The sequence below is a fragment of the Nomascus leucogenys genome, chromosome 4 (assembly GCF_006542625.1).
Source record: "Nomascus leucogenys isolate Asia chromosome 4, Asia_NLE_v1, whole genome shotgun sequence".
Lineage (NCBI taxonomy): Eukaryota > Metazoa > Chordata > Mammalia > Primates > Hylobatidae > Nomascus > Nomascus leucogenys.
This window is the reverse complement of record NC_044384.1, coordinates 79,768,618-79,834,912: the sequence shown is the minus strand read 5'-3', so window position 1 is coordinate 79,834,912 and position 66,295 is coordinate 79,768,618. Positions and strand designations below refer to the sequence as shown.

Below are 66,295 nucleotides of genomic sequence, written 5' to 3'. Positions count from 1 at the left end.
TAGAGGAATCAGGCAGAGAGAAACAAACATGCTCCAAATTTTGTTCACAGGAGTGTGCCTTACTCAGTTACTAAAGGCCATAAATAGTTCAAAATAAGTATCCTCAACTCATTTTGATGAAAGTTGTACCTTGGTATCCCAGCCGAGCTTCCATTATGAAGCAGCTATACTGTCTGGAGTGTATACCCTGGGGTTCATTGTCATGCACTGAGAAAGAATTCAGGACACAGACACATGTGGGTAAGTTAAGGAGTGGAAAGTTTAATAGACAGAAGAAAGGAGAGAGGAGGGCAGCTCCTAGTAAAAGAGAGACAGACATCTGAGAAAGCATTTGTGTCTATTTTTGACTGTACCTTGTCATTTTCTGGTGTTTCGTATTGAGATCAGGTCTTCCTTAATTGAACCTCATGATGTGACAGCCTCTAGCCACTTGCCAGTTAGAATATTTTAAAAGGCCACCCTTCCCTCACAATTTCTTTTCTCTGAACGTATCCATCTCTTGTTCAATTTTCTATGGACGTTGAATTGTAATGGTGATTATCCTTCCTGAACATCATCTGATGTTGTGTTAGCATTCCCTAAGTTAAGCACACTATGTTGCAACATGCTTTTATAAAACATCATTTCACCCAATTACTCAGGTTTTAACTTTGCTCTAGACCTTCCCCAGTTCTTGTTTTTTCTCCCTCTAAGCATGATGACAAGCACAGTGTTATAATAGCTATCTGACAAATGGCAGAAATATAACTTTAATTTTTTATTATTCTTTATTTTTTATTATTCTTTAATTCATGCAATCTGGCGATGCAGTGGAAGACTTACTCTTTGGAGAAGAGAAACCTAGAATGAACCCCAAGTCCTTTTATTTACTAGTTATGGGGTCTAGGCTAAATTATCTATTAATTTATGTATTTATTAAAACACTACATTTCTTTTATGAGAATAAAAATTGTCATCTTATACAGTTATTGTGAGTGAATTTTAAAGTACGTGGAGTGTAGTAGATGCTAAGTAAATTGTAGTAGTAATAAAAATAAGAGTAATAAGTATTATTTCTCTTATTACTGCCATTTTTAGCATGGTGAGCAGATACTTTGTCTTGCTTTATGTTTGCACTATTTCCAAAGTTCATTTTTTGTTGATTCTTTATAGGTTAAATGTATTTCTGTGAGCTTAGCTATAACGCTGGAAATGTCACACTGAATCAGTGCAGACGTTATTTTATTTTATTTTTTGAGACGGAGTCTTGCTCTGTTGCCCAGGCTGGAGTGAAGTGGCGTGATCTTGGCTCACTGAATGTCTCCCTCCTGGGTTCACACCATTCCCCTGCCTCAGCCTCTCAAGTAGCTGGGATTACAGGCACCCGCCACCATTCGTGGCTAATTTTTTTGCATTTTTAGTAGAGACAGGGTTTCACTGTGTTAGGCTGGTCTCGATCTCCTGACCTTGTGATCCGCCCGCCTCAGCCTCCCAAAGTGCTGGGATTATAGGCATGAGCCACCACGCCCAGCCCCAGTGCAGACGTTATTTTACAATTTCTCTATTTCAGGGTGGCCGTGGAACTCCATGGCCTCCTGCTAATAAATGCCCTAGGCCCCTTTATACATTGATGACATGTATCTGTTCACTACTTCAAAAATTTTCCATATCCTCAGATTTCTTCTTATTTTCCAATCTGCCAAAACCTACTCTTTTAATGCAAATTACTCTAGTCTTAAGGTGGTTTATGGAATAATATATAATATGTTTGTATTCATTAATGTTCTGAAATGCAGCCTTAATTCAAGCTTCTTATTGCTCAGTATTCCAGAGAAGTTATGATGATCTGAGGAATCCAAGTTCTCTGAACCATAGTCAGTGGGATTAGGCCTCTCCTCACAGCCTCTCATCTGATTCCCTTGCTGGAAAGTTCCAAGAAAAACACTGGTATTCTTTCTCTTATTCTTCTGTTACTGCAGCTGAAAGTCAATTTTCTTTGTTTTTAGGTTTCTCTTATTTTTCTCTGCTGTTAAAGCCCTCCTTTAAAAAGATCTGCATCCATACTCTGGAGAGAACAACTCTGGAAGCAGAGTTAGAGCAGTCAACTGTTGTGGCCAGATGTCACCCACTTAGGAGTCCCCAAATCCTCTAGTTTTCTTTTGTTTTTTAAAATTATAAATAATAATAGTGTCTTTAGATCTTATTCCATGAATGATGGTAAAACCCAGTGTCACTCTCAGTGTCTCCAGACATTTCTTGGAAGGAGCAAGTGAATACGAGGGAAGGGGAGCCACTGGGGTTTCTATTGTGTGGAGTAGTGTCAAGCTCTGATTTTCTGCATCTATTGAATTCTTAGTTTTATCTGCATGTTTGGGCTTCTGTAAGTGATGACTGTTTTTCTCACTGCACTGTCCTGCTGGTTTTCATCCTGATTCTTCACTCCTCTAAGGTAGTACTAGCACAGTCTTGCATATGTAGCATACTTTAAAAATAAGATTAGAAGACCATTCTACAGAACCTACAAAGGCAGCAACAGGGATTTCCTACTGTATCTTCTGACATAAACACTCTAATTACTAATTTCGGACTTACACATAGGTATTAGATATTCCCTTTGTGACTACCTAGGAATTTTATGTTTAAAGAACAAAAAGATTCTTTATTTCATTGTGGTCAGATGGGATTTTTATGCCTTCACTCCCTTTCCCAATTTGCAAGAAGAAAAGGTGTATATTATTCTGCTTAGGGTACTATGGTAAATTACCATGACTGCTTCATTTAAACAGCACAAAGTTATTTCTCATACTTTTGGAGGCTGCGAATTCCAAGATCAAAGTGTCAGCTCATTTGGTTCCTTGTGAGAGCTCTCTTCTTGGCTTGCAGATGACTGCATTATTTCTGTCCTCACATCGTCTTTCCTCTGTGCATACACAGGCATGTGAGCACACACACACAAGGACACACACACAGAAAAAGAGCAGGAGACAGAGGCCTGGTGTCTTTTCATATAAGGACACTAATCCTATCATGAGGGATTCACTCTCATATCCTCATCTAAACCCAACAGCTTCCAAAGCCCATCTCCAAATATCACACTGTGAGCTAGAGCTTCAACAAATGAATTTAGAGTGGGACACAGTTCACTCAACAGCAGGGGGATAATTTGTATAATTCAGAATAAAGAGAGATACTTTGGTGGTATAAATTAGATCAAGTTTATGCCATAAGAAGTAATACCGACTAGTAAGAGAATTAGTTTTATAGATGTTTTATTATGGAACAAAATTGAGCATCTACTCTGTGACAGATATTTTAAACACTATACATTCTTTAATTATCCAATCTTGACAACCCTGTGCTGAGTACTACTCCTATTCATATTTTGTAGGTGAGGGAACTTAGGCACGGAAATTTTAAGAAACTTTCCCAAAGTATCCCAGCTGGTAATGGTGCTGGGTCAAAATTATGATCCAGTTGCTTTACCTTTAGATTCCATGTACTCAATTTGATGCTTCAGAGCTTTGCCTTGAGAACTAAAGCTTTCTCCAGTGATGCATAAAACTTTAAGTCTCTGACCAGAAACTCCACATTTGAATCCTAGGGTAGGTCAGAGAAGTAAAAAAAAATCACAGGGACCACAGGGAAAGAAAGGTGTATGTGTGTATGTGTTAGTGGGGGAAGCAGAGTGAGAGATGAGAATTTCCAAATGTCCAAAGAGTACCTTGTGAACTGATGGAGGATATTATGGCTGAAAAGGAGATCTGCACTTTCCTCAGGACTCTTTGTGTCTGTGTGGTTCACTAACAGTAACAGCCTTTTAGAAATATGATGGACCTACATGCCTTTCTAGGCATGATAACCACAAGTGAGAGGTTGCATAAATATAGATTATTATTTTCCAGAGAAGATCTCTGGATCCACGTTTTAAAATAATACATTTTTGTTCCTGCTAATGCTATATCTCAATGAGTACTTGCTTGGTATACATTTGCATCCCAGCAACTCCTCTGATCTATGCAGGTGATTTCAACTAAGACTCATTCCAGATTGTGGCCCCAAGACTGTGAGTATAAACAAGATATGATGGTTAACTTTATGTGTCAACTTGACCAGGTCATAGACTTCCCAAATACTTAATTAAAACATTATTTTGGCTGTGTCTGTGAGGGTGTGTATGGATAAGATTAATATTTGAATCAGACCTATGGTGTGGGTGTGGGCTAGTTGATTATGGTGTTTCTAGAGGTAAAATAGACAGAAATCCTTTTAAATTACTCCTTGATCTATATAAGCAGAAAAGTTCTAGGTCATGTGAATGAAAGCCTAACCTGAATCATAAAAATAGAGACTCATAGCCCCTCAATCCATTCCCAGACCTGAGCCAGTTTACAGATCTGCAATAAAATTTACAAACCCAGAAAGAACTCCTTGAATGAAAGGGGAGACTGGGTCTCCTTGAGGAAGGACCTGGTGCATTACCAGGAATTTGTACTGTTAATCTTTCTCACAGCCTTCCTCAAAGGGACCTGCAGCCTTTTTCAGGGTACTGAGCATTGTGGAAAAGGAAATAACCAGACCTCTCAGGGACCACTAGACACTGACTCTGAATCGATGCTAATTCCAGGAGACTCAAAGCATCACTGTGGCTTACCACTCAGAGTAAGTGCTTGTGGAGGTCTGATGATCCGTGGAGTTTTATCTCTGGTTAATCTCACAATGGGTGCAGTGAGCTCCCAAACCCATCCTTTGGTTATTCCCCCAATTCTAGAATGTATAATTAAAATAAATATACTCAGTAGGTGGTAGAATCTCCATATTATTTTCTTACTCTGTGGAGTAAGGACCTTTATGGCGGGGAATACCAAGTGGAAGCCTCTAGTACTGCCTCTGCCTAGGAAAATAGTAAAGCAAAAGCATCACCACATTCCTGATCGTACTGCAGAAATTAATAAATCCATCAGTAACTTAAAAGATGCAGGGTTGGTGACTCCCAACACATTCCTGGAGGGGCTACAGAGTTTAATGACAACATCAGTAACTTGAAAGATGCAGCGGTGGTGATTCCCACCACATTCCTATTCAACTTGTATGTTTGGCATGTGCAGAAGACGGATGGATCTTGGAAGATGACAGTGGATTACCAATTGAAGGTGGCTCCAATTGCAGGTGCCTTACCAAATGTGGTTTCATTACTTGAGCAAATTAACACATCCTCTAGTACCAAGTATAATGTTATTGATCTGACAAATGCTTTTTCTGGATAGCTGTTAGTAAAGACCACCAGGAACAGTTTGCTTTCAGGTGACAAGGCCAGCAATACACATTCACTGTCATACCTCGGCAGTATATCAGCTTTCTAGCTCTATGTCATAATTTAGTTCACAGGGATCTTAATTGCCCTTTCCTTCCACAAGATATCATACTGGTCCATTAGATTGATGACATTATGTTGATTGGACCTAGCGAATAAGACATAGTAACTACTCTAGATTTATTCATAAGATATTTACATGCCAGAGTGTGGAAAATAAATCTGATAAAACCTCAGGGTCTTGTACTTCAGTGAAATTTCTAAGGATCAAGTGGTGTGGGGAATATTGAGAATCTCTTCCAGCATGAGGATAAGTTGTCGCATCTGGCTTCCACAATCAATAGGAGGCACAGCATCTAATGAGTTTCTTTGGATTTTGGAGGCAACATATTCCTCACTTGGGTGTGTTGCTCTGGCCAATTTGCCAAGTGATTTGCAAAGCTGCTACTTTTGAGTAGGACCAGAAGAAAAACTTCACAACAGGCCTCGGCTTCCATGTAAGCTGACTTCTGCTTGGACCATACCATCAACAGATCCAGTGGTGCTTGAAGTGTCCATGGCAGATAGGGATGCTATGTAGAGCCCCTGGTAAGGTAGGCTCCTGTAGGTTTATTGCTGAATTTTGGAGCAAAGCCCTTCCATCCTCTTCGGATAACTGAAAGGGGTTACTGTGCTGGATGGGTGATTGTTTCTGATGACTAAGGGGAAATTAGACCACTATTCCACAATGGAGATAAGGGAACAGTATGCTTGGAACATAGGAGATCCCTTCATGCATCTCTTAGTATAACCATGACCTGTGATTAAGGTCAATTAAGAAAACTGCAAAAACTGCAACAACTCAATCCAGGCAGGACCACTAATTGTCCAGGCTTTTCAGGAGTGAAGGTTTGGGTCATTCTACCAGATAAAGAACCATGGCCAGCTAAGGTGCTTGCTGAAGGCAAAGGGACTACAGAATGGGTAGTAGAATAAGGTAGTTATAAATACAAGTTATGTCCACATATCCAGTTATAGAAACTACACACACACACACACACACACACATAATCTGTTCTCTCTCATTCTCTAATCATGTAACATAAGGCATGTTTATATTACAGTATTAAGTATTGTTAACTTTACATCATACAATTTAAATCATAGAAGTTGCTAGACAGTAAGAAGAAGAGTAAACATCATTCACAGACTTTACCCCTTCTTCTGAGAAGAGGTTGGTACATTTCCAGTTGTATACATGACCGTTGTAACATATTATGAAGAATTATCACCTTTTAATCTTTATTTGGAGATTAAGTATGGCTTAAGGAGATGCACATGAGTGTCAGGTTGACAAGGGATGGCCTTTTGATGGTTAAATTATGCATCATCTTGATTGAACAATAGGTGCCAAGACTTTTGGTTAAACTTTATTCTGAGTGTGTCTATGAGAATGTGTCTGGATGAGGTTTTTACATTGGTAAACTGAATAAAACAGATTGCCCTCCCCAGTATGGGTGGGCCTCATTTAATCTCTCATTCTTCTGTTACTGCAGCTGAAAGTCAATTTTCTTTGTTTTTAAGTTTCTCTTATTTTTCTCTGTTGTTAAAGCCCTCCTTTAAAAAGATCCATATCCATACTCTGGAGAGAACAACTCTGGAAGCAGAGTTAGAGCAGTCAACTCTTGTGGCCAGATGTCACCTGCTTAGGAGTATCCAGATCCTCTAGTTTTCTTTTTTGTTTGTTTTTTAAATTATAAATAACAATAGTGTCTTTAAATCTTATTCCATGAATGGTGGTAAAACTCAGTGTCACTCTCAATGTCTCCAGTGAGGGCCTAAATAAAACCAAAGCCTGAGCAAGAGAGAATTTGCTTTCTCTGCCTGTCTTTGAGCTGGGACACTGGTCTTCTCCTATCTTCAGACTAAGACTTGAACTGGAATTTAAACTCTTGGTTCTGAGGCCTTCGGACTTAGACTGGAACTATACCATCAGCTCTCCTGGGTCTCCAGCTTTCAGATCTTGGGACTTCTCAGCCTTATAATCATGTGAGCCAATTCCTCATCTATCTATCTTCTATATATCTATCATCTATATATCTATCTGTATCTATCTGTCTATCTGTCTATTCCTCTGGTTCTGTTTTTCTGGAGATCCCTGACTAATACACCACACTAGAAAGAACTGCCTATGCCCCTTACTCTTGCTCCAACTTGTGCCTCGTCCTCTGTTGTGTTGATGGTAATGATGTCTTAGCCAGCTAATCTTTTAAGCTACAGCAGATGGTTTATTCTTCATTTTCCTCAATTCTACACCTCTAGTTCCTGTCCCATCCTGACAATCTTACTCTTGAATTATCATTTTAGTCTCTACTCTTCTATACATCCCTAGATCACTTAGTACCTCTTTCTTCACTATTTCAAGAGTTTCCTAATTGACTCCCTGCCTCCATCTTTCTTTCTCCAAGTTCATCCTCCACACTGCAGCCACAGTAATCTCTTTAAAACACCAATTCAGTTAGTTCCTGCTTTAAAAGTCAAACGTGTTTCTAAGAAATTAGGAAAACATTAATTTTTAAAATTGTGTGTATTTTTCCACGTGACTATTTATGGGAGCCCATAATCTTTCTGATTGTGGTTATCTTCAATGAGAAAGGGAACTTTGCACAGAAATTTAATGTTATTAATCAATTTATCCTAAAATAGGTTATCTTGGATTATTCGAGTAAGTCCAGTGTAATAAAAGGACTCCTTAAAACCAGATGCAGGAGAGGGAGTCAGATTTGGGTTTGAGAAGACTTGACACACTGTTACCGGGTTAAAGATGGAAGGGATCACATGAGAAGGAGCAGTTCCCAGCTGACAGCCAGCAAGGAAATGGGAGCCTCAGTCCTGCAGCCACAAGGACTGGATTCTTCCAACAATGGATGAACTTTGAAGAAGAGCCCAACCCCAGAACCACTGCCCTGGCCAGTCCTCTGATTTTAGCCATGTGATATTCTGAACAAATAATTTAACCCAAGCTTTCCTGGGCTTCTGAACTGAGAGATAATAAGCTTGTTGTTTTAAGCAGCTACCTTTGTGGTAATTTGTTATGCAGCAATAGGTAACTAACACAAGGAGATACGAGTAAGAGTCCTGCCATTTTGAGCAAGATTTGACTTTTTTTGTGACTTAAAGACTCTATTACTCAGCTTAGATTACCTTCTAGCCAAGCAGCTCCATGCATTCCTTGCCCTAATAAGGGTTTTTCTTTCAGATCACAATCCAGTTGAATATTCAAACTGGAAGTAATCTACACCAAGATTTATGGACCAGGCTCCATTCTCTAGAGACTCAGGATCTTGTGGATCCTAGATTCTCTGCATCTGGCCAGTGCACAAGGGAAAAAAATATTGTAGAAATAATGTTGGTGATTTTAGGAGTCAAACTTTACATTCCATTGGCAATAGTTACCATCTCACCTACCTAGATGCAAGGCAGCTGGGAAGTGTAATTTAGCTGTAGGATATTGATTCTAGTAAATGAAAATGCAATTGTAAGCAGCCAGCTTATTTTTTTTTCCATAGTTCTTGGGAACTGAGTGTATAAGGTAGTAGTATCTCAAATCAACTTTTCCCAATTTTACTACAAATAAGCCTGAAATATTCTAGGAAAGACATATTATATATGGAATAAGACAGTTTTTAATAAAAAAATTAGGTTTTCTTTAAGCCAATCATAAATTTTCTAGTTTCCCACAGCCTTTTGCATTTTGTCTTTTAAATAGATACTTCAAACATTATATTTCCTTATGGGTCTTAAACACATTTGATTTTGTCAACTTTAGACCCAAACTCATTGATAGGACAGTATTAGGTGTCTCAGAAAGGGGATGTCAAGGGAAAATGCCTTCGAGAAACAGAGAGAAAAGAGAGTCTTCTGTAGACTAGAAAGGTAACTATGGGTTCTGGGGGCTTTGGGAGCTTCTGACCTGCCCCTTAGCATCTCCCTCAGTGGGATGGAAAGGCCTCAGAAGAAGTGGTTTTTTACATTCTTCCATTCTCACATTGTAAGTCTAACCTGTCGGCATTGTATTCTTGCAATTTTGGAAAAATTCCCGTGTTCCAAATGTAGCATAGAAGCAACAAGCTCACAGGACACATAAGGTGTACTTGAACTGGGCCTGTAAGTTTCTCAGTGGTAACTGGTGTGGACTAGTCACTGATGATGGAAATTGCCTCTCCAGTTGCTTGGTACTATTTAAGATTCCAGGATCTTTGTACATTTCTGCAGAAATGTATGTGTGTATGTTGGGTAGATATAGGGATGAATTGGCAAGAGTAACTGTGTAGGCTGGATTCTCAAAGAATTTGATACAAAATTGTGTGTGTATATATATATACACACACAGTCTCTCTCTCTCCCTCTCTCTCTCTCTCTCTCTCTCTCTCTCTCTCTATATATATATATATATATATATATATATATATATATATATATACTTCCTAAACACCCAAGTTTGTAGACTGAAAGTTAAACTCTTTACATAAGCACTGTAGAAACATGTGCTAATCTAGCTAAAGCAAAAGGTAGAAATTATTAATATTATTCAGAGTAAGTTAAATACCAGGTGGTGGTCATTCAGGCGCTAAAGGCTAACTCAGATAAGGACTCTGTCAAGGTCAAGCAATCATGTGAAGCTCAGGAAACTAATATTTTACTACAAAGGCACAGGCAGCAAGGAACATATAGCCAGTCATAAAGAGCTCTGTATCTTATTATACTACTACATATGACTTCTCCGTTCACCTCTAAGTAGAGACTCCAAGCTCCCATTTATGCCCTTAAAAATGTTTTATTGAATGTATTCTTGAATCAAGCCTTTGTGCTGAAATTCTGTAGAAGACACAAATATGACAGTCTGGATTATTCACAAGAAGGTGAGAGAACTGTAATAGTGCATTGTCATTACAAAAAATGAATAAAGTTGGGGAGAGATCCCTAGAAATACCTATTATAGAATTTTTGAAACAGGAAGTGCAAAACACAGAAGTTAATGGGGGTGATAAAAATGGAAAGAAAAGCGATCGTTAACCTTTCCAAATGTATCAAAGAGATAAAGTGAAAGAGGATTGAAAAAAAAAACATGATTAGGCTTGGAAGATCGAGGTAACTGATAGCTTTTGATAACACAATTTCCTTTGATGACAGAGGATGAAATTATGTGTCATAAGGGTTGAGAAATTAGAATCAGTAAATGCAGGCATAAAGAAGGGAGCTGAAGCTTCACTCAATACAATACAGTATGTCATATTTTCTATTATGACATCTGCATCTCTGTTCTTCCCTAATTTCTACTTTCCTATCTCTAGATATATCTTAATCCCTCCCACTCCATCATCACATTCTGTATTCATTGCCACATTCTACCTCATTAATAATTGAACAAACTCAGTCCATATATCCCCAACATAAATATGAGGAGGGAGAGTAAATAAGAGGATTGGAAACAGCAAGACAGGGAAATGGGAGAAATTTTTCTTCCTTGCTGACTCTTTTGGTTCATGAACCCTTAGAGAGCCTTCATAGACTTCCCTGTGGTTGATTTTCTGAACTCCTATAATGCCAAAAGGGGGAGACGACAAATACTAGCATCATACCAAAGTAGGGCCATTAAATATTAAGTTATAAAATGAAATCGTGATTATAAACCGAAGCACTAACTTTCATGACAAGGAGTATACATGTGAATTATTTCTTCACATACATAAAGTGATGATACAGTGTTAACATTTGGTTTGTTGTCATTTTATTTTAAGTAAGAACAAATTGTTTGAGTGCTCAGCATGCCCTTCGTTTTTTTGTAAGTTAATTAGGTAGCAACCACAGTTGAGAACACAGATTGGAGGAGACAGTATTGTTTTTTTCCAATTTAATTCCATCAATGGGGACAGTGTGGTATTGGGTAGATTCTGCATGTTAGTCAGAGCCTTCAGATTGCTGTTGATCTCTTGGATCACATGAAGTACAAGTTAAATTCACATCTTCTTTATATGAATTTGAGGAAGCTGAAGTGTTTGGTTGCACATCTTGTTCTGAATCTAGATTGGACAAATAGGCAAAACATGTGTCTTGTACTGAGCTTTGGCCAGAAGAAGAATGAAAATCTGCCTTCACATTTTCTGATTGCAGGTCCCCTGAGGTTTGCTCTATACATTTCATGTCCCCTGGTTTGATGTCTCTAGTATACGTATCTCCTTTTTGTGTAACTCTGGACTGAAGGTCTTGTTGGTCTTTATCTTGACCGTCTTGACATTTTAGGTTATGTCGGGCTGTTGTGTGCTGGGTTTGGACTTCTTGGTATAGAGCTTTCTGCTTTAGGGCTTCTTTCTCTAATAGATCCCGTGTTTGCCAGTGCTTCATTTCAAATTGCCATTCTCGTGCTTTATAATCTTTGTTTCTCCAGCCTTGAGTTATCCAGTCAGGGGATTCTTGGCCAAAAGATTGATAGTCCTGGGTTGTCCAGCCTGGAGATTGCTTTTGTGGAGATTGCCAGAATTGATATTGCTGTATGTGGGATTCTGAATCTTGGCATAACAATTTTGGCACTTTCTCCACCTGAGCTTGCTGTCCTTCGGCTTGAACGTTTTCGGATTGTCCTTTCAGGGATTTCTTCTCTTGGGCTGGCTGGTCTTCAGTTTGGTGATCCTGGGTTTCCTTCTTTGAGTGTTGCTTCTTATCAGTCTGCTGGTCTTTAACTTGTCCATCTTTAGATTGTCCTTCTGGGTATCGTTCCCCTTTGACTTGCTGATCTTCAGCTTGCTGATCTGGGAGTTGTTCTTTAGTTTGTTTAAGTTGAGCTTGCTTATCTATGGAGTGCCTCTTTGGGGATAGCCAGTCTTTGATTTGCTGGTCTAAGGATTTCCGCTTTGAAGATTGCCAGCCTTTGCTTTGCTGATCTAAGGAATGCCTCTTTGAGGATTTCTGGCCTTTGGTTTGCATGGCTAAGGAATGTCTCCTTAAGTATTGTAAGGCTTTGGTTTGCTGGTTTAAGGAATGCTGTCTTGAGGATTTTCTTCTATGGAGTTCCTCCTCAGATTTCCATTCTTTGGTCTCTTCCATAACTTCTGATCTAATATCTTGATATGACATTTGTAAAATTTGCTGGTTTTGAGGTTCAGTGTTTTCTGGTTGAAGATCTGGGGGCTGCTGAAGTTGGTGTTGTATTTTAGGGAACTGCACAATATGGGATGTTGAGGCTTCAGGTAATATGGCATGGGCTGATAGAGCTTGGGATAGAACATCTTGGGAAGGTATGTCTTGGGGTTGCATGGTGTGGGATGGTGTTTCTTGAGATAGCATGTCTAGGGATTGCATGTCTTGGGATGTCATGTCATGAAACAGCATATCTTGAGATGGTGTGTCTTGGGATAGTATGCCTTGAGGGGGCAGGTCATTAGCTGTCAGATTATAAGACTGTTTGACATGGGATGATGTAGACTTAGATGGCATGGATTGTTCTGACAGGCCTTCTACTGGTAGAGCTTGGGATGGCAAGTCTTCAGGTGATACATCTTCGAGTTTTAGTGCAGAATGGGATGGAAAAACTTGGAGTGACACAGCTTGGTCCTGCAGAAGCTCGGTTTGCATTTGGGAAGGTTGTGCAATAGCAGATTGTAGATCTTCATCTTTCATTTGTTTAAATGTAGAGTCTAGCTGAATGGGCATATTTTCTGAGGGCTTTTTCTCTGGTGTGGGAGGCAAAGGTTCAATTTCTTCCTCTGAAAATTTGGGAGATGGAAGGATACTTTGCTTTTGTTCATCTGGCACAAATTCTCTACCTTTATTACCTGGTTGGGAGACTAAAGGACTTCTAGAGAGTCTTAACTTGAAGAAAGCATAGCCTCCAAAGAAAACAGAGTGTGCATTTGTAGTTGAATCATCACTGGAAAACTCTTCTTGAAGCACAAATTGTAATTGAGCATTTTCTTCTGGGGCAGGTTGTTCACTATTTTGAGTAACATCCGAAGGCAAGAAAAACAGAACCTATAAAAGCAAGGATGAGGGTAATTAATATGACAGCATCATGTCTAATTTTTTTTTGTTTTCCAAGTTACTTTTCATCTCTGACTTAAGACAGTAGATAGGAAATAACATCTAAATGAGAAGGCAGAAAACGAATGCCAGTCCTGCCTTTACCATCAACTTATTGGTATTATTTTAGAAAAGTCATCACCTTTTAGTTTTTCAAATATTGAATAGAGGAATTTGATTAAGATTGCCTCAAAAATTCCTCCCATACTTAATATTATAAAGCTTCTGAGACATTTTATATCATCTAGTCAATATTCATATATTCATGCTTAATCTATAATGGTTTATTGATCATCTAGATGAACTAAATGCTGGGAATCGAAGACAATTAGATGTGGGATTTTCCCTTAAGGTGCTCACAACTATCTGTACATCGACATATAAATAGATAATAGTAATACAGTTCAGCAAATGCAATTACATAAATAGGTACCTAGTGCTTTATGGGAACATAGAAGATGACCTAATTCTGAGACAACCTGGAAATGCTTTACAGAAGAGGCAATATTTAATCTATATCTTAAACAGCTGAGTAGGAATTACTCAGGCATAGACAGTAAGATGAAATAAGACAGGAGTCAGAATCCAGGTAGAAGCAGCAGTGGATTAGCAGGTAAAAAAACACAAGATAGTGATATAGCATGGTGTGATGGCAGATGGTAAGCAGTTAGATATTACTGATATTATTAGATGGTATGCTAGGCTAGGAAATTTGGACTTTCCATTACAAATCAGAGGAAGCTATTGGAGTTTTTTAAACAGCTAAATGACTGCATCTGATACAACCTGCAATGCTTCCCATTAGTTCTCATGTTATTATTATAATTTTTAGGAGGTTGTTACTGCAGCACAACCTGCTGCTTTTTATTCTGACTCCATGAATTACACCTTTCTGAGATAATTCATAGAGTCAGAATAGACTACTTGTTCTATTTGATGAAGTGGATCAGAACTCAGTGATTAAATGAATTAATTATGCTTACCTCATTGGCTAATAACAGGCCTAGATTGAGAATCTACACATTCTCTTACATAATACATTGCATTTCTCACTCTCCTGATTAGTTTTTCACATCTATATTTTATCCCTATTGAAGGACTATTTATGTGAGTATAAATGGTACTTTGGAAGAGATTTCTATATTTCTAAAAATCCTCAAATTTTTGTTTCATGTGAATTTTAATTTATTCTTCCACTTAAAAAGAGGTTTGGAAGAAAGAATTATAGTTTCTCTGTTTATTCAAGCTCTTAAGTGCTATGGCTTTAAATTTCCTCATCATTACTGAGAACTCAGTGATTACCAGATGCTAGACAAAGTTCCAGAGTCATCACAAAAAAATTGGTATGACATCCCTGTGAAGTTAGTATCCTTCTTTTAGAATGGAGGGAACTGAGGTTCAGATGTTAAATAATCAGACCAGTATCGTAGAGCTGTTTACCTGGGAAGGATTTAAACATTGTAGTTGAATCCAAGGTCCTGTGCTTTCCTCTCTGATCTATGCTTCTTGTATTAATAACTTCACCTACTTCCTACTTCAGGGTGGCTATGACTAAAGACCATATGAAATAATACTTTCAAGCACAGAAACTGGCACAGAGAAATTTCTCTGTAAACGTAGAGTTCACTTTCCCTTTCCTTTTCTTGAGATCAAGGTACATATTTTATTATTTTTGAATCCCCTGTTGTACTTTGCACATTACTATGCCATTAGTGGATTAAAGATCTGTATTCACTGAATTCAATTGAAGCGTTATTTAATGTGAGTAACTTATTTTAATATTGTTTCTAAAAGGCTTAAAACAGAGTTTGTACTCTCCTCTAGTTGTATAAAATACAGATAATACAATAAAGATGAAAGCGTGAGATGAAAAATGACAAAAGCCAATACCCATTCATGATTTAAAAAAATCTGCGTAACAGGGTAAATTTACTCTGTAAAAAACCTATGAAAAACATCATATTTAAGGGTAAAATATTGAACATTTTCACCCTAAGATCAAGAACAAGGAAAGACTATTTTCATCACTTATTTTAAACATTGTATTGGAGAGTACACAGTGTAATAGGGCAAGAAAAATGAGGCATAAAGTTTGGGAGTAAAAATGTCTTTATTAATACTTAAAATGGTTATCTACTAAGAAAATTCTAGAAACTCTATTAAAAAAAGCTGTGGGAACTAATAAGTTAGTTTAGAAAGGTCATAGTAGACCAGTATGTAAAAATAAATTGCATTTCTATATGTAGGAGTGAACATTTAAAAAATAAAATAAAAACACCATGTACAATATTAAGAAAAAATGAAATAATTATAGATACATTTAACAAAGTGTGCATAAGACTTATACATTGCAAATAATAAAATAATGCTGAGAGAAATGAAATGAGATGTAAGACAATATAGACATGTTTCATGGACATGGATGAGAAGACTACATATTACTAAGAAGTAAATTGTTTATAAATTATCTATAGGTTCAGTACGATTCCAACCAAAATCCCAGCAAGATTTTTGTAGGAATCAATAAACTAATTCTAAAACTTATATGGAAATTCATGTGACCTAGAACAGCCAAAACAATTTTGAAAAAGAACAAAGTTGGAAGATTTACACTACCTGATTTCAAGAATTACTCTAGCATAATTTTAGTGGGGCAGAAGAGAAATCTCCATAGAGAATTGAAAAACAATAGAGAAATTCAGTGAACCCAAATGTCGATTCTTTTAAAAGATCAACAAAATTGATAAACCTTTACCTATACTGAAAAGCAAAAAGACAATAAAACAACTAAAACAAGACATAAAAGTGAGGACATTACTACTGACCTTATAAAGAGAAAAAGTATTATAAAAGAATACTGTCAGGAAATCAACATGGCACATGGATACATATGTAACAAACCTGCACATTGTGCACATGTACCCTAAAACCTAAAGTATAATTAAAAAAAAAAAGTAAAAAAAAAAAAAAGAATACTGTAAAAAATTATATGCCAAAAAATCAGATACTGTATAAGAAATGGGCAAATTCCTTGCAACACACAAACTACCTAAAATGATTCAAGAAGAAATAGAAAATCCTGACAGATCCATAACAAGTGAAAAGATTCGTAATCTAAAACTTCCCAAAAAGAGAAACTTCTGGATCAGATGGCTTCACCAGTGAATTCTACCAAAATTTAAAGGAAAAAAAAATTATTCTCAAACTCTTCTGAAAACTTGAAGAGACGGGAAAACTGCCTAACTCATTCTATGAGGCCACCATTACCTTGATACCAAAAAACAGATAATTATTTTACAGGAAAAGAAAATTACAGATTAATATCCTTTATAAGTGTAGATACAAAAATTGCCAACAAAATATTAGAAAAGTATTATTCATATGATGAAGGGAAATTTATAAGCAAAATACAAGGATAGTACAATAAGAAAATCAATAAATGTAATATGTCACATTAATATAATGTTGGAAAACCCCCACACAATCATCTCACTTGGAGTAGAAAAGGCATTTGATGAAATGCCTTTCATGAGAAAACCTCTCATAAAACTAGGAAGAGATGGAAAATTCCTCAATATGTAAAGTTTATTTATAAAACACCCACAGCTAATATCATACTCAGTGGCTCAGTGGTGAAAGATTAAAAGCTTTCCCCCTAAGATCAGGAACTATATAAGAATGCTTTCTTTCACTGCTGCTATTCAATATTGTACTAAAAGTTCTAGCTAGAGCTATTAGAAAATAAAAAGAAATAAAATTCATCCAAATTAGAAAAGAAGAGATTAAGGCCATCTCTATTTCCAGATGACATGATCTTCCTATATAGAAAATCCTCCCAAATCCACAAGAAAGCTACTAGACCTAATACAGGAATTCAACAAGTTTCAAGATATAAGAGCAACCCACAAAAAATCATTGTTGTTTCTGTATAACAGCAATAAACAATATAAAAATAACATTTAAAAAGCAATTTCATTTATAATTCCACCTAAAATAATTATATACTTTAGAATAAATCTAACCAAGGGGATGAAAGACCTCTATGCTAAAAAATACAAGACATTGCCGAAAGTAATTAGAGACCTAAATAAATGAAAAGACATCTTTTGTTCATTTATACAAAGATTTAAAATTGTTAAGATGTCAGTGCTGCTCAAAGCAATATGCACATTCAATACAATTCTATCAAAATTCCAACAGTCTTTTTCTCAGAAATGGAAGAATGGATCCTCAAGTTCATATGGAATTTTAAGAGGCCCTGAATAGCCAGAACAATAATGAAAAAGAATAATAAAGTTTGAGTGATTATACTTTCAAACTTTGAAACATACTGTAAAGCTACACTAATTAAAACAATATGGGGCCGGGCGCAGTGGCTCATGCCTGTAATCCTAGCACTTTGGGAGGCCGAGGCAGGTGGATCACCTGAGGTCAGGAGCTCGAGGCCAGCCTGGCCAATATGGTGAAACCTCGTCTCTACTAAAAATACAAAAATTAGTCTGGCATGGTGGCACACGACTATAGTCCCAGCTACTTGGGAGGCCGAGGCAGAAGAATTGCTTGAACCCAGGAGGCAGAGTTTGCAGCGAGCTGAGATATCGCCACTCCACTCCAGCCTGGGTGACAAAGCAAGACTCCATCAAAAAAAAAAAAAAACAAACAAAAAACAAAACAATGTGGTACCCAGCATAAGGGAAGATATATAGACCAATGGAATTATTCAGAAATAAATGCTCACATATATCACATATATAGTAAATCAATTTTCAACATAGACACCAAGAATATTCAATGGGGAAAGGAATTTTTTCAACATATGATGCTGGAATAACTGGGCATCCATATGTGAAAGAATAAAGTTGGACCCTTACCTTATGCCATATACAAACATTAACTCAAAATCAATCAGACACTAACCCTAAGAGCTGAAACTATACATTTCATGGAAAAAAGTTGGAAGAAATCTTCATGACAATTTGGCAATAATTTCATGGATGTGACAAGAAAGGCACAGAAGACAACAACAAAATAATTGATTAATTAGACTTCATAAAAATAAAGAACTTTTGTGCGTCAAAATGTCATCAAGAAAGTGCAAAGACAACCTACAGAATAGGAGAAAATATTTGCAAATCATATATCTACTAAGGAACTAAGATCCAGAATATATAAAGAACTCTACAATTCAACAACAAAAAACAAACAGCCCAATTAAGAAACAGGCAAGACTATAATAGATATTTCTCCAAAGAAGATGTATACATGGATGCTCAACATCAAATCATTAGGTAAAAGCAAATCAAAAGCATGAGATACCACTTCACACCCATTAAGATGGCCATTATATAAGGCTGGGTGTGGTGACTCATGCCTTTAATCCCAGCAGTTTGGAAGGCTAAGGTGGAAGGATGGCTTAAAGGCAGGAGTTCAAGACCAGCCCTGACAACATAGCAAGACCTTGTCTCTACAAAAATAAAAATAAAAATGAAAATAAAAATTTATCTGGGTGTGGTGGCACATGGCTTTCGTCCCAGGTACTCAGGAGACTGAGACAGGAGAATCACCTGAGCCCAGGAGTTTGAGGCTGCAGTGAGCTATGATCTTGTGCCAATGTAGCCTAAGTGACATAGTCTTTGTATAAAAATGAAAGAAAGAAAGAAAGAAAGAAGGAAAAAAGATGGCCGTGATAAAAACAAATATGATTCAGAAATCCCATTACAGGATATATATTCAAAGGAAATGAAGACAGTTGGAGAAACATCTGTACTCCCATATTTATTGCAGTGCTATTCACAAGAGCCAAGATAAGGAATCAACCTAAATGCCTATCTACACATAAATGAATAAAGAAAATGTAATATATATATATATAATATGGATGATATATTACATATATATATAATATACACACACACACAAACAATAGAATACTATTCAGCCATAAAACAGAATGTAATTCTGTCATTTGTGGCAACATGAATTAACCTGGAGGACATTATATTAAGTGAAATAAGCCAGGCTGAGAAAGACAAACACTGCGTGATCTCACTCATATTTGGAATCTAAAAAAGTTGACTTCATAGAAGTGAAGACCAGAATAGTGGTTACCAGAGGCTAGGGAAGGTAGGGAGGATGGGAGGACCGGGAAAGATTGGTCAATGGGTATAAAATTCTAGACAGGAAGAATAAGTTCTTACTTACTATAGATAGTAAGAATAAGTTCTATACATAGTAGCGTGACTATAGCAAATTACAACGTAGTGTATATTTCCAGGTGACTAGAAGAGAAAATTTTGAATGTCATCACTATAAAGAAATGATGTTTAAAGTGATGAATGTGGTAATTACCATGATTTGATCATTAGAAAATGTAACATGCATTGAAGCATCACACTGTACCCCATAAATATGTACAATTATCATGTGTCAATCATAAATTGAAAATTAAAAATAAATGGAAAATAATTACTCCTTTTCCCCTGTTGGTTGGTATTGATGGAGATGTGGAGAAATTGGAATCCTTGTACACTGCTGGTGGAAATGTAAGATGACGCAACCAATGTGAAAAACAATTTGGCATTTTCTAAAAACATTAAACACAGAACTTCCATATGACCCAGCAATTTTGCTCTTAGGTGTATATCCAAAAGAATTGAAAACAGGGACTTGAGCAGATATTTTTACACCAATGTTCGTAACAGCATTATTCACAATATACAAAAGGCAGAAATATCTGTGTCCATCAACAAATTAATGGCTAAGCAAAATATGGTATATACACAAAATGGAATTTTATTTAGTCATAGAAGGAATGAAATTTTGATATATGCTACAACATGGATTAATCTTGAAAATATTATGCTTACTCAAATAAGCCAGTTAGAGAAGGACAAATATTGTAAGATTCCACTTATATGAGGTCTCTAGAAAAGGCAAATTCACAATATAGAAAGTAGGATAGAGGGTACCAGGGGCAATCGGGAGGGGAATCGGGGAGTGATTGTTTTGTGGTACAGAGTTTGTGTTGGGGATGATGAAAAATTTTGGGGCATAGATAGTGGTTAGAGTTACACAACATTATTAATGTATTCAATGATTTGAACAAATGGCTAAAATGATAAATATTATGTTATATGTATTTCACCACAATGCAAAAGAATTACTCTAAAAATGCATAAATTAAGAGAGTGTAGGATACGTGGAAGGATAGACATAGTGGCCAGAGGGACAAAATACACTATCCAAAAGAGACCTACAGATAAATAATAAGTAAATTGATTTTCAACAAAAATACCAAGGTGATGGAGGAAAGCACTGCATTTTCAACAAATGGCATAACAACTGGATATCTCCATGAGGGGGGATGTGCATTAACTTCTAACCTTACCCTACAACTGTACATGAAAGTTAAGTTAAAATAGACCATACATCTAAACACAAAAGCTAAAATTATAAAACTTCTGTAGGAAAAGATAGAAGAAAACCTTCATGATTTGGGGGTAGGGAAAACTTTGTTAAACAGAACACAAAAACCGTAACTGTAAAAGCAAAAATGATAAATGGAACTTCATCAAATTTGTTTTTTTCAAAGAAGCCATTAAGAAAATGAAAAGGCAAGTCACAGTGTGAAAAAATATTTGTAAAGGATTTGTATTAAGAATTAATTAGGCTGCTATAAGGCCAATAAGAAGAAGATAATCCAATAAAATTCAGCTAAATATTTGAACAGACATCTCAAAAAAAGATACACAAATGGATAATAAACATATAGCAAGAGTGTCATCATCATTAGTCATTAGGGAAATGTAAATTAAAACTACAATGAGGTGCCACTACATACCCACTAAAATAGCTAAATTATTAATAAAACTGACAGTTTCAAGTGTTAATGATGTTATGAAGCAACTGTCCCTCTCACACATTGTTGATGAGAATGAAAAGCAAGACAACCACTTTGACAAACTGGTATTTTCTTATAAAGTTAAACATCTGGTTACCATACGATCTCGCAATCAAATCCTAGATGCAACACTCCAGGAGAAATGAAAATATGTCCACATAAACATGTGAACTCAAATATTCTTAGTAACTTATTGATAATAGTTCAGAACTTTAAACAATCTAAATACCCATCAAAAGGTAAATGGACTGGGCGCAGTGGCGCACACCTGTAATCCCAGAACTTTGGAAGGTCATGGTGGGTGTATCACTTGAGCCAAGGAGTTTAAGACCAGCCTGAGCAACGTGGCAAAACCCTATTTCTACAAAAAAATTACAAAAAAAATTTAGCTGGGGGTGGTGGCGCATGCTTGCAGTCCCAGCTATTTGGGAGGCTGAGGTGGAAGGGTTGCCTGAGTCCAGGAGATTGAGGCTGCAGTGAGCCGAGACAGTGCCACTGCATTCCAGCCTGGGTGATGGAGTGAGGTCTCGACTTACAAAAAAAAAAGATAAATTGATAAACAAATTGTGGTGTACCCATACATAAAGGGAATGAATTCTTGATAGAGGCAACAGCATGGAGGACTCTCGAAAACATATTTCTGTGTGGAAGAAGCCATATAAGCCATATACAGAGAGTACTTACTTATGATTCCATGAATATGAAATTTGGGAAAGTCAAAACCAATCTAGATGATGAGAACATTGACTACAAAGGGGTTCCAGTGAACCTTTTGGGATGCCAGGAATGCACTATACCTTGATTGTAATGGTAGCTAAACATAGGTACATTTTGTTGTTTATAAATGATACTTCTATAAAGTTGATGTAAAAAAAAGAGAGAGCTAGAGAGAGAAATGAAAACTCCATGAATCAAAAGGCCTGTACTGGTATTTGGGACTTAGGGAGCAGGCTCTGGAGACGTATCACAGGGGTCAGAATTCTGATGTTGTGTGATACTGGAGAGGTTAGTTTAGCCTCTTTGTGCCTTACTTCTTTCATATGTAAAATAAAGATGTTATAATAGTTTTGTTAAGATTAAGTTGGTACTCAGTGATTATAACAGTGACTGACATAGTCAGAATTCAGTAAATATAATCTATAACAATTATTATAAATACTATGTAGTATCAGTATTAATAGTTTTTTTTCCTATTTCTTTTGTGGTGGTGGAATTGTGTCACACATCTTATGATCCAAGAATACACACCCCATGTCACAGTAATTTGGGTTCCCATTAAGTCTGATATTACATATTTTTGGCAGGGACATAAGGAGCTATGTCTTAACAGAAATGACTGAGTATAAAGCAGATAGTACAAGAAAGGAAAGCATAGTCGTTTCAGATGGTGGGGTAAGCTTCAATCTTAAGCTTGCCCCTCTCTGACCTTCTTAAATTTAGATGTTTTATTTCAGCATCTGAGCATGCTGCTCTTCCTACTAATAGATCAAACATCACTGTGTGCAGTATCCCAACAGGAACAGGAACCTGTTCTCTTAATAATATTAAGAGACATCAGAACACACCTCATCTGACTGTGTCCAGCACTTGCTTCTAAAGGATGCAATAGTCACAGAGATGCTGAGCTCTGCTATGCTGATGATCAGTAAGATTGACAAAATTCCCTGCAAATAATGAGGAGAAATAAATGGCATTTGAAATGAGAGCTGTTATTTTAAATATATAAGCTGAGAACCCCTTACACTCTATCACCAAGTATGGGAAACCCATATTTTGGATGGTTCTGTAGCCATCAGACACTGCACAATTTTCATCTTGTGTCTTTCTGATAAGGCAGGGATAACAAACTCCAGTGTCCATGGGAGCTGGGCAGTCATTGTGAACTAAACAGGGGAAGAGTAGAGAGTAATAGTATTCATAGGAGGCATCCATTACTCAATTCCAGCCAATTGTTGTCATGTGGGAACATGGATACCATAATGCCTATTTTGTTTGTTTTTCCCTAAAGAGCTAGATAGAACATAAATGCAGGCTGGATGTAGTCCACAGATTGCCATTGTGCCCATTTTGCTTTAAGGTAATGTTTATATTAAGAAGTAACATGGTACCTTATGGTGTCTCAAAAGTTTAAACTATGAAGACAGAAAGACCTGAGTTAAAGTGGGTCCAAGGTCAGCCGGGCGCGGTGGCTTACGCCTGTAATCCCAGCACTTTGGGAGGCCAAGGCGGGCGGATTAACTGAGGTTGGGAGTTCGCAACCAGCCTGACCAACATGGAGAAACCCCGTCTCTACTAAAAATACAAAATTAACTGGGTCTGGTGGTGCATGCCTGTAATCCCAGCTACTAGAGAGGCTGAGGCAGGAGAATTGCTTGAACCTAGGAGGCGGAGGTTGTGGTGAGCCGAGGTCATACCATTGCACTCCAGCCTGGGCAACAAGAGCAAAACTCCATCTCAAAAAAAAAAAAAAAAAAAGTGGGTCCAAGGTCCCACTTAACCTTGAACAAATAACTGTGTGTTTCTGAATCTTGGTTTCCCTGCAATACACCCAAAATCTTAAATATTCAATATTTGTTGGTAAAACTGAAATGTATGAAGACCTTATTGTATGCAATTTACTGACTTTCTCCATTGAACAAGATATACCTGGTCTTGGATTTTGTAGAACTTACATCATGGTAAGGGAGGCAGACAATAACAAGTAATTAGATAATTATTTACCTAACTAAATTGTGATAAATGCTGTGAAGAAGGATTGGGAGCTATGCGCTACTATAATGGGGAATCTATGCAGATATGAGCATAGAGGTGAGGTCAGGAAGAACTTCCTTAAAGAAGTGGTATTTCAGTTGAGATTTAAGTATGAGGATGAGTTAATTGTATAACTGGCCTGGTGACTGTTCAAAGCCAGAAGAAGCTGATCCTATGATCATGTTGGGGCTGTGGATACTTGACACATTAAGGGATTATAGGAAGTGGCTGGAGTGTGGAGGAGTGAGAAGGATGAAGTCCTGGAATAATGTTGGAAAGGTAGGTAGGATAGGGGTTACAGGGTTTGGTAAGGCTGTTAAGATTTGGGTCTTAATCATCATACGTTTTACAGGAAGCCATTAAGTAATGGCTCAGATTTACATTTTTAAATGATTACTCTGGCCACAGTATAGACAATAGATCGGTCTTTAGGACAGGTGTCAGCCCAAGATAGCTTATGATGTTTGGGTTACAGCAAGAAATTGTTAAGTTATGTGAGTGAGAACTAGGAAGAGATTGTTCATGGTTCTGTATGCAGGTAACTAATCTTGCAATACCCATCCATGGAGAGCAGGAAATAGAAGAATTTCATATATCTGGAGATTTAACCCTTTCGGTATATACAAGTTCTTCCTTGTATATACCAACGTAACAAACAGTAGTTGGCTCCTGTCCATTCAGCAATGGCCAAGAATTGTAATGTTGTATCGTGTTCTTGGCCCAGTTAGGACAGGGTTTTATTGTTTATGTTGTTTTCTGGCTTTCTTTAGTAATCTATCATGAGTCTAATTTTAGAATTTATCTCAGAACACATGAGAGAAGTCCCTAGGACCACTTCACTGAGTGATTGTGAGGATTAAATAAATTCTTGTATTCAGGAACTAACTTCTCATTTCTTATTTACTGAGGAAGACCATTTTCTGTGATTCCACTTTATTTCCCTTCTGACAGATTCAAATATTCTTCAAATTATAGAACCCATGCTTCAAGATATAGCTGGTAGGAATAAAATAAAACCCCAGGACTTGCCTAGGGAACTAGAGAGAAAGGCCTATCAGAGTCACTGACATGCTTAAAAATAATGTCATTGATTACTTGTTAGATAAATACTTTAAATTGCACAGACAATTACATTTCCTGGTAAAAGATCTCTCATCTGCTTTAATGAATAAAATAGCCACAATTATGTGAAATAATGTATGTCTTAAGCTTATAAAAATCCTTACTTTATTAAATGACATCTAAATACCTTCCCCCACTGTATTTTGATCTTAGTGTTATTGAGCAAACTTTTAGATCATTTTGTTCATTAATGCTGAAACAGTAGCATTTAATTCAATCAATGGCCATAATAATTGTATTAGCTAAACCTATTGACTATTTAACTGTGCAAGGTACTGTTTTAATTTAAGCAATCCTCACAACAACCCATGAGGTAAGCATTCTTACTATGTTCATTTTCCACTTGAGGAAGACCGAAGCTTAGAGAGAATACAATGTTAGGCCAAGGTGACAAGCTTATGTGAACAGGATTCAAGTCCAGAAAATATCGCTCCTTAATCATTGTAACAGTAACCCCACAGTACCCTTCTCAACCGTCAGTTCAAATGCTGACACAACTTCATTTAATAAAATAAAAATCAATGAATCATTACATCACAGACACAGTTCAGATAAGATTTTAGAGATTCATCATGCAAAATAAGACCACTTACAATGAAAAGAGTTCTACCGAAAACACATATTTCTTCAAGGGAAGACGTCTGGCAGTACTTGTCTTGATGTCTGTAGCTGAGAATGGTGAAAGTAATCCCAGTTATCGCAACCAAGGAACTGATAACATTCATGCGCATGACACCTTGACCCTGAAAGATAGTTTAAAAATGATAAAATAAAATCGAAACCAAAGCAAAAATACCTTGTAAGAAATTTTCAGTGCTTTTATCTTTCCAGATACTTCTCAGGGAAGAGTTGTTCCATCAGGTCAGTATTATTGGAAGGCTTAATAAACTAAATTCTGACTCATTAAACTCAGAAGACAAACCAAGTTTTAGAATGGGCTAAGGATGCTCTATGGCTAATGCTAAAGAAAATGTTAATTTTATCCCATTTTATCTCATTTTATCCCCACCATCTTTCATAATCTAGAAGCAGTACAATGTATTAGCAAATATCTTTGCTTGGAAATGAAATCTCACTTCAAGTCCGAGTTTCACTAGGACCTTATGGAAGCAACCTAATCTCTTGGAATCTCAATTTCTGCCTTTAAAAATGTGAATGTGTCACCGAACTTTTAGGGTAGTATCCATTTACTCATTTATTTCATAAATATTTAATGTGCACCAAATACATGTGAGTACCGCATTAGGCCCTGGAGACACAAAAATGAACAAAAGAGGTGACATCCTGCAATCATGCGGTTTACAGTCATTCCCTGGGAGAATTCAAGTGATAATCAACAGAATCGTTAACATTTAAAAATGTTAACCTATTTGGACTGGAGTTTAAAGGTGTTCTTTCTTGAACTCAGTGTTCCAATAAAAATATTTCACATTGCCCCACCCAGTTCCCTTTATTCATTCCTTTTTTTTGGGGGGATGGGGGTGCAGGTGGGTGGGGTATGTATATCCGAGTTCCTTTACAGGAAGGGGGTCATCCGATTTGTTCCTTCCTACCCACTCCTAGGACTGATATCACTCTTTTAAAGGACAAATAAAGAAAAGCTTCACATTTCCATTCATCAGGTATTTGCTGTACCTTTATTGATTGTGTTACAACTACTGTGGTGGAAAATACAATGATGCATTTACACAGCCAGTCCTTTCCAGAACAGTTTGTGGCTTGGTGTGGCAAACCTCGGAAGTGTACTTGTGCCTTAATGTTTACCTCAATCCCAGGTTTTTATTGCAAATAGGCACTTTGGCAGAAAATGCACAGGAACATATAGATAGGCCATCTCTCTCTTGTTCTTTAGTCCCCTTGTTTTCTCAAGGCTCTATTTTGGCTCCCATAGGACATTTTATAGACTAAGGTCTCTAGATAATCAATCCCTCATGTGTATTGGGCTTTACAAAGAACATGCCCAGCCTAGTCTCTTCTGATTCTTGTTATACTTTTGTGCTGTAGGAAGGACACTTGTTGTTATCCCCATTTTACAGATAAATGGAATTAAGGAAGTAAGTGAGTGTGAGCAATCACTTTCACAGTTCGTGGAAGGGCTGTGATGAAAAGCCAGGTCTTCTGATGCCTGGTTCAGCATCCCGCCCCCATCATTCCTGCGCACCTCCATCTGCATAGCTCTCAGTGAGTCAGGAGTAGGTTTTCTTTACCCATAGTTTATTTCTCAGCTCTGGAAGGAAGTCAATACAGGGAGAACAGCATTTGGGGCTTCATCTGCATTGTCTGCATGTATTTCCATAAGCAGGGATGGAAACATTTATCCGCCCTCCCCTCAGAATGTCTCTATGGCTTGTAACTATCCCTAGAGGAAATTGGCAGAGGACCATAAGAACAGAGTTCAACTGACTTTCAGGGAGGCCCACATCCCCAGGACCTTAAACAAAATCAGAGTGGTTAGAAAGGAGTATGAACATTTAAGCATCATCTTGCCTTTTATAAGTAATGTCTCATTAAACCCTCAAAATAATCCTTAGAAGTAGGTACTTTTCCCTTCAGGTTAACACAGAAGTGAGTAGTAGCCTTGGTTCAATCCTAGAACAATCCAGCATCGATGCCCAAACTCTTTCTTCCAGACCTTGGGCAGGATCTGAAGAAAAGCCTCAGTTGGTATTGGAGATAGGGCTAGGATTGGGAGGAAGAATTAGTGAGAGCTTAGGATTGGTTTTGGTTAGAGCAAGGTTTCTCAACCTTGGTACTATAAACATTTTTTGTTGGATAATTTTTGTGTTGGGGGGAGGCTGCCTTGTGCATTTTAGATGCTTAGAAATGTCCCTGGCCTCTACTCACTTGTTGCCAATAACACCAGTTGTAATGACCAAAAATGTCTTCAGATGTTGTCCAATATTTCTGGGTCCTGGGGGTGCAGGGCAGGGAATTACCCCTAATTACAAACAATGAATTACAGAGATACAGAATGGTTTCCAATAAACAACTCTTTTAGTTTACTTGACCAGGGAAATGGGAACCAGTGTAAGAATGTCTGTCGGGCAAACAGTCGCACTGGCAAATAGGAATGATCTGAACTGCAACTTTGATGCATACAGATTTTCCTGAAAGGTAACTTTGTTACTAAAGGCTTTATACATAAAGATGATGTAAAACAAATAAAAGATTTTAAATTTTAGGTAGTTTAAGTGACTTACCAGAATTTTTGATTTCTTATCGGTTACTGTGAGGTATCCTGTAAGAATAAACTGTTAAGAAGACAAGAGACAAAAGTTAACAGGTGATGTGTTTGACCACCTTGCAGTATAATTTCCCTTGGATTCGCAAAATATCTGTTTGTGAATCTCCAAGACCATCCTGTTTTTCCACCTGAGCATCAGGGAGTAGGGAAGGTAGGCGTAGGTAGGGTAAGAAGAAACTTTGTGCTGGATTTGCTCAGCACTGAGCAAGCACTCTCTGCCAGGGCCAACTGGGACAAGCAGACTCCTCTAAGATCCAGAGGACCAGATGTTTGGTCCAGCTGGGGCTCCAAAAGGAGATTCCTGAGCTCTGGGCCTTGAAGAGAAGAGGAGGAACTGTGCCTGTTCTGAGCAGGTGAAGGGAGACTTTCTCAAGGAAGACCCCTCTAAAGGCGGATATGGGGACTGATATCTAGTGTAGTTATCAGATCCCCTCATTTCCCATGAGCGTAGAGCCTAGTGCCACCTCAGGAAAATGAGAACTCTGTCACTTCATGTGGAGTCCCTTACTTTTTTAATGTTCTGGGGATGGGAACCTTTTCGGTGGGAACTGGCCTTGGACCTTGGGGACATCTGGGTCTTAGAGTCCAAGGATCTGCAGCTGACTTGCAGAGATCAAAAAGTTACCTTTGATACCTCCCTCCGCTTCACTCCCCACATTGGATTGCCAAGTCCTGTCACTTCTACCTCCAAGTCACTCTCAAGGCTCTCCATCTCTAGCTCCATTGCCTCCAAGCTAGTTCAGGGAAACTCTTTCCTCATCTGCGTGATTGCAGCCTCCTCTCTTTGGATTCTCCTGAGTTTACTGTTATAATTGAATTACTATCTCACTCGAAAAACACAATGATACTTCAACAAGTCTTCAAATGTCACTATCCTCTTTAAAAACGTTCAGTGGCTTTCCCATGCTTTCACACTGAAGTTCCATGTTCTTAACATGACTATAGGGGTTGGCACGACCTGGTTACACCCTACCTTTATAGCCTCATTTTATGCTATCACGATAAATTCATTGGTCTTCTTTTGGTTACTCTTTCCCACATCAAGCCCTTGGCTCATGCTTTATCTTTGCCAGGGATGCCTTCCTTCCACTTTGCCTAGTGAGCAGCTATGCAAAAAGCACTTCCCTGACCTCCGTGGTCAGGTGAGTCTTCTATTAAACCCTCACATCGCACCTGGAACTCTTAGAGCACTTAGCGCAAGTGTAGGAACAAATATTTGGGGTTACTTTTGACTTTTTCATGTCTGGTGTCCCAGTTAGATGACAAACTGTCTAAATCTAAGAACAATTCACCACTTCTCTGAGAGAGGAGCTGTTTTCCAGTATTCTCAGTCTGAGCACCTAGAATGCTATTGAAGACGTGGTATGTGCTCAGTAAATATCTTTTAAGTGAAAAGTAGAGTTTTCAAAAGCAGCAGGCCAGAACCTCATTTTAATTCACACATGCAGATTACACAGAGTCACACTGGGACAATTCTGTTGTGAAATGAGAAAGTGAGGGGTTGGTCTGTTTGATTTTCTACAGTATGGCATGTATAATTTGAAAATCATTTTGAATATTACATTATATTGGGAAAATGAAAACACTGCTGGTTGTTTCTGAAATGCACATTATAGAAAAGGCATGGAATATTTCTGTTTATTTAAAGAGACTGTGGATTTTTAATAGAGATAGTGGCCTAATTTATTAATCATTTCACTTATTTGTTCAGTGATTGACTGATTGATTCATTCATTCATTCATGCACACTATGCCTCAAGCATGATTCTAGGTGCTCAGAATATAACAACTAAAACAGACAGTAATACTGCTGTCTTCTCAGGAGTGTATATTATAGTAAGAGAAGCTCTAATGAGTCTGTCCTTAAATATTATGGCACAAAATTAGGAATCCAGGCTGTGGGGATTGGATAGAAATAGCACTGTACTAAGAATAATATTTATGGCTATATGATTATCTAGATGAGTGCCACTCATAAAGTTGTCCCTGGGGCTAAGAAGGAGAATGAGCGATAATAATCTTAAAATTCTTTTTAAGTTTTCAGAGTCTGTGATTCCATGAGTGCTAGCTAGGCTAGATATGTTTAAGTTATTCTCTACTTTTGAGCTCAGTTTCCTTATTTGCAAAGGAAAAAGTAGGATATTTGTGCATCTAGTCTCCCAGGTTGGTAGTGAGGAGCAAATGTCTTACTATACACACAAGGGCTTTGGAAACTTTTAAGCACCTGAGAGTAGTTATTACAATGATGATGGTAGTGCAATGACCAAATGGAGTTGCTTCTTTTGCCGTGAAGGGAACTGCCTTTTTTGGTCTCCAGGAGGGCCATATTTATGGAATTCATTACCCTAGGATGTGAAGCAGTTCAAATCTATCTTTATAGCAATTTCTCCAAAGCTTCTAATTGACAGTACTCACAATAAGTGCTCCCCAAAATGGATATCCTGTGAGGACAACAAGGGGAAATCTTTGGGAGAAACGGATGTAATTAAGTGCAAATATACTTCCAAGGCCCACAATGATTAGAGCAAGCAGGATCTGGGTAGCCTGTGAGGAGAGAAATGGGTACATCAGGTTACAAGTATCCAAGCCCCTGTGGGCTACCCCACATCCCTCAGGGTGTGCCTCCATGGCACACCTTTCCCTCCATCCAAATGCCTTCCTCTCTCGTTTGTCAATCACTCTCAGATTGTTAAGAGATTCAGTTCAATGTGTTTCCTTCCCACTTTGCTTGCCTGGATCCTTCAGGTTCAAATCCTTCACTTTTATTCTTTATTATTTTCTATCTTCCCTGGTGTTACCAATTAATCTTTTATGAGACAGATTTGAGTACATGTCTGACTACCCCCAGATTATAAGCTTCTTGAGCACAGGGACTACAAACTATTCATGTTTACATTTTTTTCTTCTGTCTCACCAGTATCCTATTATTATCCTAACAGCCCCCACCCCCACATTTTCCAGCACTCAGTATAGGCTTTTGGAATTGGGGCTCATCCCAGTTGTCTAAAAGTTTAAAAAGTTTGATGACATAGAGTGGAGAACCTGGGATGAGCTTGCATTTCACCTCCCCTTCATCCAAGGACCCAACTAGGGATGAGAATAGCCCATTGGGCCTATCAGTTTGTAGGAGTCCGCAGGGAAAAGAATAGCAGCAGTGGTTCTCAGGGCACAACTTCTCTAAGAGTCTAGATTTTGTCCCCAGGCCACATCTCTGGGCTATGGCACCCCAAGTAATGATTTTTGCTGTTGTACAAAGGATGGAGGCTGTGCATACAGCTGTCCCCTGGGAGCACTTGTGATGAAAAACGTTTTGTATACTTTATCATTTGGTTCACTGTGGAGCTTTGAATATGGGTTTTGAAGCACTCCCAATTCCTTTAAGAGCACGAAGGGGAAGTCAAACCTCTCCACTTATGGTTTCTTAGCTTCAAGGGAGGTGCCACCACACCCTGAAGTCACTTCCTCAATGAGATATTTTAAAAAGTTATACTAGTTTCTTGCTTCCCCCTCTGCTGGGATTCAAAGATCAGTACTAATTTCTCATGTAAGGTGAAGGGGGAAAAGTAGAATTAACTCCCTCTCTGAAAATAATTGCACAGAGGTATCTCTGCAGACATACATGAATAAATAAACCTCTTTTCTCCCCTTCGGGAAGACCTATTGATTGGAGAGCACTTACCCCCAAGACTCTTGGCTCTCCCTTCAGAAAATCCAGCAGAGAGCTATGAGGTCTGTAGGGAAATGCAGTCAATACAGTTTCGTTTGGTTTTATAGTGATGACGTGAGTTGCCCTTCTGTCCTGGGATGTTGACTCCATGATTCGATGCCAGAACTCTAGTGAGAGAAAGAGTGAGCAAACATTGCTGCCCAAATCATGGTCTACCTCTCCACCAGAGTCACATGGAGCCCTTAGAGATGAGCCCTTAGTGATGACTGTACTCAGTAGTAGAACCTCAGAATCATAGTTGAGTCACAGAGTTTTAGAATTCTAGAGCATGCCCAGCCCCCCATCTTCCTGGTGAAAAGTACTGTATCCAGAAGACTTATTCTCTTGTCAATTTGCTTACAAACATATGGTAAACAAAGAATAGATGGTATATACAAAACAAGTCCTTACACATATGTTCATGAGTTATAAAGGAACTAAAACTTATGGAATCTTCCTTATGTTCTGGGAACTGTGTAGAAGGTGTTTTGTTTGTGTTGACATGCACTAACATTTATTCTTTTAACAGTTCTACAATGCTGAAACTGAGGAACAGCAAGGTTATGTCACCCAAAGACATACGGGACAGGGGAAGGGGCAAACTCAACTTGACTTGTCTCCAAAATCTATGTTTTTTAAACTCAACCACGCTTCTGCCCTCCTTTGAAAGGAGTTTCTCGCTTTTACTTGATGAATTTTCTAACTTACTGTTTAACCATATTCCTCTGTATTATAAAAATCAGTAGATAACTTTGAATTTCGATTTTTTTCCATCTTTATTGAGGTATATTTGACAAATAAAAATTATATATATTTAGGGTGTACTACATGTTTTGATATACATATACATTCCAAAATGATTACCACAATCCAGCTAATTAACATATCCATCACTTCACATAATTATCTCTTTTCTTTTTTTGTAGTGAGAACATTTAAAAACATTTAACAATTCTTTGCATTTTCAAATTAAATAAAAAAAAATCAGTAGTAAAGATGCTATGGGACCAGATGGAGTTGCCCCTTTATAATAGAGAATATTTTAGCTTCATAAAGTTAAGCAAAACTAATGATAGTCAAATCCTTCCTGGTTTGAACTACACAAATACTAATTAAAACAACAGAAACTGCCTTTAGAAATTTTGCTTCCCATATTGATCCTTTGAATTTCTAAATTTGTTACAATTTTAACTATGAGATCATGAAGGTAAATTGTTTCATAAAACTAAAACCAATGTATACACATAATAACTTGAGTATTTCCTGGTTTGTAGCGACCATGGAGAGCAGGGTATCTCAAAATTAGCACTGATGGCATTTGGACTCAATAATTCTTTGTTGTAGAAAGTTGTAAGATATATATATTTTAAACTATGCTACTCTTCATTTATTTAGGAAACCTCATATGCATAGAGAGTGCAAAGTTAAACTGCAGCCACACTGGAATTTCCATAATTGCCCAAGAAATTGAGTTTCATGCAGAGGCTCACACAGAACATATTACACAAAGAACAGACAAGATAATTGCAGCAATGACTGGGAAGAAAGAATATGCCCATGTGGTACAAAGTGCAGGGATGATGATCTGAATTACAAAACTGTGCTATAGATCAAAATAGAGCTAATACCCAAATAGACATTATTCTTTTCAGCGTGAGCAACATTTGGCTCCAAGCTAGAAGCAGAAAACATGCCAGTCAGAGATTATCTGTAACTTGTTAAGACTAAGATGTCTTCATTGACTCCTACCCTGAAATGACAGAAGAGAACATAGTTTATGTGCCAACGACTAAATATTCTTTTTTATTTTATTTTATTCATTTATTTAAAATAAATGAATTCAAAGACTATATATAGTCTATTTTTATTTTTATTTATTTTATTTATTTTGAGATGGAGTTTTGTTCTTGTAGGCCAGGCTGGAGTGCAATGGTGCAGTCTCCGCTCACTGCAACCTCCCCCTCCCGGGTTCAAGTGATTCTCCTGCCTCAGCCTCCCAAGTAGCTGGAACTACAGGTGCGCACCACCATGCCTGGCTAATTTTTTGTATTTTTAGTAGAGACAGGGTTTCACCATGTTGACCAGGCTGGTCTCAAACTCCTGACCTCGGGTGATCCACCCACCTCGGCCTCCCAAAGTGCTGGGATTACAGGCGTGAGCCACCGCGCCCAGCCAAGAAGGCCGTTTTTAAACAATAGAATGAGCACCACTGGTTGGTGCCACAGGATTGCAGAGATTTGGGTTTACATGGTAAGATTCATGGGAGGCAGGGACATGCTTGCTGTGTGTTCAGAGGTAATCCTGAGCACTTGAGAAGATCTCTTTGCTGCCTTCCACCTAATGGTTCATGAAAAAGGGCCCAGTAGATCTGTTTCTCAGAGAGTGTCCAGGGCAGAGTAGTTTAATTATATATAGTCTTTAATTTTTAATTAAAGTTTTCTTACAATCCCTAATATGTAATATTTAAGCAATGTGAGTGTGAAAATGATACAGAAACAGCCTGCAGAGTCACACGACTTACCAAATTCACACTAGCATGAGTGCACATTTTCCCTTCTGTGTATCACCTTCTGCTCAGTTTACCCAAAGCAGTTTATAAAGTTTATGACCATTTTGGAAGGCTGGCTGATAATATTTTACTGACTTGGGCTTTGAGGAAATTATTTTCAAGAGCAATTAAATGACGACTCATAGTAAACAAATACAAACAAAAGTTGTTTTTTTTTTTTAAGTTTATTTTACAGTATCTAAAATGGCAGAGATTTCAGGAAAGTCTAATCACACTTGACCATGAGTGTTGGGTTGCTTTTCCTTCCTCTGAGGCCAAGAGTTACTTATATCCAAGACCGTGAAGAACTCTTTTTGACCTGTTGAATATGATCTTGTGACTGGGTCAAGGAAAATGAACTCTAGAAAATATATAATTGGTTAGAATTTTTAAACTTTGATTTTGGAGATTAAAAAAAATAACTCATAATACCTTTTCCCCAAGTTTTGTGTAGTACTAGTTCTTCCAACTTTGCCATATATGTAATTGCAGCAATATTAATTAAAAATAATGCCATTCTCCAGTCTACTAATTATTTTACTATTTTAAATAGGATCATAGTTAAATCATAATTCATCCAAATTCTATAAACATTTCTTTTGTTGTAGTAGCCTTTAGGGGAAATGAAAATATTTTAAAATTGTGGCATCAAGAGCTAAGGTGATATAAGGAAGAGCACAGGGAAGCATAAACAGGACACAGACATTCTAGTAAAGTCTCATCACATTAACAAGGAAACTTGGCTAGGGAGACTCTCTCAGGAGGCAGGTGGCTGGTGGCTGTGTTCCTGATAAAAGTGAGGGGATACACGTTCTCATTCTCAGCCCAATAGTCTGTATCATTCATTTTCTATGTAATTTTATCCAAGCCTTGGTTCTTTCATGAGGGGTTGGGCTATGTGATTTCTAAAGCCAACTAGCTTCATATTAAGCAATTCTCTAACTGGTCTGCTTCCCAGTAGACACCAGCTGATCCCAGATGACCAGAGTGTCCTCCGGAAGGAGCCCATTTATATAAACTCTTTTTTTTTTTTTTTTGAGACTGAGTCTCACTCTGTCACCCAGGCTGCAGTGCAGTTGCAGCTCACTGCAACCTCCACCTCCTGGGTTCAAGCAATTCTCCTGCCTCAGCCTCCCAACTAGCTGGGACTACAGGCGCGTGCCACTGCACCCGGCTAGTTTTTTGTATTTTTAGTAGAGATGGGGTTTCACTTTTAAACTCATTTTTTTTATTATAAAAGTGGCCTTCCACATGCACCTCATGAACAATAATTGATTCTTCTTTTTGCCACTTTTTGAGCCTGGATTATTGTAGCCTGGACCTGAGACACAGCAGGTATCACGTGACATGTCAGCATACTCACCCCAGGGTTGTTGGAGTAGAGCTGTTTCCACCAAAAGACAGAACTGTATGCAGCTAATAAGAGCTCCAGCACAGTGAAGACGAGCATCACCACTAGGACACCCTGCAAATCAGGACATGAATGGCTGGTACCCAACACAAGCTAGCCCTTGTGCCTGACTAAGAGGAGACAGGGCGATGAGGCTCCAGCAATGCAGAGAAAAGGGGACAGGGAAAATTGCTTAATCCTCTTCTCTGCTTTCTCTTTCAGACTTCTTAATAGATGAAGGGAAATAAGCAGCAACTGCATCATCTCAGAACTTTGGTATCCCACGTAACGATAGATGAGAGTAATCTGCCACTTATCTCTGGTTGCTTTTATTATTTTCTTTTTGACTATGGTGTTTTTATTGTCATGATGATATTTCTAGGTGTGTATTTGATTCTGTGTATCCTGCAGTGGTCTCAGTGCATTCCTTCAATCTGAAATCTTGTGTTTTTATTAAATTCTAAAAAATTTCTAGTTATTTACTTTTGCATACACTCTTTTATAATCTCTTACTGGGACTCCTATTAGATATGTATTGAACCTCTCCACTTCCCTGCATCCATCATGCCTTTTAGGCTTTCATCCATCTTTTCCAAACACACATAATGTGTTGTGTTCTGTGTGATTTAATCAAATCTAAATTCCATTTCACTCTTTGTTTCCTTGAATATATTGAATCTGCTGTTTAACTGATCTGCTCAGTTTTTAATTTCAAAGACAATTTTCATTTCCAATTATGTGATTTCATTTTTTCTCAAATGCACATATCTTTTTTTTTTTTCTTTACTGTCCTTTTTTTTTTAAATTTTGGTTTTTTTTTTTTTTTTTTTTAGATAGGGTCTCATTCTGTCACCCAGTCTGGAGTACAATGGTGTGATCTCAGCTCACTGCAACCTCTGCCTCCCCAGTCCAAGCTATTCCCCTGCCACAGCCTCCCAAGTAGCTAGGATTACAGGCGTGCACCACCATCCTTGGCTGATTTTTGTATTTTTAGTAGAGACGGCATTTCACCATGTTGGCCAGGCTGGTCTCAAACTCCTGGCCTCAGGTGATCCACCCGCCTCAGCCTCCCAATGTGCTGGGATTACAGGTGTGAGCCACCACACCTGGCCTGGTTTCTATTACTTTTTGAACATCTTTAATGATTTAAAATGTATTTTCATAATAGCCTTGTTCAAATTATTATGTTATCTCCAATTCTTGAGCTTCTGACTTCCATGTTTCCCCATTTGCTGCTGCTACTCATTTTTTTGTGCTGTTGTTATGTTTCTCATAATATTTTGGTTATTAGATAACTTAAGTGTGTAGACAGTGGTAGTGGTAGGGTTCTTTAATAGGAAGGCATCTTATAAGTTGGGTTTATGGACATCTCCTTAGATAGTAGTTTTAGATTTGATTCTGCTACAACCTTAGAAGTTTCACATATCTTGTAGCAGTTTTTAACTTAATCCCTTTATTTGAGGTTCCCCTATTTTATGTAATTATGAATTCAGATGGCACACTTGCACAAAGCTTAGTGAGCTGATGGAAGATTTTCTTGAAACTTCTTGGGATGTTGGGCAGAATTTTCTTTATATTATTTTCACAAATTGAGTAAATATTCAGTCTCAGCTTTCAACATTTTTGCAGGGTACTCAATATGAGCTTTATGGCTCTGCCCAATGCCAAGTCTTGTCATGGATGTTAAAACCGTGTGATCCTAGCCTCTAACACCAATATTCCTATTCAGACTTCCTTGTTTCTTTGGCCTCAGCTCTTGTATGATGATTTGGCTTTAGGATCCTTCTTAGCTTCTGGAAACTAAGACATTTTTCTTCCTTGATTTGTTTTTCCTTCTGCCCTCTCTTCCTTTCTTCTTCTAACCTTGGCTATATATTTTTTAATTTTTAAAATTTCGTTACTTTTGTTCAGGTAATTGCTGTGTTAATTAACAAAGAGTAGGCCTTTGGAGTCTGCTTAGGCTGCTATGTTGCAACTTCTCTGATATCGTAGGAAGTTCTTTTGGACTCCAGTTGTCTCAGAATGGGAGGCAGTTTGAGGTAATGAAATTCATTTTCTTTAAATTAAACCCCCAATATGCCTCTCCCACCCCCACTGCTTTACCAGATGTCTGTCCTGCACCAGGATGACACTAGGTACTGGGTTTCCTCCAGACGGGTCTCTGTGCTTTTCCACTTCCTCAAGCTCCTGAACCAAAGGGGTTGCTTTTGACAATCTCTGGGTCACATGAGCAGACCCACAGGAGTGCAAAAGCTTGCACACATTTTCTGAGATTTGTGAGATAGATGGATCCAAGGGAATGAGAAATACTACCTTGGGTTCCCTGTGCTCTAACTAGGAGGATTCATAGAGGAAGAAGTCTGTCTTCTTAAAAGGCCACTGGTTTATGGTTTTAACACCATGATACTATATTTATAGGATTGAATAAGCAAGGCTTGTCACCACGAACAGGTAGTGATCATCAAGTTTGGGAGAAAGGTGCCAAGAAAATGCTGCCCAGAGAGGTTGACATTTTTTCTAGAAGTCAAATCCATGATAGGCTGTCTCCCTTCCCACCACTCTCTGTCAGCCCTGTTAGACCAAAGTACAAAATAACTACGTATTTGGACTTAAGGTTCGAGTTTTCTGCCTAACGTAATGTGGCATACAGGCTCGCATTTGAAGATTAACTTAAACACCATAACAGCCTCTGCTAGTCCTCAATTCACTGATGATCAGAAGACAAGCATCTTTAAGGGGTAGGGGCATCCAACCCCTGGAAAAGAACCCAAAAGAGATAATCCCAAATTAAAATATAATTCAAATGAAGAATATTTCTGCCTGTGATGAGTAGGAAGAATATTTCTGCCTGTGATGAGTACAACAAAGGTTGTACTTTAAGAGTTAAACCCATTGAGGTTGGAGTGTTTGTGATAAGAAAGCCCAGGGGATAGACTCCCTACTGTCCTTCTTGATTTCCTCTTTTGACTTTCTATAGTACATCCCCCACACCATGCGGTCAGCAGACAGGCCTCTTCCAACCACAAGTTTTTGTTTATTTCTGTCTGTCTCCAGGCATTCGGACCGACCGACCAGAGACTGCCAGAAAAGCAGAGATTATGCAAAGGGGAGACACAGAGATTTCACATGACAGGATATTCAATCTGAAACTACTCACTGTTAAACTGACATTGGTCAGGAGACAATCTTTGATTTCATATATTGGATAATAGTATTCCGAATAAGGCAATGACGATAGATAATCCATTTCTGAGCCACAATGTTGAGAGGCAGTCCTCAGGGCTACCATGCTGTCAGCAAGGAGGAAGAGGCCTGCCCCTGCAGTAACAGAACTCACTGCATTTGAGGTCAAGCTGCTCAGGTCCTGGAAGAGAAACTCTGCGTTGGGTTCTCATCACAGAATCAGCACGTGACACTATTAGTCCTCTGTCCATTGTACTGCAATGGTGCTTCCTTGGGTCTGTTTCCTTCCTGTTTCCTTGTGTGGGCACAAACTGTGTTTTATTCATCTTTGTATCTCTTGTCACTATTTAGTTAATCATGTGATATAATTAGTAAATGCTTATTGAATAAGAAAATGCATGGATAATTCCTCCTTAGGGAGAGGGGTTCTTGCCCCTTGACTCTCGATAGCACTCAAGATAGAGACAGTGCTGCTCAGGTCACTGCCAACATCTCCCATGACTTCCTCAATAGTCTTAGAATCATTCTGTTGCCTTAAGGGCTTCTAGAATATGGACTTTGGTCCCCTCTGGTAAACTGAATCCATGATTTTGATTTACATAAAAGAGCAGCTTCAGAGAAAAGGTGGAGGCAAACTGGAAAAGTTGGAAAACCTATCTATAGGTCTATGGGAACATAAAATAGACTTTCAATTGACAAGCAATTGATCTTGAATTGACAATCAATATTTGTTCAATATGACAAGCGTATGCCTTCGATCTTCCTAAGTGACAGGGCATGAGGCAGAGGCACATGGGCTTAGACCTTGTGCTTCTCTCTCCACCCATTCACAAACAGAAATATTATCAGTCTCTAGCCACTTTTCTCACAAACCTTGGAGGGAGAAAGGGAGGAAGCAGCTATGAAGCCTTTGCCTCTCTCCATAGCAGACTTTCTCTCTTGCCTGCCACACACCCACAGAGGTGATTTAGGGAAAAGCCACATCCTGACTCAAGAAGATCCAGGGCCTGGCTAGGCACAGATGAGGACACATGGATGGTGCATGAGGCTGGTATATGCTCCTGATGATTGAAGCTGCAGTCTAGAACCCAGGATTATGGAAGAGGGTTTTGAAGAGTTCACAGCATTCACTGGTTGGAGTCATAGTTCTGGACTTAGAATCTGAAAACCTCTCCTCCTATCCTAGCTCTGTCACTGACCCATCTGTCACTGACCCATCTGTGTGCTTGAGCAAGTCCTTCTTACTCTGGGCTTAAGTTATCTCTTTTATAAAATGTGGAAGATGAATCTTCTGATCTCAGAAGTGGCTTCCCAAATGCACTGAATACACAGAAAGGGAAATCTATGCTTGGACTTGACAACAATGTGGGCTCCACAAGTGGGACAAAGAACAACATGTGGGCTCCATTGCTCATATGGTAGCTTTGGGCAAAGATACTGCCCACTGGGACTACTTTTCCTTCAAAGACTCAGCACATGAATCCGTGTCGCTATAGAGCGGGAGTAGAAAAGGGCAGGACAACCATCCTTCCCAACATACATTGTCTTCCAATGATGCTTAAACAGAGAGGAGCATGTGCTGGAAACCTCACACAGAGCCTGGCACATCAGTGTCTTTGCTAGTGAATCTTCATGCTACGGGAGAATCCTTTCTCCTAAAATGTAGAAGAGGAGTTGGGAAATGGTGTGGTGAATGTGGTTCTCATAGGCCTGATCCAACTGTAGGTAGGTATTCCAGCTTCTTCAGTTTGCTTCTGTCTTTTCTCTGAAGCTGCTCCTTTAAGTAAGAAGACATACATTGGGTTTCTAGGGAGGGACCAAAGGTCATATTCTAGAAGCACTCAGGGCAATATAATAATTCTAAAGTTGTTGAGGAAGCCAGGGGAATGTTGGCAGTGGCATGAGTGGTATTGTCTTTGAGTTTGGTGCTGCAATCAGTGCTGACAGTGCAGACATCCCCCTCACCTCTACTCCATCACCCTTATTTTCTCCCACCTTACTTTAAACTGATTTTTTTTTCTCGAACATCCAATTATCAAGCATGGGTCTTTGGATGGAAATAATGTCCTTCAGCCTGGAAAAAGATGGCAACACCCTCTTCTGACAGAGGAATGAATGCCTCTCCACGTGATATTTGACTGAATGAGGTTTATTTCAGTTGCTTAAATAGTAGAAATTTGAAAATACATCATGGACTTCTTTCAACTTGTTGCCATGGTCACAGAGTAGGGTAAACCAGTTATCCTGGTTTGCCTGGGAAGTAAGGGGTTTCCCAGGATATAGGCTTTCTGGGTTAAAACTGAGACAGTCCTGGGGAAACCAAGACAATTGGTCACTCTGACACTGAAGGGCTAGAATTTGTGTGAAGTCCCAACTCTATGAATGGGGACATTTGGCATCAAAAAGAACCCCAGGAGGCAGGTTTTATAGAAAAAAGGATCTGTAGGCTCTCTCTGGGATGGGTGGCTACCTTATTCAAGGTCAAGGTTACAAGCTGTAAAGAGTCCATGGTACATTTAAAAATGTACACTTTTTAAATAACTGAGGTAAACCTCCTCCAAGCTTGGAATAGAATCCAGGAGCACCATTTTGTAGAAGAAAGAGCACTGATCTAGAAGGCAAGAAATTTGGGCTCTACTCTTGGTTCTATCAATGGGACAGCCAGGAAAATCTGGGCTTCCTAGCCTGTTCTAAGCTTTATCTCCCTAAATTGTAAAATAGGGATTTTTAAACTAGAAGAATTAACTCTGACGTTCCTTCAATTCCAACCAGCTGAGATTTGATGGTCCTTATACTTACAAAGGGCTTAGTTGATTGTTTTCCAGAGATAATTGAGAGGGATCCAGTAATGCCAAACTGCTCAGAAAAGAGAGAAATGGATCAGTTCAGTTGTCTTGTGGAAATGTGCCCACCATGTCACTGTCAATCACTTAATCAAAAAGTGATGTTCTCACTCATAGGAGGGAATTGAACAATGAGAACACATGGACACAGGAAGGGGAACATCACACACCAGGGCCTGTTGTGGGATGGGGGGAGGGGGGAGGAATAGCATTTGGAGATATACCTAATGTTAAATGACGAGTTACTGGGTGCAGCACACCGACATGGCACATGTATGCATATGTAACAAACCTGCATGTTGTGCACATGTACCCTAAAACTTAGAGTATAATAATAAAAATTAAAAATTACATATCATTTCCAAACCAAAAAAAAAAGTGATGTTGGAAAACTTTTAGGGAGAGAATATTGCAGAAATCATGTGGATGTATATTGCTAGAGAGGCCTAATTCCCACCTGATATAAGAATGTCTATATTGACTTTGAATGACATGCAGATGCACAGAGGGGTTGGATTTGTTTTAGTGGAAATCGCTAGGAACCGAGAAGGCCTGGAGAAAAGGTGTACATGGGAAGGAGAAGAGTGTTACTAAATTACAGCATTGAAAGAGAGGAGGTTGAGATGGACCAATGACTTGAATGGACAGAGAGATTGGAACAGCCAACAGAAGCACTCAGGAAAGAGGCTCTGATGGGACAAGGTGCAGAAACACATGGACTGGAAGTTATTGGTGTGTGTTGCTTGAGTCAGAATGGGAGTTGAGGAAAGTGGGAAGAGCAGGCTCAGACATGAAGTCTTTATCATAAAGCCCCAGAAATCAGTATTTAATCTCAGTGGTATTAAAGATCCAGCTGGCAGAGGAAGGGTATTCTGAGAAGCTGAAAATTTGCTTAAGTGTGTGGCTTGGATATTGAATAATCACAGGCAAAGAGGGTCCAGTATGAGCTAATGCTAGCTTCTCTAAGGAGATGTGGGGCCCACAACCACTGGTTGTAGGAGAAGTCAAGGACAAATTGTGCTCTGGGGCAGGAGCAGGGCCTCCTTACATGACTGCACAGTTTGTGGTCACACAGGGACTGTATCCACACAGAAGTGGTACCTTAGTACAGTTCATCTGCCCAGAATATTTGCTTTTTATCCTTTGTACAAAATGCTACGTGGAGAAAAAATAACCCTTTGTGGGAAGTGTGAGTCTTCCCTGGCCACTCTCTGAAAAACAGATCTACTGGGCCCTTTTTCATGAGCCATTAGGTGGAAGGCAGCAAAGAGAGTTTCTCAAGTGCTCAGGGTTACCTCTGGACACACAGCAAGCATGTCCCTTCCTCCCATGAATCTTACCCTTGTTAATCCAAATCTCTGCAAACCTGTGGCATCAACCAGTGGTGCTCGTTTTATTGTTTAAAAATGGCCTTCTCACTCTCTACCTGAAAAGTTAATTATTCTTACAATGGAGGGAATCCAATGGCCTCATCAAAGCCTCAAAGAGGGATATGGAAAAGCATCCACTTTTCTAGAGGTATGCGGTAATGCCAGGTAAGAAATTCTGTGCTGGTATACTCGTTGTATTACCATTCCCTCTTGCCCCCTGCTCTGCAGGAAGACAGATTAAGTCTCTCTGCTGCTCTTCTTGAATAGGGGAAATGTGATGTGGGGCAATGATAGAAGGAAAGTCAGGGCCTTGCCGTCTTTTGCCTCCTGGCCTCTTGGAGTCTGAGTCACTCCACGACTATGCACCTGGTTAGCATTTATAAAGCATGTCCCCTCTTAGAGTCCCCATTCTACTCACACACAGAGCTCCTAAAAATGGGTACCCAGACATCAAAGTGGTGGAAATTGCTGGATTGAAGTGGGAGGGGTAGGGAGCAAAAACCAAGATGGCCCCCAGACTTGAAATCATCAGGCAACACAGGATCTGGACAGTCTACAAGAGAGAAGACAGGAAATCTAGACTGCACTTCAAACAGATAAAAGTGATTATTTGAATGCACATTGTAAAGTATAAGGAGTATAAAGTACATTATAATTTGTTATATTAAAGAGGAAAAATGTTACAAGGAGCCAATCAATATGCTTCTAGAGGAAGTCATATATAGCTAACCTTTTCTTTTCTGATAGGATTATTAAACTAGCAAATCGGAAAGTGATCATACACACATTTTAACATTTTTTGAAAAAGATACTTGACAGTTTTTAAATTTATTTTCTTGAAAAGTAGATAAAAAAGTTGTCCAGTGAGGTGGAAATAGAGAGCAAACTTTTCACAGGAGTGTTAATGAAGAGCTTTTTCAGTTGAAATTAGATAGAGCAGGTCATCTCTTCTGCTGTAATTCATCTTATTTTGTTCATCATTGGATTTTAATAATAATTATTTCGCAAGTGGAAGAACTGAAGTTTAGCTGTTAGCTTGCTCTAAAGCCCATGCTTTTGCTCATAGTTTAATGCACGTGCAATTGAAAGATGATGCAAACATAGGAGAAATAAAAAAAGTCAACCATTCATATCATCAACAGTTATTGAATACCACAACAGGTATGTTGTGTGCCACGCACGAGGGAATGAAGCAAATGAAAATCACTACCATTGGAGAGCTTATATGTGTACTATGTCTTGTCTGTAAAGGTACAGACAAGTTCCATGCAAGGCCCAATAGAGTTAAGAGCAAAGTAGTAGGACATGAGGCTTGTGAAGTACTGGAGGCATGGTGCAAACTATGTAGGGATTTTTAGGCTATGTTTTACCAACTTTGCTTTTCATTTTGAGCAAAAAAGGAATCCCACTGGATAATTTTGAGCCAACAGAATACATTATCTAACTTTCATTTTTAAAAGATTACCCTACCTGCTGTACTAAGAATAGATCGTAAAGAAACAGGGCAGGGAGATCCATCTAAATAGGCAGCAAATCGGACCTGGGTATTATAAGAGGGTATTCAAAACCACATGGAGATTAAAGTTCTGGATATGAGGGATGATGATCTGGGACAGTTGGATGTCTTATAGTTACTCATATGAATGGGGAAAAAATGGGTCATGCGATTAGTCTTGATCGTCTCATCTCAAAATATTTGAAAAATGAGCTCAAAGTTAATTTAATCATATTGAGTAAAATCCATATGGTTAAATAGAAAATTTTTACTGTACTAACGACAAAATAAGAAAGACTAATTTGTGGCTGGGCACGGTGGCTTATGCCTGTAATGCCAGCACTTTGGGAGGCCAAGGCAGGTGGATCACAAGGTCAGGACCAGGCTGGCCAATATGGTGAAACCCCATCTCTACTAAGAATACAAAAATTAGCTGGGCATGGTGGCATGCACCCATAGTCCCAGCTACTCGGGAGGCTGAGGCAGAAGAATCACTTGAACCCAGGAGGTGGAGGTTGCAGTGAGCTGAGATCGTGCCACTGCACTCCAGCCTGGGTGACAAAGGGAGATTCCGTCTCAAAATAAATAAATACATAAATAAATAAAATAAGAAAGACTAACCTGTTAATTGTGAAGCATGCTAGTGAAAAAGATCTAGTGGTTTTAGTTTCTAGAAACTGCTGCAGAGGACATAGTCTTCCCTTAAAGCTCCATTTCATGTCCTCATTAGCCTGGACTCAGCCAGAGAAGAGTGAAAGAGTTTCCCAGACCCACTGTAGATCTGTAGTCTACATACATTTACAAAGTATTTTCTCAATATTCCCCTTATAATGAGGTGGACTTACCCCAAGAACGGTGGTTTCTGTTGGCAGCCCGTTCTGCAGGTAATCTTCGTTTTGGTACATGTGTCCAGGTTTCTCTCTTTGAGGAATAGTGATGCCCTTTGGTGTAAAGCTGTCAAAAACTCCCGTGGTTTGGGATTGCAACAGCATGATGCTGATGATGCTGGAAGAGGCATCAAACTCAGTTACTTCCCAAGGTTTGACTTACAGACATAAGCTCCCCAGGGACCATACTTTGTAGGAACTTAAGAAGGTATTTGCCATTATTCCAAGGCTGGTTGTCCTTCAGAAACAAAACATGGGGATCAGTGGAGCATTGGAAAGCGGGCATGTTGGGCACAGTTCATCCATTGTGGTCAAGAAGCATGTCACTGGGAGAGTACTGTACACATTTTGAGGGGTCCCACAATTGAGAGGTGAGCAAATCACATAGAACTTGCTTTGTAGCCCTGAATGTGTCCATCTCCCTCTCCCTCCAATGACCTCTGCTTCCAGCTTCCCTTCCCTATCTCTTGTGTCTCTGCTTCACTTGTGCTACCTTCTCCCACCACATCTTCCAGGATTACACTTTTATGCTACACCTGCACTGATCAGTCTTCTACTCCAGTCTTCATTTTATCTTCATAAAAATGTTGAGGACGAATGCTGTTCCACTTTCCTTTCCTATAGCAAGATGGCCTGTCCCATCCAGAATCTTCCTCCTTGCTTATATTGGCTTTGTAATTAGTAATGTAAACATTTACTGAACTCCTGCTGAATTCCAAGCATTAGACCATTGCAGCTCTAATCCTTATAACAACCCTGTAACTTACATGTTATTAAATCAATTTTGTACATTAGAAACCTGGGGCTAATAAGCTCAAGTGACCTCCATTGAATGAAATAGTCACATAAAGTACTTAGCCTGGCACTTAGAATGTGTTCAATATATGGTAGCAAATATTAACAGCCTGCGTTTACATGACTGGATTGAGACTTATCTGGCTCAGTGGCTTGTGATATTTTTTTCTCTATGCCATGTTAATTCTCCTCCTCTTCCTCTTCCTTCTTTTCTTCCTTCCTAACATTTCCAGTTCCCTTGTAGATTCCAGGAGCAACTCAGCAGCATTGCTGGGCCTCTGTGGTGTCAGCAACAAGGCTCAGCACCTGAAATGTTGCCCAGATTTGTTTTCAGCTCAGCATTCTCCCTACTGAAGGCCAGAGTTTAGTTAAAGGCTTGTGATCCTTGAAAGGTGCCACAGCTCTGCTGCCTGACATTTTGCCTCAATGTGTTGGTGCTTTAGGAATGGTTCCGGCCTCTCTTGGGTGGAGTGAATAACATGTAAAAATTGGAAATGACACCTAGAATCTCTTCCTAGTGAGGGAGATGGAAAAGTGCACTGAGATTGGAGTCCAATGCCTAGGCGTCTAGTTGCACATCTGAGCATATGTCTTGGAGTCCAGTCCTATGTTCAGATCCCATGTCCACCAGTTACTGCTAAACTCACCCTGGGCAAGGTATTTTCACCACTTCATAGGTTTGTGATACAGGTTAGATAACATGACACATATAATGGACTCAACATAGGGGGAGGCATGTGATAAACTCCCAAAATATATCAGTTTTATCTAATATTCATTGGAAGCCCAGTTCTGATACTGATGAGCTGGCCGTGGACAGGATACTTTCCCTCATTCATCCCCAATTTCCTTATCTGTAAAATAGGGATAATGACACTATCCTGCAGGACTCTTGTGAGGATTGAATGACATACGTGAGTGCCTTTTGTTGTAACTCTCTGAGTTTTATCAGGTGTTCCATAATAATCAATCCATGTTTGGACCTCCGTTTTATTTCTACTTGTAGATCTGTGCCTTAGTCTAGTTTCTCATGCTGTCTGGGCATGAAGTACTTTATCTGAAGAATTATTAAACCTAAAGTTCTCTTTGTTTAAGGAGATAATTTTTATTTCTTGGAATTTTGAAATCTGGGTAGAAGTGTGGGTGAGGTTACATGTCCTGTGAGGGGAAAAATGTTGAAGCTGAATCCCCGCAGTGGAGCCAGGGTGAGCCTTCCAGCACATCTTTAAAGCCAGAGAAGGAGAAAAAGTCTCAAGCTTAGAGAAATTCTAGGTTTCAGAATCAAACAGTAGTTCATGGTAAAATGATAATCATTGCTAACACTGATTGGGTATGTACTATGAATGTGGCATTCTCTTAAGAGCTTTGTGACAGTCTCATTTAATCTGCACTCTCAGAGATGGGTGCTGAACTCTGAAGATAATAAAAATGAGGCTTGGAGAGGTGAAATAGCTTGCACAAGATTGCTTATCTAGCAGGTAGTGGAGGCAAGATTTGGGCACAGGCCATCTAACACCAGAGCTCTTCTATATCCCTGTAGGTCTGTGCTTGCCCGGCTAGCTACACCTGATTCTCATCCTCTCTATTGTTCCTCCCCTATTGTTGAAGCATTGGCTGCCACTCATCAGTTCCATATCCTCCCCCAGGGACATTGCGATCTTAGGGAATATAGGTTGAAGATTCCTATTTCCCAAATTGCTTTCATGTTGTAGAAACTTGGCTTTTACCTTGCTCTGTGTGGCTCAATAGCCCAAATATACCAACTAGACTCCTTCCTACTAGTCTTCGTCACCAGCCTCCTGAATTCTGGGTTCCTTTCTTTATTTTTCGAATCTCATACCCAAGGACTGCAGAAAATGCTTGATTCTCAGCCTGAAGCTAGGACTCGAAAGTTTTTTTAAATTTTTTTATTTTTTTATTATACTTTAGGTTTTAGGGTACATGTGCACAATGTGCAGGTTTGTTACATATGTATCCATGTGCCATGTTGTTTTGCTGCACCCATTAACTCGTCATTTAGCATTAGGTATATCTCCAAATGCCGTCCCTCCCCCCTCCCCCACCCCACAACAGTCCCCGGAGTGTGATGTTCCCCTTCCTGTGTCCATGAGTTCTCATTGTTCAATTCCCACCTATGAGTGAGAACATGTGGTGTTTGGTTTTTTGTCCTTGCGATAGTTTACTGAGAATGATGTTTTCCAGTTTCATCCATGTCCCTACAAAGGACATGAACTCATCATTTTTTATGGCTGCATAGTATTCCATGGTGTATATGTGCCACATTTTCTTAATCCAGTCTATCGTTGTTGGACATTTGGGTTGGTTCCAAGTCTTTGCTATTGTGAATAGTGCCGCAATAAACATACGTGTGCATGTGTCTTTATAGCAGCATGATTTATAGTCCTTTCGGTATATACCCAGTAATGGGATGGCTGGGTCAAATGGTATTTCTAGTTCTAGATCCCTGAGGAATCGCCACACTGACTTCCACAATGGTTGAACTAGTTTACAGTCCCACCAACAGTGTAAAAGTGTTCCTATTTCTCCACATCCTCTCCAGCACCTGTTGTTTCCTGACTTTTTAATGATGGCCATTCTAACTGGTGTGAGATGGTATCTCACTGTGGTTTTGATTTGCATTTCTCTGATGGCCAGTGATGATGAGCATTTTTTCGTGTGTTTTTTGGCTGCATAAATGTCTTCAGTCCAGGACCCGATGGATTCACAGCCGAATTCTACCAGAGGTACAAGGAGGAACTGGTACCATTCCTTCTGAAACTATTCCAATTGATAGAAAAAGAGGGAATCCTCCCTAACACATTTTATGAAGCCGGCATTGTCCTGATACCAAAGCCTGGCAGAGACATAACCAAAAAAGAGAATTTCAGACCAATGTCCTTGATGAACATTGATGCAAAAATCCTCAATAAAATACTGGCAAACCGAATCCAGCAGCACATCAAAAAGCTTATACACCATGATCAAGTGGGCTTCATCCCTGGGATGCAAGGCTGGTTCAACATATGCAAATCAATAAATGTAATCCAGCATATAAACAGAACCAAAGACAAAAAGCACATGATTATCTCAATAGATGCAGAAAAGGCCTTTGACAAAATTCAACAACCCTTCATGCTAAAAACTCTCAATAAATTAGGTATTGATGGGACGTATCTCAAAATTGTAAGAGCTACCTATGACAAACCCACAGCCAATATCATACTGAATGGGCAAAAACTGGAAGCATTCCCTTTGAAAACTGGCACAAGACAGGGATGCCCTCTCTCACCACTCCTATTCAACATAGTGCTGGAAGTTCTGGCCAGAGCAATCAGGCAGGAGAAGGAAATAAAGGGTATTCAGTTAGGAAAAGAGGAAGTCAAATTGTCCCTGTTTGCAGATGACATGATTGTATATCTAGAAAACCCCATCGTCTCAGTCCAAAATCTCCTTAAGCTGATTAGCAACTTCAGCAAAGTCTCAGGATACAAAATCAATGTACAAAAATCACAAGCATTCTTGTACACCAATCACAGACAAACAGAGAGCCAAATCATGAGTGAACTCCCATTCACAATTGCTTCAAAGAGAATAAAATACCTAGGAATCCAACTTACAAGGGATATGAAGGACCTCTTCAAGGAGAACTACAAACCACTGCTCAATGAAATAAAAGAGGATACAAACAAATGGAAGAACATTCCATGCTCATGAGTTGGAAGAATCAATATCGTGAAAATGGCCATACTGCCCAAGGTAATTTATAGATTCAATGCCATCCCCATCAAGCTACCAATGACTTTCTTCACAGAATTGGAAAAAACTACTTTAAAGTTCATATGGAACCAAAAAAGAGCCCACATCGCCAAGTCAATCCTAAGCCAAAAGAACAAAGCTGGAGGCATCATGCTACCTGACTTCAAACTATACTACAGGGCTACAGTAACCAAAACAGCATGGTACTGGTACCACAACAGAGACATAGATCAATGGAACAGAACAGAGCCCTCAGAAATGATGCCACATATCTACAACTATCTGATCTTTGACAAACCCGACAAAAACAAGCAATGGGGAAAGGATTCCCTATTTAATAAATGGTGCTGGGAAAACTGGCTAGCCATATGTAGAAAGCTGAAACCAGATCCCTTCCTTACACCTTATACAAAAATTAATTCAAGATGGATTAAAGACTTACATGTTAGACCTAAAACCATTAAAATCCTACAAGAAAACCTAGGCAATACCATTCAGGACATAGGCGTGGGCAAGGACTTCATGTCTAAAACACCAAAAGCAATGGCAACAAAAGCCAAAATTGACAAATGGGCTCTAATTAAACTAAAGAGCTTCTGCACAGCAAAAGAAACAACCATCAGAGTGAACAGGCAACCTACAGAATGGGAGAAAATTTTTGCAACCTACTCATCTGACAAAGGGCTAATATCCAGAATCTATAATGAACTCAAACAAATTTACAAGAAAAAAACAAACAACCCCATCAAAAAGTGGGCAAAGGACATGAACAGACACTTCTTGAAAGTTTAATTGATACTTTCAGGGTACAGCCTATCTGATACCATGAACATTTATTTTCCTTTGTTATTTCTTAACTGTTTGTTCTGTTTGAAAGAGTGCATAAACTACCACCATTACAAGGGAATACAGTTTGAAGAAGAAAACAAATTAGCTCCTTAACTTTCAACTGCCACCCAATCAGTCTTGTTTCCTACACACATATTCTTTACATTCTCTCTTCCCATCTGTCACTTTGTCTCTCTCCTCTTTATGTATGTTCACAGACATTCACAACTCTGCGGAAATAGTCATTCTATCCATGCCATTTTATACCTGTTCTTTTTGCACTCAACATTATTCTGTAGACATCTTTGACCAATGAATAGAAATAATAAAAATCCTAAATGTAAAAGCAAATGATAGATTCTGATACATGGCACAACATGGATGAACCTTGAAGACAATATGGCAAGTGAAATAATCCAGTCACAAAAGGACAAATATTGAATGATTCTACTTAACGTGAGGCCCCTAGAAGAGTCAAATTCACAGAAAGTAGAATGGTGGTTGCTGGGGGCTCGGGGGAGAGGGGAATGGAAAGCTATTGTTTAATGGGCATGGAGTTCCAGTTTGGGAAGACAAGAAAGTTCTGGAATTGGGTGGTGGTGATGGTTGCACAATGGTGTGAATATGCTTAATGCCACTGAACTGTACAACTAAAAATGGTTAAGGCTGGGTGCAGCGGCTCATGCCTGTAATCCTAGCACTTTGGGAGGCTAAGGCGGGCAGATCACCTGAGGTCAGGAATTCAAGACCAGTGTGGCCAACATGGTGAAACCCCGTCTCTACTAAAAAAAATACAAAAATTAGCCGGGCATGATGGTGAGTGCCTATAATCCCAGCTACTTAGGAGGCTGAGATGGGAGAATCGCTTGAACCCAGAAGATGGTGGTTGCAGTGAGCTGAGATCACGCCACTGCCCTCTAGCCTGGGTGGCCGAGCAAAACTCTTTCTCAATTAAAAAACAAACAAACAAACACACATGGTTAAAACGCTACAATTATTTTAAGTATATTTTACTACAACAAAAAAGCTAAATGGTATATTTAAATAAATGGAGGTCTCTAGATTCATTTAACCAATCACATATTCATGACTATTTAGGTGGTTTCTATTTTTTCTTTTTGCCAGTATGAACAATGCAATAATGAACATCTTTGCACTTTTGTGATGCCTCCTGCATTTAATTATCTCAGAATGACGCATGGAAGTGGATTTATTACATTTAAATCTATGACACTTAAATTTTGATACACGTTGCTACTTTTAGGAGGAATCCTAGATAACCAAGATTCTTTATGTTTCACGAAAGTCTCCAGACTGATGCTATCATCTCCAAACACCACAGTCTGAGAGGACACTTTGTCCTTCCACATTTGCCTTGTGTAGATAGACTGGAGGGATCCACACCTTTCAAGACAGCTCTAAAATCCGTGCTTTGAAGATAAATCATGACATGGAGGTCAACAGCTCTGCCCAGCAATTTTCTGTATTACAGAATTAGAGTAGGACCATGGGGTTCTAATGCAAGATTCAGTCTAATTGCATAGTATTTGTTGAGAGTAGACTCTGTGTAAGACTGAGTGACACACCAGGAGAATGCAGAACATTGAGGAAAATCACCTCAATGAGGGAAACCTAAGAATGGTTTTACCCAATTTTCTTATTTGACAAGTGAGTAAACTGAGACCCAAAAAGGGGACTGAGCTGACGCTCCAACTCACACAGGTGGTCAGAATCAGAGACAGGATGATAATCCAATTCCCCGGCTGTCTTTTCAAAAGCACACAATCTTCCCCAAAAGTCATGATCTAAACCAAGGTGCCTACCTGTTCTCGCAGCAGCCTGGTCCTGTGTGCTGTGGCTGGGGGTCAGCTCACCTCTGGGGAGCGCTCAGCTGGAACCTCCCACTGGCTGTTCCTGCCAGAACGATCTTGGTGCTCTGCTCCTCAGCCTCTGAGACTTCCTGTCCCTTTCTTAGAGCAGTATTTATGATTACACAGGATGTGAATTTTGCTGTACTTACAGACAGTTGATATATAAAAAGTGCCTCTGCTTCCTCTTTCTAAATTCTGAGGTCTGGAAAAATGACACAAGATAGAAGTGACATATGAGAAAAAGACCTTTGTGCAGACTAGTGATTTGTACGGTCCCAGTTAAAATTCATTTTCCCTACTCCTACATAGAATTATGTAAGTCATCTAGTTTTGCTTAGCCTGAGTTTTCTTGTCTATTAAATGGCGGATGGATAATAATAATTCCACTCTGTGGATGTTGGGAGAATTAAAGAAAAAAGATGCAAAGAGTTTACAAAAAGTAGACACTTAATAAATATTGATAATAGTAATGTTAATTTTGAATTTTGGAGAATCTATTCTCTCACTTTCCAGGTTCTTGGTAAGCTGAAAGCAACCTGTGGAAAATTCCGTGTCTCCTTGTTACTTCTTTTGGGTGTTTCCATTCTCCGTCTTTGGCCTCATGCTCAGGGAAGTCCAGGCACATCTTGGGAAAGACGCCAGTGGACTGGAGTTAGAGGCAGAGTCATCAGGCTCCACACAAACTCATATTTAGGGAAGCATTTGTTGTTGAGGGGACACTGTTGCCACTTTCACATCCCTTTTAAGGCTTCTTGTAGACTAGCCATTGTTCAGAAGGGTAGGGTTTAAGATGGCTCTGGGACGTGCAGCAGCTGGCGGCACAACATGCTCCATATACAGTCTCCATTTCCTGAAGGGTGGCAAGGCTGTCCCCTAAGAGAGGAGCAAACCTAAGCCTGGGAGATTTAAATAACTCATAAAGTACTTGGAGGGTATTTTAGTCCAGTTCTTCTCCAAATGAGGTGATATTGCTGAAGGAATCAGCCCCCAGTCACATGTCTAGTCTGTGGAAGAGGCAGGAATCTAATTCACATCTCTTGGCACTGAGGTCTGGGCTTGCTTCATGGCAAGAATCTGCCATTTGGTCAACATCTTTTTTTTTTTTTTTTTTTTTTTTGAGATGGAGTTTTTTGTCCTTGTTGCTCAGGCTGGAGTGCAATGGTGCAATCTTGGCTCACTGTAACCTCCACCTCTCAGGTTCAAGCAATTCTCCTGCCTCAGCCTACCCAGTAGCTGGGACTACAGGTGCCCACCACCACGCCAAGCTAATTTTTGTATTTTTACAGGAGACAGGATTTCACCATGTTGGTCAAGCTGGTCTCGAACTCCTGATCTCAGGTGATCCACCTGCCTTGGCCTCCCAAAGTGCTGGGATTACAGGCGTGAGCCACTGCAGCCAGCTTAGTCAACATCTTCATACCCACAACTAGCATTGTCTTTGCTTAAGAAAACTTCCACGATACAGACCTTCCTCTGGGTCTATGACCTGTTTTGACCAAATTGTCAAAGAACCTTGGTCATTTGGGCTTCTCTCACACTTCTTCTGAGTCTGAGAAGGAACTCGTGAGAAAATCAGTTACATATCCAGTTTGTTTTCTCATAAACAAAATTTGAAAAAAGATTTTTCAGAATTGTTATGAGGATTAAGTCAAATAACATAAAAGTCCCCACCATAGAGCCTGACATAAATGAACCATTAAGAAAATCTGGTATTTCTTGTCCAACATCTTCTCCTATCCCCTTTAGAGAAAAGTGTATTTATCTCTAGATTGACCTCTGATCTCTAAGTGTAATCTGTGTTTACTCTAAATTCATGCTCTTGTCCACTGATGGGAATTTCCTCAGCCCTTTGCAAACAGTCCTGGTGCTCTAAAGAGGCAAGTGACTCACAGTCCTAGCGCCTACTTCAAGGATACGATCTCCCCGCCATCCCCACCCCAAGCAGACCATGAAGCTAGTAAAATGGAAATGCATCTTATATGTCAGAGGACTTTGCCAGCCTTGGACAGACTAACTGTATTTTTTTTCTCTAGCAATGGAGATGATGGGCTCAGGCTAGGGCACAAGGTCTGGTTATCCAGAGAGAGATTCCTTGGAGCAGCGTTCACAGACCGCCTTGATGTTTGACTTGGTTATTTGTTCCACTCACGGAATTTTCTCCCTGTTTCTTAGAATCTCACATCATGCCAGCAGAATGAAAGTGAATGGATTTCCCCCCAACTTCAGCATTTTACAGGTGGGGAAACTATAGGCCAGGGGTTGCTTAGGGAGTTAGTAGTGTCTGGGGTGGTGGCTGGTTCATGCAGTTTCTATCCCTATATTATTTTAGTGTTTTCTTTATGCCTTTGCAGTTCTTTAATACACAGGTAATGACTCTTTCTAGCAAGTACTCTCTGCTAAAATAACAGGTTTCTGTCTTTTGGCTGATAACCTGAATTACAGAGATGTTAAGTAACTTACCCCAAGTCATACAACCTAGTAATTAGTGAAGTCTAGATTTGAATCCAGGTAATCTTAATTCAGGGACTGTGCTCTTAACTGCTATATTATTACTTCCAGGAACTTGCTTTACTGGTCATCTGGACTTGAACAGTAAATCCCCAAACCTGGTGTGAGACCCTACCTTCCAAGTGAAATACAAACAAATGGTTATTTCCTGGTGCTCTTGATATCAGAGTAAAACAGAATTGCTGGGACTCACCATTCAGTGATGATGAATAGGGCAAAATAATGCAATTATCTCAGATGGGGATGAGGCTGAGCATCTCTAGCTTTGTATAACTGGAGGCTACACATGACAATGGGCGTGATGGGATGACTAAGCATGGGGAAGTCTCTTTCTACACCATCCTCAGCAGCTCTGCCAGGTTTCTGCCTCTCTTGGTCTCTGCCTCTGCTGATCTCGCTATGCACAGAGCAGGCCTCGCGTAGTACTTCACAGATAATCTCCTTACTGAAGAGGTGTAGGGCAAAACATTCCTTTAAAAAATTCCACACGAAAAATATTCCTCACTTTTCATTGAAATACCATAGTTTGAGTGCTTCTTCTGTGCCAGGCTGTGTTCTAGGTGCTTGGATTGCATCCATGAAGAGAAGAGACAAAACCACCTTCCTCTGTGGGGTTTTCATTCTCCTAGAATGTTAAAATAGAACAGTGAGGAAGCATACTACATAGTCCTAGTAATAAGCCTAGTAACAAGGTGAATAAACCAGTGGAACAGAACTAATGTTAAGAATAGCATTTTACTCAGGATTAAGAAACTCAATCAAAACCGCTCAACTACGTGGAAACTGAACAACCTGCTCCTGAATGACTACTGGGTACATAATGAAATGAAGGCAGAAATAAAGATGCTCTTTGAAACCAATGAGAACAAAGACACAACATACCACAATCTCTGGGACACATTGAAAGCAGTGTGTAGAGGGAAATTTATAGCACTAAATGCCCACAAGAGAAAGCAGGAAAGATCTAAAACCAACATCCTAACATCACAACTAAAAGAACTAGAGAAGCAAGAGCAAACACATTCAAAAGCTAGCAGAAGGCAAGAAATAACTAAGATCAGAGCAGAACTGAAGGAGATAGAGACACAAAAGACTCTTCAAAAAATCAATGAATCCAGGAGCTGGTTTTTTGAAAAGATCAACAAAATTGATAGACCACTAGCAAGACTAATAAAGAAGAAAAGAATCAAATAGACGCAATAGAAAATGATAAAGGGGAGATCATCACTGATCCCACAGAAATACAAACTACCATCAGAGAATACTAAAAACACGTCTACGCAAATAAACTAGAAAATCTAGAAGAAATGGATAAATTCCTGGACATGTACACCCTCCCAAGACTAAACCAGGAAGAAGTTGAATCCCTGAATAGACCAATAACAGGCTCTGAAATTGAGGCAATAATTAATAGCCTACCAACCAAATGGCTCTCATGGGGTGAATAAGCTTTAACATATTGAAACGAGGAGAGTTTTCCCTTATCCCCCTTGCAGGGCGTGTGATGGGGGTGTGGCTCACTTCTTTGGTGCCCCACAGCTCAAACCCCTAAGGGAAGCATGCAGACGGGCAGGTCGTGGGCAGCGTGGGCTCCGACTCCATGGCAGCATCTAGGGCTGAGTGTTTACAGCTCCTGAAGCCCAAATGGGTGTGTGTTACAATGTGCTCTTTCAGCTTAGCCGTCCGTAGGCACCTGGCTTTAATCAGCTCAATTAGGCCCTCTGCCTTATCGCAAGGACAGAGGGCTTTCTGTATCCCAGGGTTCTTGCCGAAGTGTACCAGAAAAATCAGATCATATGTGGGCTTGGAGAGTGAGTGCAAGATTTTATTGAGTGGTGATAGTAGTTATTAACAGATGGATGGGGAGCCAGAAGGGGGATGGAGTGGGAAGGTGGTCTTCCCCTGGAGTAGGGCTGCTCAGCAGCCTGGCTCTCCTCCAACCACCCTCAGCTGAATTTTCTTTGGCATCTGCTTTGTTCTGCCATCGATGGTCTGCCAGCATCTGTTGGTGTGTTCTTCTGCCAGTGTGTTCCTCTTGACATCCAGCCACTTGTGTGTGTATACCCACTAGGGTCTCAGGGTTTTTATAGGCACAGGAGGAGGGGCATGGCTGGCTTGGAAATGCAACATTTGGGCATGAAAACAGGAGTGCCTGTCCTCACCTTGGTTCGTGGGCAAAGGCCGAGGGTGGAACCTCGCCAGGTACACCGCCCTTCTCTACTCAGCATTTCCTTGTCCCTCTCCCATATCAATATGTTGATGGATTTATTTAAAAAACAGTTCTCTAACCTAGTGTGAGAATCCTGAAACTGTTCTGAATATCAATCTGAAGATGCAAATGATAGACAGTTAATGCTTGTAAGGCCCATAGCTATGGAGACATGGTTGACCCTAATCATGAATTTTGCACATTCATTCTCGAAAGCCCACCTGAGAATGGTGACAGTGACACATAAGAGAAAAAAGGAGGAAAAGAACAATAAAAAGGGCACAGACAAAGATACCTATTATGTATTTAGGGGCTCAGAAAACAATACCCCAAACCAATACCTCAGAAGCAAAAGTTTTTCTCTGACTTTCTTTCCTGTCTCTCAGTCCTATCTTCCTTTGAGGCTAGCTGTATAAACAAGAATCCCTCTCCAAGGTGGGTCATAGAAACCAGACACCCCTCTTGCCACAGCCAGCCATAAAACCTAAAAGTATTACTCTAACTCTCCTTCCACTCTGTCTGTGTAAAACTGGTCATAAAGAAATCATCTGAGCTATCTTTGTTTGACTGTAGGTCATAAGGTGCCCATTCCAGAGATGGTCCTGTCCTGCAACCAAAAGGAAGGAATGCAGCACAGAGAGGCCAAGAAAAACCTAGACAGACGGGTCTTGCTCGGTTTCTAACTCAGCCTATTAGCATTAGATTATATCCAGTCATATTTCTACAGGGCTGTCCTTACTTTATTAAACCTAAGCATACAAGTGGATAATTTCCCCTATATTTTTTGGGTCTTCATTGTGAAGGCCCTCGTGTCTATGTGTTGAATAATTTGTATGCCTTTTCTCTAATTAATCTGCCTTGTGCAAATTGACTTTTCAGGGAAACTTCAGAGGGCCAAGGGAAAGCTATCTCCTTGGCCCCTGCAATATTCTTTTTTTTTTTTTGAGACAGAGTCTCGCTCTGTCGCCAGACTGGAGTGCAGTGGTAGGATCTCGGCTCCTTGGCTCACTGCAACCTCTGCCTCCCGAGTTCACGTGATTCTCCTGCTCCAGCCTCCCAAGCTGGGACTACAGGTGCGTGCCACCACGCTCAGCTAATTTTTTTTGTTATTTTTAGTACAGACGGGGTTTCACCATGTTGGCCAGAATGGTCTCAATCTCTTGACCTCGTGATCCGCCCGCCTCAGCCTCCCAAAGTGCTGGGATTACAGGTGTGAGCCATCGTGACTGGCCCTTGGCCCCCACAATATTCTTGCCATTCTTGTAAAGACTCTTGGAAGCTCCAATAAATTCGAATCCCATCTCTTAGCAATAGTCATTTAATTCCTCAAACATAGAAACATTTACAGGCAACTGTGATTCTTTAGTCTGTAATAAACTTGGAGAGAGGTCAGATAACTGTCTTTTAAACTGGGGTTTAAAAGACACTGGGATTGTGTGTAACCACAACATATGCCTTGCTAATCCTCTCTAGTACAGTCTCCCAAAGGTGTCTTTATCTCCAATATGACATCCTGGCTATTTTATAGGTTTGCATTTTATATCTATAAAGTTTGCTTTATCCTATGCCCTCCTTTGTACTACCACTGATCTAAGCCTATTAAAATTACAATTATTTCTGTCTCCCAACAGCAGCTGATCTGCACTGCTGCCCAGTGATTTCTCGAAATCAGAAGGACTTAATTCCATTTTCCTGATCCTCAGAAATCGATTATATTCTTCAAGTTCCCATCCCATTTCTGTCACATTTGTCCATAAGATAATCCCATTTGTAGCGTCTCTAAGACCTAAGACTGATTGAATTTAACAAAACAATTTGTTCCAATAATTTGTCATAATTAGGAGAGCTAAGTGAATTTTATGAGTTCTCTTTCTTTTTTTAAAAAAAAATGGAATACTATTAACACTTTCTGTTAAAAAGGGCTTAGTATAAAAGGGTTTCTTAAAACTGGCCTGGGACCAATATGTGTTTGTCTGTTTTTTATTTCTCCAGATCACGCTTTACTTCCTCAGTGAAAATGCCATAGTTCCTTTTTTGTTCACATTTTCCCTTTTTTCCCCTAAAAGTTTCTGGTGCCTATTATTATAAATGTTAACAAACTCTTAGAAATATCTAGAAATCGGCCGGGCGCAGTGGCTCACGCTTGTAATCCCAGCACTTTGGGAGGCCGAGGCGGGCGGATCACGAGGTCAGGAGATCGAGACCACGGTGAAACCCCGTCTCTACTAAAAATACAAAAAAAAAAATTAGCCGGGCGTGGTGGCGGGCGCCTGTAGTCCCAGCTACTCAGAGAGGCTGAGGCAGGAGAATGGCGTGAACCCGGGAGGCAGAGCTTGCAGTGAGCCAGGATTGCGCCACTGCACTCCAGCCTGGGCGACAGAGCGAGACTCCGTCTCAAAAAAAAAAAAGAAATATCTAGAAATCAAACAAAGCTCCATTAAATGTAAGAGACTTCACAATCATGTTATTTTCCCTCCCAAGGTAGACAAAAATGCATTTTCCTTTTGTTTATTCCACCAGGAGTAACTCAGAAAAAAAATACCTTATTAAATTATAGGTTCTATATCCTTAATTCTTTATAGCTCTGCTCACTATCCACAGCACAGAAGAGCTTCTTTTACTCACATATCTTCCTGGAAGGTATGTGAGTCATTCCTGTGACATTATGTGGATTCTCCGTGTCAAGGAGGGTCTGTTTATTTTGAACTGGCAGTTCTGGAAGTATGTACACATGACAGTCACACATCTGATTACCGTACATTATTGTATGTGCAGAGAAAAACTAGGAAGCCAATATTTAGTTAATGGCTAAAGAATCTACCTGGGCTAAAGTGACTGCTAGAGACCTGGGTAGACACACAGAGATGAGCAGAACCGCCATGCCCCCCAAAACCACATAAAATACACAAATATATATGCAAACAAAACAATCCCCACAAACAAAACCCAACACAAATAATACTCTGCTGACAAAATTCTTGGGTGAGTCATTGTTTACACAGCTGTTAATTGTACAAGCTAGAAACTGAATCTGGTTCTCCATACTTTAAACTCATATTGTGCCAATCATGAAGGCTTCACAAAAACAAACTGAGATGTTCCTAGTCCTAGCAAAGGTAATATTTCCTAGGTAAACCTTTGGCTTCCCCGATAATTGGATTTGAAGGTAATTGTCTACATCTGTGTTCCACTGATGTCCAGCATCACCATAAGACATGTTGATGCAGTTACAAATTAAAGCATTTATGAGACCTTGAGAATCCAAGCTGATGAAATGCTCTCACCCTGGCCTTCATGAAATAGCTCATGTTTGCAATGCTGATACATATTCCATTATTAACTAATCTTGCTTCCCTGAGGTATTAATAGTTCTACTGAGAATTGACAATAAATGATAGAGAACAGGTACTATGGACCCCTGTAGGCAACACAGCATATAAGAAACAATGTTGGTCTTGGACTTATAAACTCTGAGTCTGAATCATAAATCTGGGTGAGTCACTGTGGCTTTCTGTAGATTAATTTCTATACCCATTAAATACTAGAAATCAATAAAACCAGGAGATTTTTAAGGTAATCCCAGCTATAACATTAAACAAATGGTGCATTCTAAATGGTGGGGAAAGGTGACTGAGGTAATTATTAATGAAAACAATTTTAACCTCACTTTTAATATTAGAATAACTTGAAGTTTATTTGCTCATTTGTACAACTATATTCTTTCTAAAAATACCTATATTAGTATATCAATTTGAGATTGCATTCCTTAATGCCAAAGCTTCACCAGTTAGAAAAGCAGGCTTTTTCAAGAAGTCTAGGGAAACTGCCTAGAGCTAATTAACAAGACCTACGATATTGTAACGGCTCAGTGGGTTCTCTCTGCCCGCTTCCTAGACAGAGCCAATTTATCAAGACAGGGGAATTGCCATAGAGAGAGTTTAATTCATGCACAGTTGACTCTATGGGAGACCCTCTAGACTTTTATTATTACTCAAATCAGTCTCCCCAAAAACTCAGGGATTAGGTTTTTTAAGGATAATTTGGTGAGTAAGGGGCCAGTGAGTTGGGAGTGCTGATTGCTTGGGTCAAAGATAAAATCACAGGGAATCAAAGCTGCCCTCTTGCACTTAGTCAGTTTCTGAGTGGGGGCCACAGGACCCAGATGAGCCAGTTTATTAATGTGGGTGGTACCAGCTGATCCATCAGTTGCAGGGTCTGCAAAATGTCTGAAGCACTCATCTTAGGTTTTACAATAGTGAGTTATCCCCAGGAGCGATTGGGGAGGGTGAGAACTTCACAGCCTCCAGTTATATAACTCCTAAACCATAATTTCTAATTGTGTGGCTAACTGGTTACTCCTACAAAGGCAGTCTAGACCCCAGGCAGGAAGGGGTCTTGTTTTGGGAAAGAGATATTGTCTTTGTTTCAAACTATAAATTAAGTTCCTCCCAAAGTTAGTTTGGCCTGGGCTCAGGAATGAACAAGGACGGCTTGGAGGTTAGAAGCAAGGTGAAGTTGCTTAGGTCAGATCTCTTTCACTGTAATAATGCTCTCAGCCATAATTTTGCAATGGCCATTTCAGTATCATCAGTGTTTTCAGATTCTCAGATTTTTGTGCTCAGTTCTCCATAAGGTGAGCTTTCATCTCCATGGGAGCTGTATGGTAACAAGTTGGATAATCCATTGTCAGCTTTCTATTTGCCTTTTCTTTTGAAAGAATATGAAGAACAAGAAGGAAAAGAAGGATGGTGGTGAGAGGAGAGCAGTAGAAGGGAGAGGAAGGGCTATGCCTAAATGAGAAATTAGCCCATTCCCACAAATTCCAGCAAAATTCTTCTTAGGTCTCAGCGAGAACTATGTCACACTGCCATTTTTATACACAAAGAAGGCTGGGAAATACCATCTCTTAATTGTGCAGAGTCCCACTTCTGAATAAAGTAATCATTCTTTTATAAGAAAAATGGGGAGATCAGATAATAAAAAGACAAATTATGTTGACTATTATATTAGTCTGTTTTCACACTGCTTTAAAGAAATACCTGAGACTGTGTAATTTATAAAGAAAAGAGGTTTAATTGACCCATAGTTCCACGTGGCTGGGGAAGCCTCAGGAAACTTACAACAAAATCATGGCGGAAGGCAAAGGGGAAGCAAGGGCTTTCTTCACATGGTGGCAGGAGACAGTGTGTGAGAGCGCAGGAAAAACTACTGCTTAGAAAACCATCAGATCTTATGAGAATTCACTCATGATCACAAGAATGGGCATAGGGGAAACTGTCCCCATAATCTAATCACCTCCCACTAGGTCTCTCCCTAAACACCTGAGGATTACAATTCAAGATGAGATTTGGGTGGGGACACCAAGCCTAACCATATCAATGGTCGACATTGAATGTGCAAGATAATTTCTATTGGAGTGTGTGCATTTATCTTGGTGAACAGGATTCCTTGCATATTTCAGATAACCCAATTGTGAACTTACTCAAAGATTTATCTGAAAATATTTGTTCTTAGAGCTCCCAAGATGGTGGTGGGCCGCTCCCAAGATGGCAGCAAGCCTTTTGTTCTCTGACCTGCGGTTCTTGGCCTCACGGATTCCAAGGAATGGAACCTTGGGCCATGCTGTGAGTGTTATAGCTGTATTAGAAGCCGTGGGTGATGGGAGAGAACTGTGGAACCCGGCGACTAGTGTTCAGCCTGATTAGGATGAACCCGGGGACTTAGCCATGCAGGAACAATAGCGAGCCTTTAGCCCAATCGGGAGGGGCAGTGGGCGCCTTGTTGAATCAGGAGCGCAGGAGGCACCCTGCCAGATCTGGAGGGGTGGAAGTCAGCCGCTGGTCTGCGACGGTGGCAAACTGCAGTGGTGGACGCGAGTGATAGCTCTGCTGGAGCCAGAACAAGCATGGACTAGAAGAGCGTGCAGTTGCAAGATTTAATAGAGTGAAAACCGAGCTCCCTTACAAGGGAGGGGACCCAAAGGGGGTTGCCGCTCCCTGCTCGAATGCCTGGGTTTATATCCCGATCATTGTCCCTCCCACTGTGCTCTCAGGCAATATATGATTTGACTATTTCTTTACCTCCTGCTTTTAAGCCTAATCTGTATTTTAGTGAGCCCACTTTACTACCTGATTGGTCGGGTGTGAGCTGAGTTACAAGCCCTTTGTTTAAAGGTGGGTACCGTCACCTTCTCCAGCTAGGCTTAGGAATTCTTAGTTGGCCTAGGAAATCCAGCTAGTCCTGTCTCTCAAAATGATACCTTTATGACTTGAACAAATTTCTTCCTAAGTATTTTCTTAAACCAGATGGTAGCAGAGAATGGGAATGAAACAATTTTGCCATCTGTTTGTTGATATTACTAAAACACATTTGGAAACATTTTATTTTTCATTTTTGCACATACACACACTCCTATATCATATAAAATTTTAGTGGCATTTAGAAAACAAAATTTATTTCTCAGGTTTTTAAATTTTGGTTAGCAACTAATTTTGAGTATAAAAGGAAAATATTTTTAGGAACAAATCAAAACTGAGTGTTTTTTCTCACTGCAGCTGATTCAGTTGACCGAAGCTGGTAAGTGATTATAAGCAACAGGACTTGTTTTAAACAACTCAGTTTCCCAGCCTAAAGACTGAAGACTGTAGTCTTCAGTCTTCAATTTGCATAACTATTATGAAACCTCTTTCTATTCAGTTTGAAAAAGCCCCTGAATTTCCCCCACCTGGTGAATACTTAATGAATTTCCCCACAGGGAAAGAGCCGTAGGGCTCTTTCCTTATTGGGCACATACACAAACACATAAACTCAGCTTTTCAATTTATATTTTATTTATAAGCTCTAGTGATCTTTAATTTGTTCTTTAACACAAGTGTAAGATCTTGTCAGAAAATGGGATTCAGATTTTACCAACCTCTGACGCAATACACGTGTGATTTGAGATTCTTTTTAATTGATACATGATCTTTGTACATATTTATGGGGTATATATAATATTTTGTTCCATGCATAGAATGTGTAATGATCAAGTCAGGGTATTTATATTATTAATGTTGGTTAAAATTTTTAAAAATTATTTTATTGATATAAAATGCCTTCCTCTTTAAGTGGCGTTCAGATAAAATCTTTTCATCACTGAATCCAATATGAAACCGCCTTTGCAAAATTATGACTGAGACAGTGAAATATATTTAACTTAACTGACTCCATTTTGCTTGTAACCTCCAAGCTGTCCTTGTTCATTCCTGGGAGTAGGCTGAACTAACTTTGGGAGAAATTTAGTTTATAGTTTACAGTTTAAACAAAAACGGCAACAGCCCTTTCCCAAAGCAGACCTCTTTCTTGCCTGGGAACTAGATTACTTTTGTAGGACTAACATTAGACACAAGATTAGAAATTATGGTTTAGGAGTCACACAGCTGGAGGCTACAAGATTCTGACCCTTCCTAAACTGTTCCTAAGAACAGTGCTTGAGATATTTTGCAGACCCTGATGGATTAGCTGGCACCACCCAGATCAATAAACTGGCTCATCTGATCTTGTGGCCCCCACCTAGGAACTGACTAAGCACAAAAAAGCAGTTTCAGGGTAGGTGAGGTGGCTCACGTTTATAATCCCAGCACTTTGGGAGGCCGAGGTGGGTAGATCACCTGAGGTCAGGAGTTCGAGACCAGCCTGGTGATTCTCCTGCCTCAGCCTTCTGAGTAGCTGGGATTACAGGTGCCCACCACCATGCCCAGCTAATTTTTTTATTTTTAGTAAAGACAGGGTTTCACCATGTTGGCCAGACTGGTCACAAACTCCTGACCTCAGGTGATCCATCCGCCGTGGCCTCCCAAAGTGCTGGGATCACAGGCATGAGCCACCGTGCCCGGCCGCACAACTGTTCTTTCTAAGCATCCTCTACAGGGCTAGCTCTCCCCTGCTTCTTGTTTGAAATCTAAGATGTTACTACTGTCAGCTAATGAAGAGTTCCTCAGTCACTTTAGTAATTAAAATATAGATTTATGCAAAAATCAAAATCCAACTGTCATTCATATTAAAATTTCTTCTTTCCCTCAGTTTGGCCTGCTTTAGGCAGGGCACCTGACATGTAAAGTGGGGGCCAGTGCTGTTTCTTCTCTAACTCTTCCCCCTGAGGATTGCTAAGAGGGATTCCTGATCCTCACAGAGTCAGGGGCAGGAATGAGGAGAGAGGGTCAGAAAAAGTCTTTCGCGATTGGCTCTTTCCCAACTCGATGTCAGTGCTATGCAGGCTGGTGGGTATTGAATGCATCTGTGGTTCCATCACTGGGATTCCTTGGCTGGGCTTCCCTCAGTATCCTCATGGACTTAGCTGACAGCTGACGATTCATCCTATGTCCTGTCCCTGGATGTCCATCAGAAAATCTCCAGCCTCATTCTCTTCAAGGTCTCCTTGCTCCCTCCTGTTTTCTTTTCAGAGCAAGCTCTAAGAACATCCATGTAGAATCTCTTTCACACAGCGTACAGGTGGAAGTGCAGACCACCCCCACACAACCTACTCCTCTTGCTTAATTGTGCCAC

At 39.5% G+C, this 66,295-nt stretch overlaps 2 protein-coding genes across 5 annotated transcripts; both read right to left on the bottom strand.

Annotated features, from left to right (window-relative positions):
• Window positions 1-11,045: 11,045 nt before the first annotated feature.
• On the bottom strand, window positions 11,046-39,236 carry MS4A14 (membrane spanning 4-domains A14). The gene is given in 8 exon segments (XM_003275218.4): window positions 11,046-11,799; window positions 11,801-13,297; window positions 22,811-22,909; window positions 25,712-25,861; window positions 28,319-28,369; window positions 30,778-30,906; window positions 32,042-32,196; window positions 39,164-39,236. Coding segments are annotated over 7 exon segments (2,139 nt in total). The 5' UTR covers window positions 32,180-32,196; window positions 39,164-39,236; the 3' UTR covers window positions 11,046-11,724.
• MS4A7 (membrane spanning 4-domains A7) lies at window positions 32,820-53,172 on the bottom strand. Of its 4 annotated transcripts, none has more exons than XM_030810879.1 (7): window positions 53,038-53,116; window positions 45,743-45,902; window positions 43,821-43,955; window positions 41,989-42,045; window positions 39,164-39,370; window positions 35,980-36,081; window positions 34,766-34,977 (listed from the first exon to the last, which is right to left on the bottom strand). In XM_030810879.1, the coding sequence occupies exons 2-7, from the start codon at window positions 45,887-45,889 to the stop codon at window positions 34,903-34,905; spliced, it is 723 nt and encodes a 240-aa protein (XP_030666739.1). In that variant the 5' UTR covers window positions 45,890-45,902; window positions 53,038-53,116; the 3' UTR covers window positions 34,766-34,902. The 4 variants fall into 4 exon arrangements, with proteins under 4 accessions (XP_003275264.2, XP_030666739.1, XP_003275265.2 ...); XM_030810878.1 differs by having other exon boundaries at window positions 34,774-34,977; window positions 52,987-53,172; XM_003275216.2 differs by lacking the exon at window positions 43,821-43,955 and having other exon boundaries at window positions 32,820-34,977; window positions 52,987-53,169.
• Window positions 53,173-66,295: the final 13,123 nt, after the last annotated feature.

Bases quoted from the DNA above. Each gene is read 5' to 3' on its own strand.
- MS4A7 (XM_030810878.1), bottom strand. From the start codon at position 45,889: ATGCTGTTGCAATCCCAAACCACGGGAGTTTTTGACAGCTTTACACCA. The intron at 39,371-41,988 runs GTAAGTATAAGG...TTTCTCTTCCAG, and splicing joins AACAATCAACTAAGCCCTTT to GACCTGAGCAGCTTGACCTC. The intron at 36,082-39,163 runs GTGAGTAGTTTC...CCTGATTTGCAG, and splicing joins TGACCAATGTCAGTTTAACA to GGTGTCCTAGTGGTGATGCT.